We start from the raw sequence: 72,089 nt of genomic DNA on the forward strand, positions 1-72,089 counted from the left end.
CTTATCTCCTCCATAGATCTTTTGTAGAGAATCCCACATTATTTTAGAAGTGGTACATGTTTTTATGTCTTCAAACTCTAAATATCTTAAGGCGTATGCAATCTCCAACATTGCCTGATTGTGCTCTTTAATCTATTTGAGTTGTTTAATAGTTAGGACTCCAACTACTTAAACATGTCAAATGGTGATAGTTGTCTATGCATAATCACCAAGTCCTCCAAGATACAACTTCATCAAACTTTTCCATGCAGAAAAATTTCCTTGTTTAACTTGGGCACTTTTTTTCTGTACATCTTCATCTTTAGCTTCAAGTGCCTTCAAAAATTTTCCTTCGCAAGCACCAAATGCTCTGATGCTAATTGTTGGAATACTTTAGAATAACTTGGGGGGGGGGGGGGGTTGGGTGAATCAATTATCCAAGGTTTGAATGTATAGATAAAACTTTTTAGTACTGAAGAAATACATGTGCATGCATTGATCATTGAATATCTCAAACCGTAGTATATTACTGTCCTAGGTCAAATGAACTCTACAAAAATGTAAACATGAAATAGCACAAAATCATTCACACAATTTGACAAAAGGATTTTATGTGGAAACCCAATTTGGGAAAAACCACTAGTAACATGCTACCAATTTTTACTCTTCTAAAGTGAGCTTTGCGAGGAGCCAATCTTGTTAAAGGTTATAGTGCACACTATTAAATGTGACCATGATTAAAGGATTTTAATCATCCTATTAGGAGATATCCTTGTTAGAGGACTTTAGAATATTCCATTAGAATATCACCCTATTAAAGGATTAACTCATGACTATTACATCAACCTTAATCCCAAGGATTTATCTAGATTGATATAGTTGTTAGAAAGTAACAGTAGGACTTGATCTGATAACAAAACAACTCACAAGATTTTGTAAAGAATATAGAGGAGAGAAAGGAACTAGTTAAGAGTGAAACTTACTACAAAATGAACTCTATCAAGAAGTTATGGAGGTATATTTTGAGGGTATTATTGAGTATATATCTTTGGACACTAGATTTGATAGACTAAGAACACACCATTTTGTTTTAATCAATCATTTTTGCTATGGTGTCACGGTTTCTTTCCCTTTTTCTTTATATACTTACATGTGTAAGGGTATTTCTAGGCCCAAAAAAAGGTCCTCTACTAATCTAGTCCTGCATGAGGGGTTACTGCTTCTAATAAATGAGCATTTTGAGGCTTAGACTACAAGCAAAACCCTCACCCACGTTGTAGATACATCTATAGAAATGGGAAGCTCTATCTTCTCATTTGACACAAATGATATTTAAAGTATTAGTTTAGAGGATGAAGAAGATAACATTTCATCTGGAAACAAGGCCAAGGTTTTTGAGAAGAAATCACCATTGTCAACAAAAACCCTATGCAGGAAAAACCCTAGAAGGCTTGGGCCTAAAGCTCTAGGTCAGGGAGATGAAGAGTACAATGAGGAAGGGGAGGATATGAATATTGATGATGAGAATGAAGAGGAGGATACTAAGAAGGAGGAGCTAGTGGCTAAAAAAAAGAGGATGTCTAAAGAGAAGGATTTGTGTTCTAAGAGAAATCAACTTTGTCCACTCAGATTCATCAAATCTTTTATCAAACTCATTTTAAATGCACTTGTTAATAATGTGTTGTTTCCTCAGAAGACATTAAGTTTAACTGGTGCTCAACACACGCTAAACTTCCTTCACTCAACACATACTATATTTCTTTTTTCTTGGCACATACTAAATTTTCTTGGTTGCAACTAACTTTCTGCTTGTCTTGCACTGACTTGTGTGGCTTCCACTATTTGCTTGGTCAGGTTTGATAGAAACATTTCTTTGCTTAGTCTTCTTCTTGTCTTTTCTCAAGTATCCTTTCATTATAGCCTTAAGTAGATAAAAAATACACAATATCATCAAGGTCTTGCTTGGTCTTTGTGCTCCTTTTATACATCATATAACTCAACCTTTCTCTAGGTACTCTTGTTATCCTTTCTTTTTAAACTCTCTTCACCAATCAATCAAATGATAGCCTTCAGACCAAACTGGCAATTGTCTCGCAAGTAAGTAGTAGGTTTTATATTAGAGACAAAATAATGATTGTGCCATGATAGGTTTCATCAATCTTCCTTATTTCTATACTTCAACAATCTTCTTCATTTCAACAATGATGACATTCCCTAGAATGTATCCCGAGTCTCCTCTTTAGATTTTGTTTGTACCTTTGGTGATGTATTAATTGTTGCAATTACTTATTACTAAATTTACTTATTGATGGATGTATCTATTATTTTGGATGTATTTAATGTCAGTGTTTACCTTCATTTAATGGTGATTGGTGATTCATGGATAATGTACTTTTGACATGTGGTTCTTGACTTGAGGTGGATATATTAAATTGACTTTATCTTATGATTTCGGTGATTTGATCTATTCTTGGTATATGTATGATGTTTTTTTATGTGGTGTTGGTGTTGGATTGAATGTTCTTCCTTTTTGGAATATCGTATCTTATTGAGTAGTATGTGTTACATTTGAGGTAGTTTGGCTATTAGGTATTCCTTTCTTAGGAATATTTCATGATTGATTAGCCATATGTGGATTGTTCATTATATTCCCTACACAGTGGGAGTGGAAGCTTGACTAGGTAACCATGTGGTCAAGAGATAGTATCTTCTTACCATTTTGGTCCCCCTCACACTGACAACTATTGGATGTTCATTATAGGAGATGTACCTTTATCATTCTTATTTCTTATCTCAGACTTCCTTTGAGTTGATGTATATATGTTATCATGTATTTTGATGTATTGTAATTATATTCTCATATACCTTGCAACATGTGTAGTGAATGTTATTTATTGGATGTACTTTCATTGTATCAATTATAATTATGAATTTTCTTATTCAATTTTTTATTTGTTACTTCTTTTTGATCATGAGAAATTGTACTTAAGACTTAAAATAATTAATATTAACCTCTTAATGTAAATCAATGTGAACAATCAGTAAAATTGAAATTTAATTAAATGACAAACCTATATTGACATCAAACCTAAAACCAAACAGTTGAACAATAGACTTTGAAATGATATAATTTATGAACATGGAACTAGAAAACTTGTAGCACTTCTAGATTCCCTCTTTATGTCAATGAGTTATGACCATATGTTTTATGATGGATTATGAGATTTCGTTCTTGTGTTTGGATGTTGTAGGAGAGATGACTTCTAGTTCTAGATCATTTTCTAGGGGTCGTGGCTTAGGACGTGGTAGAAGTCACGAGATTCACCATAGCCATTAGTACATTTATACTTGTTTTTCTAACAATTTTTTTTTACCAAAGCTATGATTCCTTCTTTTTTTTGTTTTCATTCCTGCTTTGGTCAAAATTTTGACCAACTCCAAAATCACATTATGTTATAACAAAAAAAGAAAAACTTTTGTAATGCTATTTCACATTATATTACTAAAGTATTGTATGAGCACAGGGGCTTCATTCACATATCAGGTATGGTCTGAGGGCCCTTATGTATTGAGATCAAGTAGCTTATTTAGTTTAAGCACTAATAGCACACATTTCTGATCATTACATTAGTATACCAATTTAACCACATAGGGGAACTCTTGATAGTTTCATTTTGGGTTTGAGACTAGGCTAGGGCTATCAAAGTGAGGAAGATGTTGTTCTAGATTGAAGTCCCTGTAAGCAATAGATATTTATTATATAATGTGAAAAGTCTGCATGGTCTTGGTATTTCCTTCAATGGTATATAATGTGTGAAGTCTACATACATTTGTGCTTTTAGATCTTTAACTTTGGATTTTTTTAATTGATTTGTGTTTGATTGTATGGTATCTTTGATTATGATTATGAAATATAAAGAACTATCTCATTATTCTTGAGTGACAAATTATTTTTGCATGACTTTTACTTATACCAGTATGTGTTAATCAATTTAAGTGCATGCTTATAATGTGCTACTATTAACCAAAATACAACACAAAAAATATATAAGAGTTGAGACTTCCTCAAATGTCTTCTTCTTAGCACAATAATAAAGCTTCACATAAACTATAGAAAACCATGCTTCCAAAGCTCTAGGTTCACAACTTGTCAAATATTTCTGTAATTTCTAAATGAGTAGATAATATCCTTCATTTCAAAATTTTAAGCTCTCATAAATACTTACTCCTTGATTACTAAAACTCAAATAGAATAAATATATATCTAATAGTACTCAGGCCAATGGTTTCCCATAAGTATGGATGGAAAGATATGCATTCACTCTCAAGGAGCCAAGAAAAAAAAATCCTGAACAAGTTATCTCAATAGTATAAATTTTGTTAAGGGATAACCCTTGCCCTGAGTGAGGGAAGAGGGCATTTTAAACAAATAACTTGGCAATACGCCTTTTCCAAAATGCCTGGAGACATTGATCTAGTGGTAAGGTGGAATAGATGTTAGAATGATAACCAATACCCGAGTGCCATAAATGATACTTCCCATACAAAGATAAGATTGAAAGTGACTTCTATGCCAAAAATATTATAAGCTTAACATACCATTCCTAGTTTAACCTGATTTTTTAAGTAGCTAATGTCAATCACTAATGAAAGCCTCATGTGTTTGCAGAAGATCCCTTGAAAAAAAATCCCAAGCTTTGAGGGATGGTGACTGGACAAGCTTGAACCAGCCCTCTTACCATTGCATGCCATCTATCACCATCATTTTGATCTCATTGAAATTTAGTTACGAAGCCCTCATTTGAATGTTTTGTGAAATTAATTTGTAGCTAGCTTAGATGTGCTATCACAATTGCATGTAGATAGACACCAAACTTTTGAGGTTTCTAAGGTGTTCACCATTCACTTCATTTTCAAATTTTTCTTCTTGGGTTCAATTTTCCTATTTGTACATACCCATATAGGTTGACTTACTAAAAATGGTGGTGATTTTACATTGTTTCAAACTTTCAACTATCCTACACCTTGTAAGTGTTATCATGGGCTCCAAAAAACCTAAACAAACCTACAAAACAAAAGGAAATACAATTTTTTGGGGTGAGAAAAATTTCCCTTACATCATAGGATGCTCAAGCATCACTTACAACAACAAAATTTCAAAATAATATAGCTGAAAAGAAGATAAATTATTCGATGCATGAAGTGCAGCATTTTAGACACAAAAAAGTCTCTAGTATGGAGTGCCTTGAAAGAGGATAGATAGTTTCATTGCTAATTCATTTGGAATAAGAGTTATGAACTACATGGTAACACATTATTAAGACCACAAGACAAAAAAATTTACCATAAATGATTCCACGAGACAAAAGGTATACATCCTAGCCCATTGAATCCTGCCACATTGTACAATCTGCTTCAAATGAAAAAAGATACTACATAGTACACTTCCTAGCTAAATCTTCAAAACACCTTCTTGTTAATATTTATTAATAAAAAGAGAAACTCCACGGTTCAAACTCACTATAACACAAGCTCAACAATGTTACATAGAACTCAGTGACTAGAACTTTTTCTAATTGTGTTATTTACACATGTGTACATTTTTACTTTAAAATTATTACTCAATTAAAGTTTTAGAAGTTGAACTGATTTGAAGTTCTTTACATAATATATGGTTTAGAAATGCAAAGGATTCAACATTCCTTCCAAATATCTTCTAGAATTGGTCAAACATAATTATCCCTCTTTGTTACTGCTCCAATAGTAAAATCACGTTGTTGATATATTCAGAGCAATGCCATTCCATATTTGTTTATCATTTAGAAATGCAAAGGGTTCAACATTCCTTCCGAATATCTCTAGAATTGGTCAAACATCATTATCCCTATTTGTTACTACTCCAGCAATAAAATCACATTGTTGATATATTAAAAGAAATGCCATTCCATATGTGTTTATCTTGATTACTTCCTCATAGCATTCCAAAACCATTCTTTTTATTTCTCTTTCTCTACTTGAGTGTGCCTTATTCCTCTTATTCATCTTATTCAATCTTGAGGAAACCATCCAATCTTTAATTAAAATGAAACATCTTCTCAAATCTGATTCACTTTCCTTCATTAATGCTTTTAGAGATTCTCTTTGTCCCTTAGCATTCTCTCTACTCGTCATGTTGCTCACTTCATTTATTCATCTTTTTCCAACTCCATTTCTTTTCAATAATTCTTTTTACATGCTGCCCAACTCTTTTTATGCATTTGATAAATAGTTGGTTGTAATGGACTAATGATGTCCAAATTTCAATAATGTTTTCAATAAGGTCTATAGGAGTCTAAGATAGATTGGGGATGAGTCTAGGAAACAATTAGGAAAGAGTTATACATTCTAATAAAACCTTGTTGTTATTTAAATATTCAAATATTTAAACAAGGAACGGCTAGTTTAGGAAATTGAGGGAAACTTTTAGTTTGTTATTGTTTAAGTCTTAACCTTCCAACTCAATAATGCCAGTTAGTTGGAATGGTTATTTTGAAGAAGTTATATATTCTGATGAAGTCTTTGTTATGGGGGAGAACAAAGAACTGGTGTATAAGTTGGAAAACATTTGAATAATAAAGTTTTCCATATTTTCTACAACTATATGCATATCAAGAATCTAAATTTGAATTGGTTAATTTATATATGTAGTGACAGAGCTTTTTTATCCAATCATTTTTTTATTTGATGAGTTTCTATTGGGATTGATCTTACTCTTGTGCTAAGTGCAAACTAGTGGCTTTCTATTAACTGTTTTGTTGCCACAGTAGGGTTTTTAGGATAACGGGGAACATTCCATGAATATCAAGGCCTCATATTCATGGAATGAATTAATTTAACATGTATTATAGATTTTTGACTATGCATATGCAAATCTAAGAGGGATTTAGGTGATCACACTTCAAGAACAGTAAGGAAAGCATTGGAATTGGATGCTCAAGTATAGCAGTGAGAATTCTACCTGAACAAGCTATTTTGTGATTGGGAACGTTGTAAAATGTTCATTTGATGGTGAATACATCATCAATTTGGATCAAAAGTGTGGATAACTAGAAGATCGAGGAAGCCCTAGATTACAAGGGTTTGAGGGCACAATTTGGGGTTTTTTAGGTTACAGAGCATTGGAGGTTAATTCCTTTTGGAATTAAGCAATTGAAGACATAAGAAGATATCTTCAAGTTGGGGTTTATAGGAGGTCATTGGTTGATACTTCCTTTGAAAATTTGGTCATTTTTATGTAGTGAAAACAGAGGGTTAGTCATGCTTAGGTGTATTGATCCAAAACAAGCATATGAAAGTTTTTGATATGCCACAGAACTCTAAAAAGGGTGTCTAGAAATGCTATCATCTTCTCAAGTTTTTTTTGGGAAGATGAAGTTATTCCCATCCTAAGTATACTATAGGGTTATTGGACAACCTATTAGGCCTTTCGAATAGTTTGAAAGAACTTTGTGCATTGGAAGAATGAGACTCAAAATAGAATCTTAGAATCCCTTGAGTCTATGTGGTTTGAGCCTTAGGAAACCAAATTCATTATTGTGTGCTAGGTTCTTAAAATATTAAGATCTCAGCCTTGAATAATAACCATTGGACATATAAGAGACAATAGTAATAATCTTCACATTGATTGCATTGCAGTAGGTGCAGATATATAGATTGAAATCATCTGCATATATCTAAGTATTAGTTTGACATAACAATGATATTGATATTAATCATATAATATAAAAAATATCAATTGTGTATTAAATCTTTCATTCTTATATTGAGAAGTATTAATTATTATTAGTTTAAGTATATACTATATCTAGAGACTTCATTGAAAGAAGTTTCTTGCAATTAAAGTTAATAATTTAACTGTCCCCTTTTCCTTAGTTGTAACAAAAAGGGACATTACAAGTGGTATTAGATATTAGATTCTATCCATCCTATGAAGTTGAAGGAACTTAAAACTTGTGCATGTATACACTAATCTAATGTGCTAGAAATACTAATCTAATGAAAGCATTTACACATTAAACTAACATAACATATAAGAGAGACAAAGAGAAGACAAACTCCAATGAGAATGTGAGCCATGGATAGGCTCTCTCAATGATATTTGTTCTCTTGTTTTTGATATTTGTCTATGTGTAGATTGAGGATGTATGCTCAAATGCTCAAAGTTGCTTCAATGGTGGAGATGGATAATAGAAAATTGGTAGCTTTGTGAGCTCTCAATTTGGAATTATAAGGGTATGGGTATGGCTTTTGGCTCTCAAAAGGGCATGGTAACTTTAGCTCCAAGATTGTTGATTAAATGACTTGGGATGGGATTCAATTTATAGGCTAAGGGGTAGAGGGATGGAGGGCTTAGGTGCAATTATGGATGAAGGCTTAAGGAGGGCTAGGATGCACTCAAAGGAGAGCACATGGATTGTGCTTGTTTAGCACCAATGGGAAGGTGACACTTGTCACAAGGAGGATGAGTGTGAGAGGGTAGGGTAAAGGGTTGGTTAAAGGTATGATGAGTGGGGTTGAGTATGTAAGAGGGATGTAAGAGGAATGAGTGTGGAAGATGGATGTAAGAGTCATAAGTGGGCTTGTAAGAGTCTTTTATGGTTTGTAAGAGCACTCATGACTTGGTGGTTGGGATTTTTGAGGGGAGACTTTGGTTTGGATTAGGAAAGTCTTAAACTTGTTTAAGGAATGTGACAACATTAGGGGGTGGATTAGGCTTTGGTTTAGGATTATATTAGAGATGTTAGAGATGTGCAAGTGGATGGCATTAATGAGGGTGGGTGAGTTAGTGGCTAAGCTTGGTTAGTATGGGTGGATGGGGTGGATTAGGCTAAATGGAGGATTAGAGATAGGTTAGGGGTTTTTGGATTTTGAGGATTTCATTTATCAAATAGATTTATTTAATAAATGGGGATTTTTGGAATTAGATAGGAGAAAAAGATTTAATTGATAAATAATAGATTATTTGATTTATCAATTAGGACTATAGATGATTAATTAAATTAATCAACTAGGGATGGAAAAGGATTAATTAAATAATAATTTAATTAATGATGCCTTTAGAGATGGCTAAATTAGATTACCAAAGCAGTGTAATCAAAGTTAGGTGTCTACATTTTTCCCCTCTTTGACATAGTGTTGAGACAACACTATTTTAAAGAAGTTCGAATGAAGACGACACAAAGAAGATGTTTTAGCAACAAGGTTGCCCCAGTCTCGGATAAGAAGAGGAGAGACTAGACTTAGATGATGCCCCCTCAAGAAGGCGGCGGGGAGAGAAATGAGGCTTGATGACTTCTTGAAAAGTACAAGAAATTGAAATGAGCTAAGACACAAGTTGGCAAAGAGAAGGGGTTGAATTAGCTCAAACTCGTACTATGGGAGAATGATAAAGGAGAATCAGATGCACAAGAGTAAAGCAAGCTTAAGACTTTCCAGGATTGGGGGGGGGGGGGGGGGATGGAGGAGCGGAGCGCTATAAAAGGAATCTGTGGTAGGGAGATAGAATGATAAAGCTGATGCAATAGGATTTCAAAGAGTCAGATTGGCAGAAGATGGGTTTCGGAGATCCCTAGGACTAGGATTATGGATCTCGAAAGATGAGGCTTGGTGGATTGATTTGATTGGTGGATCCCTAAGACTAGGATTGTGGATCCCTAAAGCTAAGCATGAGGAGTGATTCAAAGAGATACTGATGCATAAGCTGGGGTAGGAGCGAGAGATGCAGGATATGGATGGGGGATAATGGAGATGAAGGGAATCCATTGAAGCTTTTTGAGCGGGGGGGATACTTCAAAGAGAAGTACCACCATGTAGTTGAGCACTAGATTTGCTATAGGATTGTTGGTTAATTACCAAGGTTACCAAGAACATCAAGGCCTTTTCACTAACCGTCTAGAGGACTGACGAACTGACTCGAAACAAACACATAAGGATTGCTCCAGTATCACACATGAATCCCAAAGGAAGCAGTGTGGAAACGACACTAGGTAACCCACAAGAAGAAAAAAGAAAAAAGCAATAGACCTGATCAAGACCTTACACTCTAATTGCCCCATTTTCAGCATACCATGATATGGAAGATCATGGTAACCTTGAGGAGGGAACAAGGAGATTTCTTGGAAAAGATATTTCAAGACCCAGAAGGGAAGATCCCAAATCAAAAGAAAGCGAGAATCCAAAAGAGAATCATTTGCCAACGAGATGGGTAGGACGAGGTACTAACGAACCAAGATCAGACATGAGGAAAGCTATATCCTGCAAGGACCTATTGGAGAGCACTCAAGCTAGTGGATTTGGATGAGTGATGCGTCTGGCAAGCTGAACTAAGAAGGATAACACTTTGGTGATAGGAGATCTAGCTAAAGGATGCATTGGAATAGCTAACCAAGATGTGCAATGTGTACAAGATGTTGACCAAGGACAAACTAACATGAACGCTAGATAGATACAATGGTACTAAGCTAAAGAGGATGCACAAGCTGACGGACCAAGATATTTACAAGCTGAAGCTAACCAAGATAGTTACAAGTAGGCAAAAGCTCAAGATGATAGGATAGCGGGATGGTTCGATGCTATGCAAGATGCAAAAGCTAAGGATGGGGTGATAGAAGAAGATATGGATTTGGGGAGGATGCATCCCAATGTAGATGATAGATGTGTGACCAAGGATAGATAGAGGAGCAGGATGAGATGGCTAGATAGGATGGTAGATAGCTAGGATTATGATGGATATAAAGAGATGACATTGGGTTTGCATGAGGATAGCCTAGAGCTAGATACCAATGACAAGGGAGGATGGACAAGACAAGATCTCCAAGGAATACAATGCCCCTAGTCATAATATGACATGTGGAAGGAGGTCTTACAATGGATGTGATAGGATTGAAGCTAGGATGGAAAACCTGAAGATGCTAGGGAGATGGATGATAGCTATGATGGTTGGCTGAAGTTGCAGGAGATAAGTGGATGGTGTGAGATGGAAGTTGGAGGGTGGAGGGTAGGTGGATAGATTGGGAGATGGAGTTGGATGTCAAGAGATGACCAAAAGCATGAGGGTGATAGGCTAAGCTGGGGAAGGCTAGATTACGCATGACACTTGTTTGCCAAGTTTTCATCATGGTACTTGTCTAAGGCGCTTGAATTGCCAATTTTTCACCAGTGGATGCTTTATTTTTCTTTATTATTTTTTTTTGACTTTTTGACTTTGGACTTAGCTAGAAGGATTTTGGCTTTCTTCAACTATTTTTGGGATTTTTCACTAGCTGTTGGAATGTTCAATTTTGTTGCTAGTTGTTGGTACACCGGATGTGTGATTTATGCAATAGATTGGATCAGATGGGATTGGTGGTAGAAGATGGAGGGATGAAAAGGCTGGAAAGGAGCATGAGATGGGGATGCTTGCAGGATCAACATTGGCACATGTTGGGATAGGTGTGAAAAGAGCATATGGGGGATAGATGGTAGATGTGGGCTTGATGGTGGATTTTTGGGAGCGCGCTTGGGGATATAGGCACCCAAGATGGAGTTAGGAGATGGGGGACATGAGTCACTGGATGGAGGATTAGCAATGGTGGATGCCATTATGCATTGGGTTTCAACTTTTTTCTTTGGGATCCACATGGTTTTGGATTTTTGTTTCATAGGCTTTTGCATTGTTTTGCATTCTTTGATTGGATTTTGCCTTTTTGGAGTATGTCTTTTAAAATAGACATATGATTGCCTAGGATGTGGATTTTTAGCTTTATGCATTTTGAAGTTGGCATTTACATTGCTATGGTAAGCTTTGGGAAGATGGTTAGGAGAAGCTTTGTGAGATGAAGAGGATATGGAAGAGCATGTAGGGGGATGATGATGGATGGTGTGCCCTAATATGTGCCTTTGTTGATCTTGCATAGGAAAGGATGGAATAGGATTTGAATGATGGTTGATAGGAGGATGGAGGATGGTAGATTTTGGGACATAGGGACCCAAAATGGATTTAGCGGATGAAGGGGGGATATGGTAAGTTGTTTTGGGTTGCAAGGATGGTGGAGGGGGGATGACATAAGATTTCTTGAAGGAGTGATGGGAGGCTGGCATGGTGGGTTTGGAGATAGGTTTGGTTTGGGGGTGGGGTGTACCAACACTTTTAGATGGTGAGCCTTTGGATACATATCCGAGACCATGAAATCTTGGATTCTTTTGCGCAATAATAGGCTTTCTAATTCCTTGATCTTGTGGTCCTAAACCTTAACCTTGATAATGCCATCGATTGAGCATTAGAACTAGCTGAGGATACTTTTTGCTTGCAAAAAATGGTGGAAGTGCTTTATCAGATGTACTGTAATAGGGAGATACTGTTCTTAATTCTTCTGCTGATAGAAGGCCACCATGGATGAATGTAAGTAAACCAAGAGGGTAGATTATAGATGGTGGAATAGCTTGGATAGGTGGTAAGATGGAAGCATGGAGCGGAGGAGATGGTAGGATAGGATCTTGGTTTAGTGGATGGGATGAAAAGATATCCTTCAGTAGAGGAGGTATGGCTTGAGATTTTGGAGATGGAGGGGATGGTGACTGCACTATGGATGGAAGACATGGTACGATGATATCTTCGTTTATGCTTTGGGGGATGTCAACATGCTTTTAGACAGGATCTTGATAGGATTGGATTGGGATGGATGGTGTGATAGGAGGTGAAGGGATGGATTTTTCAAAGGCAATGGATGGATAGATGGGAGATTCGGTAGTGGAGATGGGTGAGTAGAAGATGGATGCATAGGGGTCATTATGGGAGATTTGGAAAATGCTTGGAGGGGATGTGGATAGGATTTGAAAGGATTTGACAGGTGGTGGGATTTTGATGCTTGTGGGAATTGGAAGGATTTTAAGCAGTTTGATGGATTGTATGGGGATGATAGCAATAGGAGATGGAGGTGATATTATAGATGGGGAAGCTTCATCACTGACTACTTCACATGGTTGGATTAGATGACATGGCTTATCGACTGCTAGAGGCTATTTTTCTTGTATTTTCTGTGGGAGATTCCTTGGAGACTTGTGTGTCGGAGGTGGAGGTGAATTGATAGAAATAGCTAGTGTGATGGGGGTGGAAGATTGGAAGTTTGGTTGATTGGGTGATGGAGGAGAAGCTGGGATATCAGATGGCATGACTAGATAGTTTGGAATAACTCTTGGATTTTGGGGAATGCTTGGTGGAGTGTTTCTAAGGCTCTCAAGATACCCTTCATAGTCAACAAGATCTTCATCATCATTGGAATAGGAGGTGGCAGGAGCTAGGACAATACGACCGAATATATCATGATAGGATTGGTACTTCATGCTTTGACGATGAGTTTGATGGGGATGGGGTCTTGCATATGGATGAACACGGAAGCTCATGGTTGGATTTGGATTAAGCTCAAATTTTGGATTGGCTGATGAAAGATTTTCTAGGGAGAGTCAAAGCTGTATGACAGACCTAAGGAGGATTGGCTGGGGATTTTTGGCTTCCCTATGGATGGAAGACTTTCAAGGGTATGCTGTCAAAAGGTGAGAGTTTTTCTTTCCTATGCGCAAGATTGGTGGAGATTGTGTCAACTTAAGGATAGACTAATGATCCTATGGGCATGACATGAGATTGACCGCTTGTGGATCCCAACCTTTAGCTCAAGGTGATGAGGGATACAAGTGACAAAGTTGGGTTACCCTAGACAATGCTCTATCAGAGGGATAACTTTGGTGAGATTGGTTGATTGGTAGGATTGATTGGATAGAAAATTCTGGCAGAGTGACAACAACTCTTTAAAGGCTTGGGTGTGATTTTGGATTGGGTTGCTAGTTGGCTGGGGGGGATGATTTGGATGGACTTTGGATTTTGGATTGTTCTAAAGCAAAGAACTAAGGGAGCTTGGATCAGGCAATGACTATGCTAAGTATGCCTTGAGCTGGGAGATTTCTGCTTTTTTGGGATTTTGACCAAAGTTGGCAAACATTCATTCAAAGGCTATGAACAAACAAGCAGACAAAATTTTGGAGCAAGCACGTCAAACACACCAACATCCTAGGAAGATTTTTACAAGGATGAAATTTGGTTTAGCTAGGGAGTCCTCGATATACGCAAGGTACGTGAGACCCATATCTATAGATGAAATCAAAAAGATGTCAAACAGCCGAGAGGAGCGGTAACCCACTTCTCCTCTTTCACTTCTCAAGGGTATAAAGTTCCTTGAGGCTTAGCCCGAGTGAAAAAATCTTGATTCCAAGAGAGGTGTCTTTCGATTCACCTCCCAATCTTTATACTCCGCCGGGACGTTGGAGTTGAGGTCGTCCCAAGGGGTGATAATATCCCCAAGCAGGCCTCTTAAAAAGAAACAAGGTTTTGGATCCTAATGTTATGCACCCAAGATGGCCTCGAAAGACGACAAGGGGAGAGAAGACTTGGATGACCTTGGCCTAAAAAGCAGAGTTCTTTTCCAATTGATGATTTAGATTTTGTAAGCTATGATTGAAGACACTCATGATTATGACATACAATGTTCATTCCAACTTGACAGCGTCGTCAACATAATGGAAATTGAGAATTCGTCAATGTAAGAAAAGCGAGCGTCATTGAGATGCGTCAAAAAATTGTGCAATGTTCGTTGATTGTTAGGCATTCAAGATTGTGTTAGAGTGTTTTAAGCACAAATTGGAAGTGTGAGATATTGCATTGATTCATTGATTCTTTGCATTCAAGATTGAATTTTTTTGTTTTAAGCATGCATTCCAATAAAAGGCTGATTTTTATCCATGGCATTCAAGAGTGTGTTTTTGAACAACATTCATTCAAAGAAAAAGGCTTAAACATTCAAGTTCATTTCAAGGAAAACCTAAGAAACATGATTAGTTCGTTGCTCCAACCTGCAATAAGACAAAAAAGCCAAAAATTAGGCGACAAATCCTAAAAAATAATACAACAGGCATAGACGCCAATATGCACAGACGACAGTTTGATGAAGAAAGTAGCTGGCGGTGTCAGAGACAATAGTTGGCAGATTGCGGCAGCAGAGACGATAGTTTGACAGGCGAAGACGCCAGAATTCGCAAACGACGGTTGTGCAGGCAAAGACGACGGTTGTGCAGGTGTAAACGATAGTTTATCTTTCGTAGACGATGATTGAGCTTGCAGAGACAACGATTGAGTTTGTGTAGACGACAATTTTCTAGAGACGACAGGCGAAGACGCCAAACTGCGAAGACGACACTGCACGAAGTGAACCGACGGACGCAGGTTTTTTTCAAAATTTTTTGTTTTCTTGGCTATTTTTGGATTTTTGAGGGTATCTCTTCTTCCTAAGTGCGTTCTTTAACCTGCAAAAATAAGCAAAACACCCTACAACACACTCAAACAACAACAATCATTAGATGGTTAGAAAAAACAACATATAGATGAAAATGGATGATTAAATGACCCATAGTGGGGTCCCACCGAGCATGCCAAAATGTATACACTAATCTAATGTGCTAGAAATACTAATCTGATGAAAGCATTTACACATTAAACTAACATAACATATAAGAGAGACAAAGAGAAGACAAACTCCAATGAGAATGTGAGCCATGGATAGACTCTCTCAATGAGATTTGTTCTCTTGTTTTTGAGATGTGCCTATATGTAAATTGAGGATGTATGCTCAAATGCTCAAAGTTGCTTCAATGGTGGAGATGGATAATAGCAAATTGGTAGCTTTGTGAGCTCTCAATTTGGCATTATAAGGGTATGGGTATGGCTTTTGGCTCTCAAAAGGGAATGGTAATTTTAGCTCCAAGATTGTTGATTAAATGGCTTGGGATGAGATTCAATTTATAGGCTAAGGGGTAGAGGGATGGAGGGCTTAGATGCAAGGATGGATGAAGGCTTAAGGAGGGCTAGGATGCAATCAAAGGAGAGCACATGGATTGTGCTTGTTTAGCACCAATGGGAAGGTGACACTTGTCACAAGGAGGATGAGTGTGAGAGGGTAGGGTAAAGGGTTGGTTAAAGGCATGATGAGTGGGGTTGAGTATGTAAGAGGGATGTAAGAGGAATGAGTGTGGAAGAGGGAAGAGTGTGGAAGATGGATGTAAGAGTCATGAGTGGGCTTGTAAGAGTCTTTTATGGTTTGTAAGAGCACTCATGACTTGGTGGTTGGGATTTTTGAGGGGAGACTTTGGTTTGGATTAGGAAAGTCTTAAACTTGTTTAAGGAATGTGACAACATTAGGGGGTGGATTAGGCTTGGGTTTAGGATTATATTAGAGATGTTAGAGATGTGCAAGTGGATGGCATTAATGAGGGTGGGTGAATTAGTGGCTAAGCTTGGTTAGTATGGGTGGATGGGGTGGATTAGGCTAAATGGAGGATTAGAGATAGGTTAGGGGTTTTTGGATTTTGAGGATTTCATTTATCAAATAGATTTATTTAATAAATGGGGATTTTTGAAATTAGATAGGAGAAAAGGATTTAATTGATAAATAATAGATTATTTGATTTATCAATTAGGACTATAGATGATTAATTAAATTAATCAACTAGGGATGGCAAAGGATTAATTAAATAAGAATTTAATTAATGATGCCTTTAGAGATGGCTAAATTAGATTACCAAAGCAGTGTAATCAAATTTAGGTGTCTACAGTGCAAAATATCAGAAAAAAGCTCCAAGGAGAAGAAAAACGTGTGTAGAGTAGGAGAACTTAAGACAAGGTGGATCAATTATTTGTAGAGCTAGTTCTATTAAACCTACTAATACAATTGTGGCAGTCCTAAGATGTTTGGAGAAAGCTCCTTGGCTACTACAAGGATCAGATTTCTACCAACTAGTTATCCCTTGTTCCTCACAAGTAATCATTGTAAACATCAAAAGTGGAAGAAGAATGTGCTCATTTTTCATTTGTGCATACAGATCACATTTCTCCTTTGTTGAACTTCCTTAATGAACTTTGTGAGACTACTTAGGGACAATCCATCCTTCCATAAGGATCTCGCTTCTATAGTCTGTTCTATATGATAGTAAGCATCCTATTTATACAACTAAAGAGATCTCATCCAAATTCATGCACCAGACATTAGACAATATTGAATCAATTGTATTACCTAGAAGAAGCAAAGATTTTGGTTTTCGTAATCCTGAATACACAAGTTGAAACTCCCTCCTTACCTAAACATATGAAAAACTAAAGTATGACTATACTATTTGTATTCAAATGCTAAAATTGATTGAGACATTTAATATTAAACAAAGGAGATGAATACTCCTCACATAAGAAATTACACAAGATCTTTACATAACAGAACATAACATAAGTGATTGAAGACTTTATTGATTATACTATTAGAACCAAAAATTGTTTCTTCTTGGCTATCACTATTGTAGGATTCTATTATGCATGTGTCTTATGATTGAAGAATATCTAAGAACTCTACTCTCATGATTTTGGTCAATATTTGTAGATGAGACCGTTGGAATTGATTGAAAAGATCATGAGGGAGATTGTTTGAAATGATTAAAGAGATCATACATAAAAAGTAATGGGAATGGTAAAGAATGTTCTCAATCATTGTTTTGTCATTGATTTCAAACTTGCTACTTTCAGGAATGACAATTGCTTTAGTGATCCAAATACTATCAATTGGTTGATTGACAAGGAGGAGGAAATCAATAAGATATAACTAGTACACCTAGAGAAATGTTGAAGTTATGATGTTGTAATGAAGTAAAAGGATTAGCTAAGCCATTGATGAAAAAGTGTATTGACGAGATACTCTAAGACATAGAGAATGGGAAAATTGAAACATATCAAAGATGTAAGGTTTTAGCTAAGTCATTTGTAAAGCCTAAGTAAGTCTATTAGAGAGGGAGCCGAGAAAGCTAGTAAGTGCCAAAGAGATTCCTAGTTGAAGCTGAGAAAGTGATCTTCAGATTTCGAATGAACTTCAGTAAGTGCCAAGTGAACTTCAGTAAGTGGTGAGTGAACTTCAGTAAGTATCGAGTGAACTTTAGATGCCAAGTGAACTTCAGATGTCGAGTGATCTTCAGGTGTCGAGTAGGATACAAGTGTCAAGTAACACTGAGGTGTCGAGCATTAATAAACCAATAATGCCAAGTTGCTGCATTATTTCTAAGATCGAAGATTCATCAGATCTAAGCCGACAAGGTTGTTATCTAGAATTCTATGAATTAAATAGAAGACAAGAGTGATGAGCTGGTGGCATAAAACACCATGTAGAACATTTTTGGAGAATACAACTAGACTCTAGACAAATTTTTTAGATAAGAACAAGATATGGGATAGATACACTGTATCCTACCTAATCCATTTGAAACCCTAAAGTTGGAGAGGGAGAATCGAGCAAAAAAAGCAATCCAAATTTCTATTTAAGGAGTAACAAGGTCATGAAGTAGAAGAGAGGAGGCCAAGCATGAAAGCATAAAGTGTTGAAGGAGGTGCTAAGGAGTAAGACAACACAGATACTTTGCTTCAACAAATGACTACAAATATGGTTGCATTGGTATGATGAGTAAGAAGACTTAAGGAGACAAAGCTTGAGATGATAAGCTATCAAAGCTTAAGTGATTAAAGCCAAACAAAAGGACTGAACTGAAATGTGATATGAAATCTGCAAAATATGTTGTAAGTTGTATTAGATCAAAAAGCTATTACTGTTACTCTCTAACAGTTGTAATAGATAGTTTAAATCCTATGAACTTAGGTTGGTTTAATAGCCATGTTATAAATCCTTTAATAGGATGACATTCTAAGTGAATGTTCAAAAGTCCTTTGACTAAGCCCATTCCTAACAGTATGGTGAAATCCTCTAACAAGGTTACATTTAACAGTTTTTTGTAAGCCTTTAACAGGGCAGGCTTTTAACAGGGCATCACTTTAGAAGAGTGAAAATTAAGTAGCATGTTATTGGTGGTTTTTCCCAAATTGGGTTTCCATGTAAATCACTGTGTCATGTGTTGATCTTGCATATTTTATCCCTGCATATTGATTTGATGTAATTTGCTAAAATGATTGATTTAAGTTTGGATGGATGAAAAGTTTATAGGCTCACTATAATTAGAGAAAAAGTATTATTAGGGCATTTAGACCTTGAATAACTGATTCACCCCCCCTCTAAGTTATTCTAAATAATTCTAACAATTAGTATCAGAGCCAAACTATTGATTCAATTTAAAGGGACTATAAGCAGAAAAGATCAAAATACCTAAGAGAGAAGTTCCCAAGCTCAAAAAAGACAACTTTGTTGCATGAAAAAGTTTGATTAAGCTACATCTTGGATCCATAGGAGATTATGCCCAAAATTCAATTGTTACTAAACATGTTGATCTAACTGGTACTCTTACTATAGAAGATTTGAAAAACAAATAGGAACACAATCAGACAATGCTGGAGATTGCTTCTGCACTCAACTATACTAAATTTGATGATGTCAAAGGATGTGACACTACATTCAAGATGTCAAAGGCCCTATCAAACATTTATGGAGGAGATCAGAATGTCCAAAGAGCAAAAAGAGAAAGCCTCAGAGGAAAGTTTGATGATATGAAAATGGAGGAAAGCGAGAATGCTACTCAGTATGGCACTAGAATAAAGGAAGTGGTAAGTGCAATAAGATGTTTGAGTGGTCAATTGGATGAAGATACTATTAATAGTAATTTCTTAAGAACCTTGCTCCCTATCTATGCTATTAGAGTATCAGCAATACAAGAACTAAGATGTGTACCAGGAAACAATCTAAGTTTTGAAGGTATAGTGGGTAGACTAACTACATTTGAGTTATCCAACTTTGATAACTACAGAACTAAGAATGTTGAATCTACTTTCAAGGCCAAGCTGTCACTAAAAGATGCTAAATAGGTGAAATCAAAGAAACGAAGAAAAATGAAATATGTATCCAGTGACAATAGCACTGATGAGGAAGATGTGGAACAATTGGAAGCATTGCTAGCTAGAAGATTTCACAGAGGAAAAGAAAAATTCAAAGGTAAGATGCCTATCATTTGTTTCAATTGCAATGAAGTAGGACATATTACTGCAAGGTGTACACAGAAAAAGGATTATAAAGAAGGCAACAAGTACAAATATAGAAGAGAAGATGATAAGAGAGATTACAAAGACAAATGCAAGAAGTGTTATATTGTTGAAGAGAATTCTGATGGTCATGATGATGAAGTTGTTTATGTAGCCATGAAGGACCAATCTGATGAAGAAGAACCTATAGCACTGGTAAAATGTATGAACAAGAATGACAGATGGATCATAGACAGTGGATTCTCACATCACATGACAGGAGACAAAAGTAAGTTTTTTTAACTTTACTCAGTATGATGGAAATAGTGTTAGATTTGGTAATGATGCTCTATGTGAAATAAAATAAAAAGGCTCCATTAAGCTCACAGAACAAATTTCATGTGATAATGCATACTATGTTGAAGGATTAAACTACAATTTGCTGAGTGTCTCACAGTTAGGCAATGTAGGATGCAAAGTAGAATTTGGAAACAAAACTGCAAAAATCTATGGTACTGATGGTAAATTGAGAGGAAAAGGAGATCAAATAAGAAGTAATCTGTTTTAGCTTGATATGGATGATGTTTCTTGTTTTGCTACAAAATTTGATGATGAATGGTTATGGCATAGAAGGCTATGTCATGTCAACTTTGACAATCTGGTCAATATCAATAAAATGAAGAAAGTCACAGGTTTACCTAAATTGAAAAAACCTGACAATATCATGTGCAAACAATGTTAGCTAGGAAAGATGAAAAAATCAAGTTTCAAAAGAGAAAACTATACATCTAAAGAAGTACTTGAGTTAGTTCATACTGACTTATGTGGTCCAACGGAAGTACAAAGCTATAAAGGAGATAAATACATAATGTTTTTTGTTGATGACTATTCCAGGATGATGACTATTATGTTCTTAAAGCAAAAATTTCATGCTTTTCAAATGTTTAAGTGGTATGTGGCTAGAGTTGAAAAGGAAATACAAAAGAGTTTGAAATGCCTAAGATCAAACAGAGGTGGTGAATTCACATCAAAAGAATTTGAAATATTTTGTAATGACAAAGGAATCAAAAGGCAAATGTCAGCTCCTAGAACTCCCCCACAAAATGGAATTGCTGAGAGAAGAAATAGATCTATGATTAACTGTGCCAGAACATTAATGATGGAAAAGACTGTTGCTCTAAAATACTAGAAAGAAGTTGTAAGTGTAGCTGTTCATACACTGAGCTGAGTACAAGTCAAGAAAGGTACAAGTGCAACACCTTTTGAATTATGGTATGGTCACTCGCCCAATGTAAAACATTTCAAAGTATTTGGTTGCAAATGCTTTATCCTTAAAGATGCTAGAAATGGAAAATTTGATGCAAAAAGTGATGAAGGCATATTCCTTGGTTACTCCACTAGAAGTAAAGCATATAAGTGTTTGAATACTAACACTAACAAAATTGTGGAAAGTGAAAATGTAAACTTTGATGAGCATATAGAAGTCCAACCTGAAGAACCAAAGAGAATAGACAAATACAAAACTTTTGTGTATTCTTATGAAAGAATTCCTACTGACGAGGAAGTTGTCAATTAAATTGGGATTCAACAACAAATTTCAGTTTTAGCCGAGTCACAAGAAGTGAATGTTGAGTTACATTCAAAAGCTGAGTTGCAAAATGAAGATCCTAAAGTCAGTACACATGAAAGAGATGAAGAACAACCTGATAGCTTAGTGCATAGTGACCCTGAATCTGAAATATCAAACATGGAAACAAGGACAAAACCAAGATTATCCAAATATGTAAAAAGACATCAACTTGCTGAATAGATAATTGGTGAAAAAGATGTAAGACCAATGACAAGGAATAGAATAAAACATAAATCATATCTGATCAGCAAATCTGAACCTAAGATAGTATATGGTCCATTACAAGATGATGACTGGTATAAAGCTATGGAAGAAGAGATTGATCAAATAAAGAAGAACAAAACCTGGAGTTTAAGATCCCAAACTAGTTGACAAGAATGTGATTGGCACCAAGTGGGTATTCAGAAACAAGTTAGATGAGAATGGAAAGATTACTAGAAACAAAGCTAGACTAGTATGCAAGGGTTATGCTTAAGAAGAAGGATTAGACTATGGGGAAACATTCACCCCTGTTGCTAGAATGGAAGGAGTAAGAACTTTACTTGCATATGCTGCATATAAAGGTTTTAAAGTCTATCAGATGGATGTAAAGTCTACTTTTTAAAATGGTATACTAGAAGAAGAAGTCTATATTGAACAACTAGAGGGATTTGTTGATGAGAACAATAGGGATATGGTTTGTAAATTACATAAAGCACTCTATGGTCTGAAACAAGCACCCAGAGCATGGTATGAGAGACTTCACAATTATCTAGTGCAAATAGGATTTGAAAGAACTGATGATAATAACAACATGTACATCAAATCAGAAGAAGGTAAGGATATTATTGTATCTGAAATCTTTGTGGATGACAATTTTTGGAGGAAAGGAAGTGCTTTGCAGAGGCTTTGCTGATAAAATGAAACATGAGTTTGAGATGTCTATGTTTGGTGAGATCAAATTTTTTGTTGGATTGCAAGTACATCAACTAAAATATGGTATATTTTTGACACAATCAAAGTACATCAAAGAGATACTTAAAACGTTTGGATTGGAGGAGTCCAAACTAGTCAGCACACCAATGGAAATAGGAAATAAGCTATCCAAAAATGATGTATCAACTGAAGTCAATCAAATAATGTACAAATCCATGATTGGAAAACTACAATATGTTGTACATAGTAGACCAGACATAGCATTAGCAATTGGAATAGTGGCTAGATTCTCTGCTAATCCCAAAGAAAATTATCTCATACCAATAAAAAGAATAATGAGGTATCTCAAAGGAACTGATAACTTTGGTCTATATTACAAAAAGAATGAGAAGTTTGAGCTCAATGCATATACAGATGTAGATTGGGGAGTCAACATTGATGACAGAAAAAGCACAAGTGGAGGTGCATTATTTTTAGGTAAAAGGCTAGTTACTTGGACTAGCAAGAAACAAACATGCACATCCAAGTCCACTGCAGAATCAGAATATGTGGCAGCAATAGTCAATTGCATAAACATTGTATGGCTCACACATCTATTGAAAGGAATGAAAGAAGAGGTAACTAAACCTATGATATTGTATTGTGATAATACAAGTGCTATAAACATATCCAAAAATCTAGTAATGCATGCAAAAACCAAGCATATTGCAATCAAGTATCACTATGTCAGAGAATTGGTAGAAGAAAAACAAGTGAAGTTGGAATACATTCATAAAAAGGAAAAAACTACAAATATCTTCACCAAACCATTTCCTAAGGATGCTTATGAATATCTTAGAGGCAAGTTGGGGGTAATGCCCCTAACTTAAGTAGTGTAAAACAACAAGGAAGCTGCCCTGCATCAATAGGAATAAATCATTGAAATATCTAAAAAATGATGCAGAGGATGACAGCAGGAGCAAAAACTCCAAATTAGTCACAAGCATGGTGATAGAGGGAGAAGAAATCATAGGCAAAGCTTATATTGTGCATATTAAAGATGCTACATCTTTGGCATTTATGTCAAAGAAGGAGAAATATGCAGAAAACTAATCAATACAAAACAAGAGGCAGATATATATGAAAGAGGGAGATATATGAGATCAGTAGTAAGGATGCAGCAGTCAAGAAAGTAGTAGACAACATATACAATCTTGGTGGTAACTAAGTTGATCAATTGATCAGTTTGGTTTGCCATCAATGCTAAAGAGGGAGATTGTTGGAAATGATTGAAAAGATCATGAGGGAGATTGTTGGAAATGATTGAAGAGATCATACATAAAAAGTAATGGAACTTTTAAAGAATGTTCTCAATCATTTTTTTGTTATTGATGTCAAACTTACTACTTGCAAGGATGACAATTGCTTTAGTGATCCAAATACTATCAATTGGTTGATTGACAAGGAGGAGGCAATCAATAAGATGTAACTAGTACACCTAGAGAAAGGTTAAAGTTATTATGTTGTAATGAAGTACAAGGATCAACTAAGCCATTGATGAAAAAGTGTGTTGACGACATACTCTAAGACACAGAGAATGGACACATTGAAACATATCAAAGATGTAAGGTTTTAGCTAAGTCATTTGTAAAGCCTAACTAAGTCTATTAGAGAGGGAGCTGAGCAAGCTAGTAAGTGCTGAATAGATTCCTAGTTGAAGCCAAGCAAGTGATCTTCCAATGCCGAGTGAACTTTAGTAAGTGCTAAGTGAACTTTAGTAAGTGCCGAGTGAACTTTAGATGCCGAGTGATCTTCAGATGCTGAGTGATCTTCAGGTGCCGAGCAAGATACAAGTGTCGAGTAACATAGAGGTGTCGAGCATCAGTAAACTAATAATGCCAAGTTGCTGCATTATTTCTAAGATTGAAGATCCATCAGATCTAAACCGACAAGGTTGTTATCTAGAATTTTATGAATTAAATAGAAGATAAGAGTGATAAGCTGGTGGCACAGAAAACTATGTAGAACATTTTTGGAGAATACAACTAGACTCTAGACGAAGTTTCTAGATAAGAGAAAGATATGGGGTAGATACACTGTATCCTACCTAATCCATTTGAAACCCTAAAGTTGGAAAGGGAGAATCAAGTGGCAAAAGCAATCAAGATTTCTATTTAAGGAGTAACAAGGTCATGAAGCAGAAGAGAGGAGGCCAAGCATGAAAGCATAAAGTGCTGAAGGAGGTGCTAAGGAGTAAGAGAGCACAAATAGTCTGCTTCAACAGATGACCACATATATGGTTGCATTGGTATGATGAGTAAGAAGACTTAAGGAGACGAATCTTGAGATGACAAGCTATCAAAGTTGAAGTTATTAAAGACAAGCAAAAGGACTGAATTGAAATGTGATCTAAAATATGCAAAATATGTTGTAAGTTGTATCAAATCAAAAAGCTATTATTGTTACTCTCTAACAGTTGTAACAGATAGTTTAAATCCTATGAACTAAGGTTGGTTTAATAGCCATGTTATAAATGCTTTAACAGGGTGACATTCCAAGTGAATGTTCAAAAGTCCTTTGACCAGGCCCATTCCTAACAGTATGGTGAAATCCTCTAACAAGGTCACATTTAATAGTGTGTTGTAAGCCTTTAATAGGGCAGGCTTTTAATAGGGCATCACTTTAGAAGAATGAAAATTAAGTAGCATGTTATTGGTGATTTTTCCCAAATTAGGTTTCCACGTAAATCATTGTGTCATGTGTTGATCTTGCATGTTTTATCCCTGCATATTGATTTTTTGTAATTTGCTAAAATGATTGATTTAAGTTTGGATTGATGAAAAGTTTATGGGCTCACTATAATTAAAGAAAAAGTATTATTAGGGCATTTTGACCTTGAATAACTGATTCACCCACCCTCTCAGTTATTCTAAATAATTCTAACAGAGACTAATGATTGTTCACAGATATTGATATGTGCAATAAATAAGTGGTTGTTGATGTGAGAAACATACAAGGCTTGGTGGAAGAGTAATGTAAGATGGATTTTGATAGACAAATGATTACTAAGTGTATTTGTATTAAAGGATAAGGATAGGGTATGGATAATGAAAATATATTTTTGCTGTGTAGGGGATAATGTGAAAATACTAAGGATGTTGATAAAAGGTTGATTGTTGCTAATAATATGTGTGTATACAGGTAGATCATATTTATTGAATGGATGTTGGTTGAAGATCTAATGAATGGACACTAAATGGTAAGGTTGGAGGAAGATTGTTAGAGGTATTAAATTGCCTTTATAGATGTCGATTAATTGTTTTTTGATTATTGTATACCAAGAAAAGATGATTAGGAAGTGGATTTATTATTGATAGAAGATCCTCTAATATATTCTCAATATTATGAAATGAAACTTGGATTAGATAGATCCTAAAAGATTGAACAATTTTGGTAGACACTCTACATCACATGCACTATATGGTATTGATGGCATTACATATTCTAGTGAGAAAAAATATATAGTATCAGAAATAGAAAGCTTAGTTCTTGAATGGTAAGGCATATATAAGATTTCCTTAAGTCTTTAGCTGAAAATGATACCCAAAAGTATCTTTAAAATTTCATCTTCAAAACATTCTATAAAAATTTAACAAAATGGTCTCTAATATATTGTGCATATACACTCACCTATCAATCTCTCTCAAGGGTTTTTGATTTAAATAGCAAGTACTATGATCCAAACAGTAGGTATGTAACTCTTAAATGATACCCAAAAGTATCTTTAAAATGTCATCTTCAACACATTCTATCAAAATTTAACAAAATGATCTTTAATATTTTGTGCATATCCACTCACCTACTAATCTCTATCAAGGGTTGTTGATCCAAATAGCAGGTACTATGATCTAAACAGTAGGTGCATAACAAAAGGTATGCAACTCTTTTAGGTACATAACCCTAGGCTAGCCTTCAAAATAAACCTCCCTAAACTTCACTCTTGAAGTTGTAATAAAGATTATTCTCACTCTTATAGATCATTAATGCGAGAAGAACAAGTTATTTCATTTTTAAAAACTTTTATGAAATCTCTAGAATGTATGTTTATCATCCTTTTTTGTGTACTTTTATGAAAGGATCCCATGTTATTTAAACTTTAAATAGCCATGCTTGAAATGTTCATAGCTTTTTCATCAAGATTATTTTATTTTTTGCACCAAGATATCTATCTTACATGCTTTAATTAAATTGAAAGTATGATGTTAGATCTTTATTGCTTCCCTAATAGTCAACTCAAGTGGATGAATGATTTTAATGTGAAATAAAAATAAAAATTTAGTACACACTAGAACTATTCAACCTTTTAGGTTGAAAAGATATCTATTTTTGTCATTTGTTTTCTTTTTACATTTATGCAATTGAGGTATTATGGCTCTTAAAGCATCAACAATTGTGCTTGAATTAACTATAAATTTTGTTTGTATGCAATTGAGGTATTATGGCTCTTAAAGCATCAACAATTGCACTTGAATTGACTATAAATTATGTTTGTAAGCAATAACTTTGAATGTTGCATGTTGGGATTAGCAAGATCTATAAAAAATTAGGTGTTGATTCTTTTTCTAACCAGTTCTGCACATTAGCATGAATTTTCCTTAGTCCATGTAGTATTTAGATTATTTCCTCTGGAATTAGCTTGTGTATGTTTTTAATGAAGGGCTTATCTTCTTAGAAAATGTATCATTTAGCATTTAAGATTATTTCCTTTTTTTTTTAATTCTTGCACACATTGGCATGAATTCTCTAGCCTATCCAGTATTTAGGAGATTGATTTTGGAATTAGTTTTTCATGTTTTTGTATCAAAATACCCAACTAATTTCAAACACATTTTTGAACATTATAAACACTTTGGTGACTATTGCATCCCAATATGGTCTACTATTAGAAAATTTTAAGTGATGGCTACTTTGTATGGCATCCTGATCTGGTTTGCTATCATTATTTTTCTATGTTGTCATATTACTATGCATGATTCTCTAAGAGTTTGGTTTGCACTTTGCAGTAGCACATTTAAGGACTTAGATCACATCTTTGATGCTTTCTATATTTGAAAGATTTTAGAGAAGGATCTTGTCTTGCTTACGATAACTACTTTTTTCTACACCAATGAAAGCTTAAGTAGGGATCAAATGTTCACCTAAGCTTGATATAAATTGTTGGTTCTTAACAAGATTTGTAGCAAGTTAGGGTCACCTAGAGCACTTATTAGATGAGTACATTTGAGAATTTGTACGAGTACCTTTTGGAAATGTTGTCCCAAAATGTGAATGTGAATGATCTACTACAACTTAGTAGACTATCATTACCCGATACAAATGCTAGATTTAACTTGATCCATGGGAGGCGATTAAGCCATGTCACAAATCTTCAAGAAGGTGTTGACCAATGATTCAACACTAATCTCCCTCTCAACACTAACTCTACCTTCAAGACCCACTAAAAGGAGACTCAAACTCATGACCCAAGGCATTAATACGAATCATTGGAATAATTTTTCATTGCACCAAAAACTCAAACTATCAATGCCCAATGCAAATGCAAGATTTAACCCAAACCATGAGAGGCTGTTAAGCCATGTTAGGAATCTCCAAGGAGTTGTTGACCATTAAGTCAACAAAAGGAAAATATAGCATAGAGAGGAGAATAATTCATTTTCCCATTTGTTGGACTATTAACTCCAACAATATTCCCCTTATGAGTTCCTAAAGTCAATCATCTGGCTTTGGCATGCTTACATGTTTGCACAAATTGGTTCACAATCTAGTAGACCTGCATGTTGCAAAAATTGACCTCTTTTCTTTGTTTAATTTTGATCATTTACACAAAAAAGTTATATTGTAATGAAAAATTCATTTCATTTTACTTACTATCTCAACATTTACCCAAATGAATAAGATGCACCACTCAATATTTGTTAGTCATGATATTTATCTTGTTTGGCCTTACAATGTGCCCCAATTTAGAAACCCCTAAATAGACAAAAGGGAGAGGAACACCCTTGCCAATTAAGTGGATTTTTTGTAGTTTAAGAAATTTGGCTTATAAGCTATTAGAATAGCTATTCCCTTACATGTTGTGAAATTCAGGGAACAATTTGAGCATCCTTGGGGTTGTATCCCTACATCCTTTTGTTCTATAAACTTGGTTGAATATTGTAGTTTTTGTAGGATGGAGAGTGGGGTAGAGAAGAGAGTAATTAACACTTCCATTCTTAGGACAAGTAACTTTAACAATCTTCCCCTTGCCTAAAGTCAACCATCTCAATTTGGCAGATTTACATATTTGCACAAATTGGTTCACAAACCAATAGACCTACATGTTGGACAAACTAATTGTCTCTTATCTTTTGTTTTTAATTTTAATCACTTTCACAAAATGTATATTGTAATGGAAAGTCAGTTTCATTTTCTATTTCAACATTTATCCAAATGAATAAAGTGCACCACTTGATATTTATTGGTGATCATATGTACCTTTTAAAGTTTTACAGTGCGCCCCAATTTCATGCATCACCCATTAATAACTAACTTGTGATAACTATCTTGTAACAAGAAAATGATGGTTTTTTTTGGAGTCTCTCCTTTGGTCTTTTTTTTTTAAAGGCTATAAAGAGTCATTCTACACTTTTTTTTTTGAAGTACATTTGAGTCACAAGTTGAGCAACTAAATTTGAGGAGAGTTGCTACCTATTTACCATGTTCTCTACAGTTCAAGCAGGTTTCTATTCATTGGTGTACAACTTATGTAGTGTGTTAAAAGAAACCATTTCTAGGGGCTGCTGAAATGCCAACATTTCAAAGGAAATGTGTAGAATTGTTGGTAGTAGTATTGAAAGGAGACTTGGTACTTACTTTTGAGTGCAAGGTTAAAATGAAAAATCTTGTTCAGAATATTGTAATAACCAAGTATAGTGTATTTAGCCTTTTTAGTACTTGAAATTGGAATCACTGTCAACATTCAAAAATTAAGGTCCTTTCAAAGAGGCAACTTAAACTCATTCAAGGAAAGAACTATTATTTTATTCCTTGTACAAGGAATAGGAGAAGCTAAGGTCAGGTTTCACACCTCAGCACAACTAGGACATTGGTTGGAAGACCTTTCAAAACAACATTTTTTCATTCATAGGGTAAGTCTATTTCGCTTGTGCCTTAGCATAGCAATGACCTCAAGATCCATTAGCAGGGTATGTCTTGTTACTGAGATTCTAATTATATGTAGAATTTCTTCGACACCTTATTGGTTACATTATAATTACATGCAAAATAAAAAAATAAAAAATGGGGAGAATGTAGATCATTCTAGTATGTAGGCCATCTCATTAGGCTCAATTCATTTTAGGCCATCTCTATTTGTAGACTATCTTTTATTAAATATAAAATATATTTATTTGACCTACTTGAAACTTGAGTTACTTTTGATTTGGATTTTGTACATAGCTTTACTTTCATCAAATATTCAATATACTTTTTAGTTAGCTTTTTCATCATTGGTAGTATTGTATAGCTTGTTGAAAATGCTTAATGTACATTTTGTTGCTAACAACATGTTTATAATGTAGTTAGTTCAGAGTTATGGAATGATTGAATATCAATGTGTGAAAAGTGAACTTTTGATCCACATCTTCATGGCAAATAGACAAGTGATGTGGTATGCTCTAGATACTTTGCTAATAATCTTGGTAGCATTATCACTATTAGATTGAATGCATTATGCATTAGGATAGTGATGTTTTCTCTTGTTCAAATTTGTTCATGTGTGTTTCATCATCTAAGTTACAATATGGCTTCAAGGGTTTGGGTTTTCCATTACAACAAATTTTTTTTTGTGGTTAAGTTCAGTTGTATAAAAAATATACAAAAATCAATATTTATACATTTGCATCCTAAAACTAGAATTTACAATCAAAATAGCACGTAGCATCATATAAAATACAAAACCACCATAGACATAAAAAATACTTCAATGTCAATTTTTTCAAACTCAAATGTCATTATAGATAATAATTGTTTGATATTAAATGATAAAATAATAAATTAGTGTCACATGAATTTTCACAGAGATCATCATTATCATTGGCATTAGATGATACAAGTAGCTTAGTGGAACCACAGGGAGTGCCCTGACAGTTGCACTACAAGTATGCTACTAGCTATTTGACTTCTCTAAAACTGAAGATTGTTGGGAAGTGGAAACATTTAAATTAGTATGCTCTAGCTTTACATCTAGAACTTTGTTGTGCATTCCTTGTAGTTATTTTGGTTGTGCAAAAGAGGGCATGAGTTGCAATGCATGTATAATAAATCCTTTATATTTTTCTTCGATACCAATCAAGTATGCTTATTGAGTGGATGAGTATGTACTCCAATTCCTCTAAAATGAAGATGATTGGAACCCTATTGACAAAAATTTACTATGTTAGAGTTATAAAATTATAAATGAAACTTCAAATTTGAAGAAAAATGTTTGAAAAATAGAAAACAAATATAAATAAAGATTTGTATATGAAAAATTAAAAAATCACTAGTTGTAAAATTTTGATTGCAAGAGGTTGTAGGTGTTGGAATGTTTGGCCATGGACTTAATGCCATTATTATACTTCTTGTAAAGAGTGGAAATGCCTTGACCATTGAAGTGGACACAATCCACAAACTCATTTGTGACTTCTCTATGGTGTAATTCTTGTTAGCAAAGAAAATATCAACATTGTATTATCTTGGAATCAATGCAAAGCCAAGATCTCACAGAGTGATCATTTTGTTTTATTGTTCAACAATAATTATTTTTATTTGTTTGAAGAAAGTAGATTCTTTTTTTTCTCATTTAAAATAGGATTAATCATTTCAATTGTTGAGCTGATGTTGTCATATGCCTCTCCCATGTTAAATTTTAGAACCAGAATGTAAGTTGCAATAATCAGAGCTACAATAATTTAGATGACACAATATTATCCTAGGAAAAGCTTCCTACTTGAGGGAAAAACCTAGCCACACCAAAAGATAGATCCTTCATTAAATACAAGGTTTGTGCTTATGATTGATGTCTTCATAGAGTTAATCAACAAGCTTTCAATTACACAATCTTGAAATCCCTGATGAAACAATAGATTGTAAATAATACAAATCTCCTCACATAAGCACTAGATGATTATCTATTGATTGTGAAAATATAAATCTCTCAATACATAGGAGAAAATAATATGTTACTTCCACACTACAGAGCATATACACTTCACAGAACTTAAACACTTATGATATTGTAGAATAGTCACACATGCAAGTGCTTTACACACTTGACAAAACAAATCCTACACTTTTGTTTCTTATGCATGATGTTTAAATTTTCATGGCCTTTTTTTCTTGTACCTGAATGCCTTTTATCCAAAGTTGTATTTAAGGACTAATGACTAGGTGTTTTGTAGGACATTTTTATTGTGTGGGGAGAACATGACTAGATCTTTCTAGTGGCTAAGGCCTTTGAATTGCAAAGGGAGTACTTAATACTTTTAGGTATGATTGGAAATTATATTTTGTAAGTTTTATAGTGTGAATGGCATGGGAAGCTTCCATAGTCCATTTTACTAAAATGAAACTCTCAGAAAAAAGTAAGGTCATAGACATTGTGACACTCTATATATACTTTTTGATACTCTATATAGAAATTTTGACACTCTATAAATATATTTGAGATGCTAGATAATGTGGTTATTGTTGAATGTGAAGTCCAATAGTCATCTGAATATTCCTCCCTAGTAATGATTACCTCCTTGTGATTTGTCCCCTTTTTTGTTTATCGAAGTGTCTCCCAGTAAAGTTTCATGATTTTTCCTCTTCATGTCCTTAGCAAGAAGAATTTCAACATCATCAAATCTTAATACAATTTATTTCTTTCCAACTTATTGTGTTAAGTTTTAGGAGACTTGAACCCAAGACTCCCATATGAGAGGCTAACTATTTATTGTTGGTGGATGTTATCTAGATCAAACAAATATCAACTATATAAACCTTATATTTGGACTACTCTAGATAATGAAGATAAATTTATATAAACAATTATATCTATTATGTCAATTTCAATAATATCAATAATGCTCTTAGAATAACAAAATCAAATTTAGGATGGCAAGAAGTTTGATATGGTTCTAATTCGTCTATTTATAGATTGAATGAGTTGAAAATTCAATATTTGATTTTGTAAGATAGATATTTGGATATGTTTGTGAATCAATTCTGTATGGATTGGATGAGTACAATTTTTGATCCAAACAGTAATCCTAATATGATGGCTGATCTGAAGAGAAGTTTGTTATAACTCAAGAATGTATGAATGGGTAAATGAATTATTGACACAATCGCTATTTATAGAAATCTCTTCATGAATCTACAAATATGATTATCACAATCTCTAATTATTGTCCATCTTGTTTATGTCATGATCTTGTCATGATGCTATCTTTGTTTGAGTCTAGATGCACGTGCATTTCTTTATCTTGAGAATTGTGGATCAATATGACCCTTCTTCGCTATGACAAGGCTCCTTAAGGGCTTGATTATGGTGTGTAAATATGAATAGATGTGATTGATGTCCTTTGAAAGGTAATTTAGTCTTCTTTAATATGTTTTGAGGAGGCATGATGGTAGAAGTCACATCAAACCATTTTGTCTCATGCAACAAATCACACTTCATGTAACTTAATCAAACTTGCTAATTTGGTCAACTAATTATATTTCCTTCAGCAGCAATCATGGATGCTTTCCTTAATATATAAATTTCTATTGTTTGTTATAAACAAATTATAGCTATGGATTGTCTTTTCTCCTTACACAATAGTTTCTGAGTTTACCTTTTATATTATTTGATGTGCATACTTGCTAAGTTTGCTTACACTATTTAATATCTATTTCTCATCCCATAGCTTTTGTATTTCTAGTTCATGTGCTATTGAATTACTCTAAGGGTGAAGCTTTTTTAAGGTAAAACATGTTGGAATTATAGATGAAGTAACTGAGAAGGTGGGTGAATCAGTTACCACAAAAACAAATCTTGATCCCTTAGATGTCTTAAATAACTACTTACTACTAATACACGATAAATACTTCACAAAAATCCTATAACTTAGTAGATTAACTTGTTACTAATCTTTAGCATTCATAATTATTAGCATGTATGCAAAAGTAAATAACATGAACACAAGAGACACCAGATTTAACTTGGAAACTCAATATGTGAAAAACTACCAAGTAACTAGCTAACACTTTTCACTCTTCTAAAGTGAGCCCTGTTAGGAGCCAACCTTGTTAAAGGTTACAATACACACTATTAGGTGTGACCCTATTAGGAGTGGCCTTGCTAGAAGTCAGAAGAACAATTCAACTAAACTGCCCACCTTGTTAGAGGATTTACAAAATGGCTATTAAACCAACTCTATTAAGAGATTTTGAAATCACTGCTATAATGGTTAGAAAGTAAATGATGCAACTAAATTTGTTGATTACAGATCTCTATTCTATACCATTAGATTCTCCTTGATCAAATATAGATTTTCTGCTCAATGATCTCTGATCATCCTTCAAAATTTTCTCCAACAATAATCAGTGCTCCTTCATATTCATATCACATCAAATCAATCACACACTTAGAATTCACAACTTGACCTCTTATATATACCATTTAGATTATTAAGTCATCTCATTCACAAGTTACATTTACCAATAAACCATACATCAGTCAACTACAAATATTACATTAAACAAATAAATTTTATTTCACAAAACAATGAAATCCTTTATTGGTTGACCCTGCTCGGTAAATACTACTCAAAAAAATAATTTCTTGAGTTAACCATCTCAACTCGATTAAAACTACAAAATCCATAAAATCCTTTGGCTACTGAGTGAACTCGATAAGAACTAAATTTCCTTCACTATCCATGAGAGCTCAGTAAGAATTATTTCTGCCATATTTCCCTTTGATGACCGAGTAAGCTCGGTAACAACTGAATTTCCTTGCTTAACCTTGAAAGCTCAATAACAACTGTTTGCACAAGGTAAAGCTTGAGAACACTTGGTAGACACTGTAAACCTTCTTTGTTAACCTTTTGAGCTTAATGGACTCTATCTTTTGCCTTGCTAACCAATAGAGGTCAGTAGACTCTATCTGATAACTGATATGATATTTGTGTAACATCAAAGACAACACACAATTGAACAATTGTATCCAAGAATCTCCCTCTTTGGCATTGATGGCAACACAACATGTCATAGCTGAATGAAATTTGAGAATAGGTCTTCTCTGACAAAATGCTTCTTCCTCTTATATTTCATTCCACAAAACTCCTCAAATATAGTAATCTCCCTCTTTCATAGTAATCTCTCCCTCTTGCATAAACTCTCTTTTTCTTGCAAATTTTAGAAAGATATGATAGTAAACTCTCCCTCTTTGATAACACATGCCAAAGACAACATAACTCAAAATGAATTTCACTGTACCTTAAGTATTGATTCATATGCATTGTCTTCATTACTTTGCTGCATCAACTGATAGATCTCTAATTCTGTTAATGTTGATGCATCACTAAAACTGTATTTTAGTGAGCTTCAGATAGGGGAATGACCCCTAACTTACCTCTTAGATACAAGAATGCATCCTTAGGTAAAGGCTTTGTGAATATGTCAGCAATTTTGTTCCTTTGTATGGACATATTCTAGTCTGATCTCCTTATCCTGCACCAATTCTCTAACAAAATGATACTTTATAGAAATATGCTTTTTTTTTAATGCATCATTGGATTCTTAGATATGTTAATTGCACTTGTATTTTTACAAAACATAACAATAGGTTCTTTGATTTCCTACTTCATACCTTCCAAAAACTGTTTAAACCAAACAATGTTTGAACAGTTTACTGCTGCTACAACATATTCAACCTCTACTATGGACTGGGATGTACAATTTTTTTTTTTACTTGTCCAAGAAACCAACCTCTTTCTGAGAAAGAAAGCTCCTCCACTTGTACTCTTTCTGTCATCAACATTCCCTATCCAATCTACATCAGTAAACACTTTTAAATCCAGATTTCCTCCAAGTTTAAAACATAATCCATAATCTTCAGTACCTTAAAAATATCTCATGATCCTTTTGATTTCCATCATGTGATTTTCTTTTGGTTTTGTTGAGAATCTTGCTACAATTCCTATTGCAAGGGCAATGTCTAGTTTTGTGTACATTACATACTACAACTTTCCAATCATAGATCTATACAATGTCTAATCCACTTCTTTTGATTCATCATCCTTGGTAAATTTCAATCCAGTACACAGGAGTCCCAACTAGTTTGCAGTCTTCCATACCAAAATTTTTCAATATCTCCTTGATGTATTTTGATTGTGATGCAGGAGCATCCAGAGGTATAAGGGCAATCTTGTGTCACCCAAAAAAATGTACTTAGACTTAGTTTTTGTTTCATGTGTTTTCATTTTTGGACACCCATTTGGGTCAAATAAAGGTTCCAACTCTCATAGTTCCACTATCAGTGTGCTAGTAAATCCTGAAAAAAATAGGAGTATGTAATTGGGCCATCATTTTGGTAAACTAGAAGGTGTGAATTGGCCAAATGAATGTAATTGTGATTTAGAGCATTCCAGAAAAAGAATCAAGTCAAAAGGCCCCACGATTTGAAAGTTATAGTAGTTTTTCGAGTTTTGGAGACCTCCTAAGAATGCTTCAAAGTTAGGTTAGGGGCATTAAATGACCTTGAAAAGGGCCAAATAATGGGGGGGCAAGTGAAGATTAGCCATAGGGCTATAGAGCAGTTCAAGAGCTTTCCAAAAATGTAAATGGTTCGTCAATCGGAGCTACGGTTCAAAAGTTATGCCTCTCAGAAGTTCAGTTATCATTTCTGGATTCTTCTAGATTTGTGCCGACTTCTAATGCAACTTTTGGAGCCTTCTATTTGGTCGGTGGATGCCTACTAGCACTTTCTAGAATGTATTCCTAGTCGTTAACCCTCTAGGGTCTATTTAAGGAGATTCCTAGCATTGTAAAAGGCAGTTCGGAGTGGATTTTGAGAGGAGGCACTGAAAGAAGAAATTATCTCCACATTTATGCTATTGTAAGCCCTTAGGGCATGTTTTGAAGTTTATTTTCTCTATAATGAATGTACTAGCTTTTTTTCAGTTAATACAATTTCCTTTTTTCTGTTGTGTCCATTTTGTTCTTGGGTTGTGTCCCCATCAAGTGGTATCAGAGCTGGTTTTCTTGAGTGTGTAGACAGAGCGCCGACTGTGAGGCAATTTACACCAGGACTGTGTGGTTGTGGGTTTGAGTTAGAAGATGCCTCCATGAAGAGAGCATGGTGAAAGGGCCAAAGCTATTAATCCTAAGGAGGTTAGAGCCCTCCAAAGGCAGGTACAGGCATTGCAAGAGGAGCTCCGTAGAGGAGCAAATGTTGCCGCAGGTGACAACAATGAGGATGACAATGAAGAAGAAGAAATGGGACCAAAAGGGGAATTTGATAGGGAAGTTTTGAACCATTCAGAGGAAAGGCTTTTTAGGGCCATTACTAAGTTTGGGAAAAGACCTACAATTGAAGTGGGTGTATTTTCAAAAAATCTAAAACCAGATGAGTTGATCGATTGGATCAATGAACTGGAAGAATACTTTGAGTATGAGGATATCAGGGACCTAGATAGGGTTAAGTTTGCAAAGGCCAAACTAAAAGGCCATGCCAAAATCTGGTGGCAAGAGGTTCAATTGGAAAGAAATAGAAGAGGAAAGGAGAAGATCACAAGATGGGATCACATGGTGGACAAATTGAAGAAGCAGTTCATTCCTGTGGACTACGAGCTTGATTTGTTTAAGAAGATGCATGGGTTAAAGAAAGCAAGAAGATCAGTCCAAGAATATACAGAGGAATTTTACCGACTCTTGATTAGAGTAGGGCATGCAGAAGCAAATAAGGAGAAGGTTTCTCATTATATTAGTGGGTTGCAACCTAGCATCTAGGAGGAATTAAGTCTGGTAAGAATGACCAGCATTGAAGAGGCATACCAGTTTGCCCTATGAGTTGAAGAGAAGTTGAATAAAAGGTTTGAAGGAAGATGAAGAGGGCATGGTCAAGGAGGAAGGGGAAGTGGTAGATCATCTGGAGGCTGCAATGAAACCCAAAAGAAAAATGAAGATGTGGGTACTAGCAGGAACCATAGGAATGAGGGTTTCAACTGCTCCCATGATCAAGACTTTGGAAATCAGAGAGGAAGAGGTAGAGGACATGGAAAAGGAAGAGGAGGCTTCTGTGCTACTTGTTTCCATTGCAATGAAGAAGGCCATCATGCCTTTGAATGCCCTCAATGACAAGGAAGGACAGATAGGAGAGCTGAGGGCCAAGCTAGGGTTGCTCATGTGGATGAGGATGCACAATCATCACATTCAGAGGATGCAAAAAGAGGAGAGACCTTGGTAAGTGAAAGAGTCCTACTAAGTGGTGAGATTGAACCAGGACAATGGAGGAGTTTGTTCTGTACCAGATGCAAGTGTGAGGATAAATATTGTGACGTGATCATTGATGGTGGTAGCACTGATAACTTGGTATCAGAAGAGATGGTCTCTAAGCTGAAGCTCAAGAGGGAGAAACATCCCCAGCCCTATCGGATTGCTTGGGTAAAAGATGATCATAAGGTCCTGGTAAGTGAACAATGTTTAGTAAAATTCAAAATTGGGAGTTACCATGATGAAGTTCTCTGTGATGTTATTTCGATGGATGTTTTCCATCTATTGTTGGGTAGACCATGGCAGTTTGATAGACATGTAGTACTTGATGGACATGCAAACACATACTCTCTGATAAAGGATGGAGTTCGCCAAAAATTGAAGCCCATGAAAAAGGAAGGTGAAAAGGTATGTAGCAGTGCTAGGATTTGTCTTGTTGATGGAAGGAAGTTTTTAGATGGCATGAAACATCAGCATATGTGCTATGCTTTGATTCCTAGGAAAGATAAAGAAGGTAGTAGTGAAATACCACTTGAAGTTTCAGATTTACTAAGGGAGTTTGGAGATATTATCTCTGATAATGTTCTAGATGGATTGCCACTAGTAAGGCAAATTAGTCATCAGATAGATCTGATTCCAGGAGTTAGTTTGCCTAACAAGGCTGCTCACAGGATGACTCCTACTAAAATAGAGGAGCTAAATAGACAGGTTCAGGAGCTGTTGAGAAAGGGCTTGATTCGAGAGAGCCTGAGTCCATGTGCAGTACCTGTAGTACTCACACCAAAGAAGGATGGAGAGTGGAGGATGTGTACAGATTCTCAAGCTATAAATAGGATAACTATCAAGTACCAATTTCCTTTGCCAAGGATGGTTGATCTTATGGACTGCTTGAGTGGAGCTCAGTACTTCACAAAGATAGATCTCAAGAGTGGCTATCATCAGATATGAATTTGAGAAGGAGATGAGTGGGAAATAGCCTTCAAGACCAAGGAGGGTCTTTATGAGTGGTTAGTCATGCCCTTTGGATTGCCGAATGCCCCAAGCACCTTCATGCGGCTCATGAATGAGGTACTTAAGAAGTTCTTGGGAAAATTTGTTATTGTCTATTTGGATGATATTTTAATTTTCAGCAAGACTTTGGAAGAAAATTTACTGCATATTCATAGTGTCCTTGAAAGGTTAAGCGAAGAGAAACTGTTAATTAATCTAAAGAAGTGTATCTTTGCAGAAAGGGAGTTAGTCTATTTGGGGTTTATTATACCACTTGAATGTCTCAAAATGGATCCAAAGAAGGTAAAAGCCATCTTGGAATGGCCTACTCCAAGGTCTGCTACTGAGGTAAGATCATTTCTTGGTTTGGTTAGTTTTTATAGGAAGTTTATTAAGAATTTCAGTGGCATATGTGCACCCCTAACTGATACAATAAGAGGGGATAGAAAAGAGTTCAAATGGACTGCAGCAACTGCGAGAAGTTTTGAATTGTTGAAGAAGAAGGTAATAGAACAACCTATGTTGGCACTTTCAAATTTTAGAAGGTTTTCTAGGTGGATTGTGATGCCAGTGGTAGTGCTATTGGGGCTGTATTAAGCCAAGAAGGTAAGCCTATTGCATATTTTAGTTAAAATTGAATGATGCAAAGAAGAAGTATTCTGTTTATGATCAAGAGTTCTATGCAATAGTTCAGGCCTTAAAGAAATAGAGGCATTATTTATTGCCAAAGGAATTTTTTTTGTATATTGATCATCAGGCATTATAGTACCTAAATAGCCAAGGTAAATTGAATCAGAGGCATATGAAGTGGGTAGAGTTCTTGCAGAGTTATACATTTGTGTTGAAGCATAGAAGTGGAAAATCTAATAGGGTTGCAGATGCACTAAGTAGGAGATAGTTGTTGCTTACAGTGATGCAGGTTGAAGTAGTTGGGTTTGATGAAATCAAGAATTTGTACCCTGAGGATCCTGATTTTGCTGAAGCATGGAAAGCTTGTAAAGAATGTATTGCTATAGATAGAACCAAGTGGTTAGACTATTTGATTCAGGATGGCATGTTGTTCAAGGGTAGTCAATTGTGCATTCCAAGGAGTTCCATGAGGGAAAATCTGATTAAGGAGAAACACAGTGGAGGGATGGTAGGACATTTTGGTCAAGATAAGACCATTTCCATTCTTAGAGAACATTATTTTTGGCCTCAAATTTCACAAGATGTGAAGAAGTTTGTACAAAGTTTCCAGGTTTTTCAAGTTGCCAAGGGGTTTAGTCACAATACTGGCCTATATCAGCCATTGCCTATTCCATCAAGGCCATGGGAAGACATAAGTATGGATTTTGTTCTTGGATTGCCAAGGACACAAAGGGGTAATGACTCAGTATTCGTGGTGGTTGATAGGTTCTCCAAAATGGCACATTTCATTCCATGCCACAAAACTCATGATGTTGTCCATATTGTAGACTTGTTTTTCAAAGAGTTGGTAAGACTACATGGTCTTCCAAGGAGTATAGTTTCTGACAGAGATACTAAATTTGTGGGGTATTTCTAGAGGACATTGTGGAAAAATTTGAGAATAGACTTGAAATTCAGTTCCATGCATCACCCACAAATTGACGACCAAACAAAAGTGGTAAACAGAAGTCTGGGCAATTTGCTGAGATGTTTAGTTGGGGATAAGCCCAAGGGATGGGATTTGATTCTACCACAAGAAAAGTTTTCTTACAATAAATCTATAAATAGGAGTACTAGAAAATCACCATTCCAAATTGTATATGGGAATAGCCCAAGGATTGCACTAGAATTGAGGAAGATAGAGCAAGGGGAGAGGAAAAGTGCTGAAGTAGAAGAATTTGCTGAACATATCGAGCGTCTACATGAGGAGGTTTAGGGACAAATTACCAAGATGAATCAAGAGTATAAAGCTAGGGCTGATCAAAGGAGACGACATAAGGAATTCCAAGTAGGGGATCTAGTCATGGTGCACTTATGAAAAGAAAGATTTCCATCTGGTACTTACAACAAGCTGAAAATGAAGAAATTTGGCCCCTGCAAAATTTTGAAGAAACATGACTCAGGAAATGCATATGAGGTGGAGCTGCCAGATGGTATTCACATTTCTCCCATTTTCAACATTGCAGATTTAACAGAGTATCATGATGATGGTGAAGATGAGGAGCTAGTGTTAGAGCCATGTCTGATTCTTGCTTTTAAGAAGGAGGAGATATAAGACATTCTAGATCATCATGCGGGTAGGAGTACCAGAAACAAGCAGTATGAAGAGTATTTGGTCAAATAGAAAGGATGACCGATCGAGGACTCAACTTGGATTTCAGAAGTTGAGGTTTCCCATTTGGGATTTCCTCTACCATTCATAAAGTGACAGGGTCACTTTTCAATCTACCCTAGGTGTCTGATGCAGGAGCATCCAGAGGTATAAGGGAAATTCTGTGTCACCCAAAAAAATGTACCTAGACTTAGTTTCTGTTTCATGTGTTTTCATTTTTGGACACCCATTTGGGTCAAATAAAGGTTCCAACTCTCACAATTTCACTATCAGTGTGCTAGTAAATCTTGAAAAAATAGGAGTATGTAATTGGGCCATCATTTTGGTAAACTAGTAGGTGTGAATTAGCCAGATGAATGTAATTGTGATTTAGAGCATTCCAAAAAAAGAATCGGGTCAAAAGGCGCCACAGTTTGAAAGTTATTGCAGTTTTTTGAGTTTTGGAGACCTCCTAAGAATGCTTCAAAGTCAGGTTAGGGGTATTAAATGACCTCAAAAAGGGCCAAAAAAGGGGGACAAGCAAAGTTGGTCCATATGGCTATAGAGCGCTTCGAGAGCTTTTCAAAAATGTAAACGGTTTGTCAATCGGAGCTATGGTTCAAAAGTTATGCCTCCCGAAAGTTCGGTTACTATTTTTGGATTCTTCTAGATTTGCGCCGACTTCTAACGCAGCTTCTGGAGTCTTTTATTTGGTCAATGGATGCCTACTAGCACTTTCTAGAATGTATTCCTAGTCCTTAACCCTTCGGGGTCTATTTAAGGAGATTCTTGGCATTGTAAAAGGCAGTTCGGAGTGGAGTTTGAGAGGAGGTACTGAAAGGAGAAATTATCTCCACATATATGCTATTGTAAGCCCTTAGGGCATGTTTTGAAGTTTATTTTCTCTATACTGAATGTACTAGCTTATTTTTTAGTTAATACAACTTCCCTTTTTATGTTGTGTCCATTTTATTCTTGGGTTGTGTCCCCATTAGATTGAGTGATCTAGATGTCATTCTTATTCTATTGAATTTGAAGACCAACAAAGAATTTGATCTCACCAAACATTGACATTTCAAATTTCTTGTTCATTTGCTCTGAAAATTCTTTTCAAAGATCATCATTTCCTATGAACAAAGTATCATCTCCAAATATCTTTTCCAAAACAATCTTATTATCTAGTCCTTCCTTGATGTACAAGCTACTATTATCATTAGTTCTTTGAAAACCAATCTAAATAAGATAGTTATGCAGTCTTTCATACCATGCTCTAGGGGCTTGTTTTAGACTATCCAATGCTTTATGTAATTTGCAGACCATGTCCTTCTTGTCTGGATGAACAAAACCTTCAGGTTGTTTAATGCAAACCTCTTAATCCAGTATACCATTGAGAAATGTTGACTTGACATCCATTTGATAAACTTTGAATCCTTTTTATGTAGCATATGCAAGTAAGGTTCTGACACCTTCCAATCTTGCAACAAGAGCAAAAGTCTCTCCATAGTCTACACCTTCTTCTTGAGAGTATCACTTGCATACTAGTCTAGCTTTATTCCTTGACACCTTACCATCTTTATTTAACTTTTTTCTGAATACCCACTTAGTTCCAATAACATTTTTATCTTTAGGCCTAGGTACAAGAGTCCATGTTTTATTTTTCTCTATCTGCTCTATCTCTTCATTCATAGCTTCACTCCAACTTTCATTTTCTAATGCATCTTTGACATTTCCAGGTTCAAAATCAGCAAGTAAACAAGTTCCTTTCAACTTACTTCTTGTCATTGTTCCTTCAATTTATCTCCAGTGATCTGATCTGGTGCATGATACTTCCTGAAATACTTGGATAATATAGGTTCCTTGCCTTTTGAACGCTTTGCATTTTCATCCTCTTGCACTTTAGCTTTAGGTTCTGGTTGCTTGGGCTCAGTATCTATTGATTCATTAGCTTTTGTTTGCAACTCGGGTCCTTGTAGCTCAATAGGTATTGACTTAGTTTGAACTTCCTGCAACTCGGTTATAGAAGACTCCATAGTAGAAGATTTCTAATTGATAGGTGTACCTGGCACTGTATCAGGTTCAATAAAAAAAAATCTCATGTAGTCTTTAGGTTCCCTTTTGCTTTCTTCTTTAGTTCTTTTTGCAAACTCATCAACTTTTACATGTGCACTTTATATGACTTTGTGAGTAGACAAATTCAAACATCTATATGCATTACTCTTGAAAGAATATCTCAAAAATATTCTTTCATCAGCCTTCACATCAAATTTACCATTTCTAGATTCTTTCAAAATGTAACATTTGCTTCCAAATACTTTTAGGTAACTTACATTGGGTTTGTAGCCATACCATAACTCATAGAGGGTTTTGAATGAGTCCTTCTTCAGCTATACTCAGTTTAAGGTATGAACTATAACACTGATAGCTTCCTTCCAATATTTGATATCAATGCTCTTTTCAATCATTAAGGTTCATGCATAGTCCATGATAGATCTATTCCTTCTTTCAGCTATTTCATTTTGTTTAGGAGTTTCAGGTATTGAAACCTGCCTTTTGATTCCCCTTTCAATGCAACAGTTATTGAACTCATGTGAAATGAATTCACCACCTTTGTTTGACCTCAAACATTTTAGTTTTTTGCCTATTTCCTTCTCTACTCTGGCCAAATACCATTTGAACTTCTCAAATGCTTCTGATTTCTCTCTTAGATGCATGACACTCATCATTCTTGAGTAATCATCAGAAAAAAGAATGAAGAGCTTTTCACCAGAATAACTTTCAATGCCAATAGATCCACACAAATCAGCATGCACAATTTCTAAAATTTCTTCAAACTAATAGTTCTTTCTTTTAAAGCTAGTCTTTCCCATCTTGCCAATTTGACAATTCTTGCATAGACGAACCTCAGGTTTCTTTATGTTAAGAATGCCTCTTACTTTCCCAAATTTACTTATTTTTACCAAGCTATCAAAGTTCACAAGACACAACCCCCTATGCCATAACCAACTTTCTTCAACTTGAGCAGTAAAACATGAACATTCACCAAGTTCAAGATAAAACAAGTTACCTTTTGTTTAAGTGCCTGATCCAATCAGCTTTCCTTTGCCATCTAGTAGTCTTGATTTTCCATGCATGAATTCCACTTTGAATCCATTATTGAGTAGCTATGCCACACTTAACAGATTGTGTTTTAGTCCTTCTACCCAATATTCATTATCACATACAAGTTCTTTGGTTAGTGAGAATCTTCCTTTTCCTTTTATGCAACAAGGTTCATTATTACCAAATCTCACATTGCCACCATCATAGTCTTCAAAATGTTCAAACTTAGTTTTATCACCAATCGTGTGATGAGAACAACCACTATCTATAATCCATGTATCATTTTTTCTCACATGAGAAATACAGGCCATTTCCTCATCATTATCAGAATCAGCCTTTATAGCAATGTAAAAAATTTTATCTTCTTCTTCATCATCAGAATCATTAGAATCTTTAGCCATGAAACATGTTTTCTTACCTTTATCCTTGAATGATTTGAATTCTTCTTGTCATTGCACTTGTGACCTTTCTTCTCATCCTTGTTCTACTTATTTGGGCACCTAGCAACAATATGTCCAATTTCTTCACAAGAAAAATAGATAAGAGGAACCTTACATTTGTATTTCCCTTTGCCTCTTGAATATTTTCTTGCTAGCAGAGCTTCAACCACCTCAAGATCATTTTTTGAACTCTTTTTTGATTCTTCATCACTATTTGACTGTGGATCCTTTATCTTCTTTCCTTTCTCCTTGAGTGAAAGCTTGGCCTCAAATGCTGATTCAATGTTTTTGGTAGCTAGAACATAATTATCATAGTTGTCTAGCTCGAATGCAATCAATCTTCCAACTATGGCCTCTAAATTTATCTTATGATTTGCTTCACATCTTCTTTCTTAAATGGAAGAAACTCTGATTGCATAAATAGGAAGTAGAGTTCTAAGAACTTTACTTATAACTGTTTCCTCCTTGATATCTCCTCTAGATGCTTTGATTGCACTAACACATGCTTTAAATCTTTCAACATATTTTGAAATGTTTTCATCTTCTCTCATCCTCATTTGATCAAATTGACCACTCAAACTTTCTACTTTGGCTCTTCTCACATTATCATCACCTTCATAGATCTCTTTTAGCTTGTTCCACATTTCAAAGATAGTTTTGCAATCCTTGATGTCATCAAATTCTTCATAACTTAGGGCAGATGCAATATCTATCATCATGTTGTTGTGAGTCTTCTTTTCAACAATATCATTGGCAGATAATGTACCAGTAGGTTCTGCATATTTTTCATTAAGGTACTTCAGCCCTAAATCACCAATAAAAGCCAGATAAGTCTGATCAATCCCTACCATTCTAAGAAGTTGTCCCTGTTTAGTCTTGGAATTTCCCTCTTGTAAGACATCCTGATCTTTAGCTTAGATCCTTGAAATCGTTTCTTGTAAGTACCAAAAGCTTTGATACCAATTGTTGAAATTATAGATGAAGTAACTGAAGGGGGGGGCAGGGGGGTGGGGGGGTGAATCAGTTACCACAAAAAAAAACCCTGATCTCTTAGATGTCTTAAATAACTAGCTACTGCTAATACATAGTAAATACTTCACAAAAATGTTGTAAGTCAGTAGATTAACTTGTCACTGATCTTTAAGCATTCATAATTATTAGCATGCATGCAAAAGTAAATAACATGAACACAAGAGACACTAGATTTAACGTGGAAACCCAATATGAGAAAAACCACCAAGTAACTAGCTACCAATTTTCACTCTTCTAAAGTGAGCCCTATTAGGAGCCAACCTTGTTAAAGGTTACAATACACACTATTAGGTGTGATCCCATTAGAGGATTTAATTACCCTGTTAGGAGTGACCTTGCTAGAGGTCTTTAGAACAATTCAACTAAACTACCCACCTTTTTAGAGGATTTACAAAATGGCTATTAAACCAAATTTGTTAAGAGATTTTGAAATTACTACTATAATGGTTAGAAAGTAACAATGAATTGACCTAAATATGATGCAACTGAATTTGCTGATTATAGATATCTATTCTGCACCATTAGATCCTCCTTGATAAAATATAGCTTTGCTGCTTCTCAATGATCTCTGATCATCCTTCAAAATTCACTCTCACAATAATCAGTCCTCCTTCATATTCATATCACATCAAATCTATCACACACTTAAAATTTTCAACTTGACCTCTTATATATACCATTCAAATTATCATGTCAGCTCATTCACAAGTTACATTTACATTTACCAATAAACCATACATCAATCGGCTACAAATATTACATTAAACAAATAAACTTTATTTCACAAAACAATGAAATTCTTTATTGACCAACCCTACTCAGTAAATATTGCTCAAAAAAATGATTTCCCAAGTTAACCATCTCAATTTGGTTAACACTACAAAATTTGCAAAATCCTTTGGCTACCGAGTGAACTTGATAAGAACTGAATTTCCTTTGCTATCCATGAGAGCTATGTAAGAACTATTTCTGCCATATTTCCCTTTGATGACCGAGTAAGCTTAGTAACAACTAAATTTCCTTGCTTAACCTTGAAAGCTTGGTAATAATTGTTTGTACAAGGTAAAGCTTGAGCACACTCGATAGAGGCTATAAACCTTCTTTGCTAACCTTGTGAGCTTGGTAGACATTATCTTTTTCCTTTTTGACCAATAAAGCTCAGTAGACTCTATCTGATAACTGATATGACATTTGTGTAACATCAAAGAGAACACACAATTGAAAAATTGTATCCAACAAGTCAACCATATGCTTGTACTCATTTTCATATTCAATTTTACCTTGAGATGTTTTATGTGTTGTTGCCATGACAAAAACCTTCTCTCTAAATGAAAGAGTTGAGCAAGACCTATCAAAAACTAAAACAAGAAATGAGTATTTTTTTGTAAAAAATAGATGCAATGCCAAATCACTTGAAACTATTGATGGATGTAGAGTTATGTTTAAGAAAAAATCGAAAAGAAGAAAGTGCAAGACTAGAAGAAGTAGCCAACAACCTATTTCCTCTTGGGGCTGTATGTGTAATAGTTAAAGAGGATGCAATGCTACCCCTAATTGGACATTGAAGAATTGCCTAGTCCATAGCCCTTAAATCAACAATGTTGACCAAGTCAAGATCAGAAACCTTTTTTCAACATGATTTCACTTTTTTTTTTTTGCTTTGGCTTCTACATCAACACTCGCATAGGGATAAGAGCCCACACGAAAGATGAAGATCATCGATTTGTGGTGCAAGTTAATCCTAATGAAGTAGACAATGAAGAAATTCCCTCTCTACAACCCTTACAACCACTATGTCGACCTTATGGAGATTAGAAACCTTATATTAATTGGTGGCTTTGACCCCAAAAATTTTGGTTGCATCTACATCACTCACATAATTGATGGCACCCTATGCATAAATGTCCATTTGTTCCATGCTATATCAAGAAATTGTTTCGTATCCAAGCCATTTATTTTGTAGCCTTTTAAATCTCTGCAAAGATAAAGTTGGAGTAGGAGAATTTTTCTTCTCAAAGGTGTCCTCTGATTGTAAAGCGTTCATTCCATTATCTATTGAACTAGATATGTCTTGTTTGTTGAATAGATAATGGAATAGACACTTTACAATTAGAGGACCCCTTTGAGAAGAAACTTATTCCTGTTCCAACTTTATCTTTGTAGAGATTTAAAAGGTTGCAAATTGAATGGCTTGGGTAAGAAACAATTGCTTGATATAGCATAAAAAAAAATTTGACCAAATATTGGTGGAAATTTTGACCAATACTTGATAGTTTTCTACCAAAAATTGGTCAAAATTTTGTACCAATTATAAAAAAAATTTGACCAAACATTGGTGGAAATTTTGACTAGTTCTTGATAGTTTTCTACCAAGACTTGGTCAAAAATTTCACCAATTCTAAAAAAATTTGACCAAACTTTGGTGAAAATTTTGCCCAACAATGACAAATTAGAGCTAGCAAAAATTAAAATTTTTCAATGACTGTATCGGTTAAAATTTTGATGAGAAAATTTTCCATGAATTTCTTGGTCAAAATTTGACCAAAATTCGTCAAAATTGTGTCCAAATTTACTAGTGAGCCCTTCCTTGGTTCATTCAGGGGACCTTATTGAGCAAAAGGCTAGAGGGGATAATAGTGTTAAGCAACATGTTGTGTCAGAAGGAATTGTCACTAGAGACTTGGTCAAGGAGATCCTAGAGCACTTACCTTTGTAGGATAGATCTTGTCATTAAGAGCATTAGGAGAGAGATAGATCAAGGAATCGTAAAAGATGGAACATACCGAGAAGAAGGCAATATTTTATTTAGGATACAGGTATCGAGCATCGACTTCCCTGAATTTCTAGGATAAGTGCGCCCTATTATAGAACTCAAATGGTGATAATGAGAAGATATTGATCAGGTCCAATCCTAGAGATTGCCTAAATACTTGTCGTGCAAGGAGGACTCATAACATTCTATCTACCCTTTTAAAACCCGTGAGTATTTTGTGTGTATGTGGTTTGACTCTTTCTTTGGTTGATTTTCCTTATGCATTTGTTGAGGTTTGACTTGGTGATTTGCCTGATAGGCTAGTTATTTTATATTCCTAGATCAATAGATGATATTGATTTATCAAATTTTAGTTAAATTAAAAGTGGAAAAATGTTAAAATATGATGATCTTGCATTTTTGAAATTATTATGATTTAATGCATTTTTAGTTAAATTAATATATTTAATTTAAAAGTCTCAATTTTAGAAAACTATGAAAAATAATAAATACTAAATATTAAACTTCACTTATGGTGTAGCATTATTATTTAATTAATAAAGATTTAAAAATAGTGACATTTCAATAATGCACTTATCTTTATTAATTAAATAATAAATAAATATCTTTTTATGATAGTACTTTACATAATAAAGCTGAGATATAAATAAATAATAATAAAATAATATTTTGATTAAAAGTGGATTAATTATGTATGAAAGGAATAATAAAATAAAATAATTGTAATTTAGATGTAGTGGAGACAAAATCCATAAAAGGTAATGAGAGTTCTATATTAGAGGATTTTTCAAGGACTCGTTATTGCACATATAGGTTTTGGGGAGCACATTTTAGATTAGGGAGAAGAAGGAATTTTTGGTAGCTTGAAGGGTTTCGTTTCAATAAGGTTTCTTTTTAATAGGTTGCCAGATTATTAGCATTAGCGTGAGGTAGGGTTTGAAAAACCAAGGTTGAATATTTTATTTGTGAGGATCTATTTGCTTCATGTTTTTTGGGTGCTTGAATCCTACTTATTATTTTGGATTATTTTCCTAGATCTGTATGAATAGAATTAGAAATTTTAATTGTATCTATAGAAGAAAATGTTAGAGAGAAAATTAATTTTGAGGCTAGGGTTTGATTGGAATTTTAATTAGATTGAATTGTCAAATTGATGTAAATATCTCCATATTTATTTTATTAAAAAAAAAGAACTACTAGAAAAATTTGTTTATGAAGCATGTACCTATAAACAATTATATATATATATATATAATTAAAAAATATTTTAATACAATAATTTTTTAAAAACAAAAATTAATATTTTAAAAATTTAAAATATACTTATAGAGGAGGGATATAACCCCCTACATGACTATCCAAAAGAACAATGTGTGGCTGCCATAGTGCAATGCACGACTGCCCTTGGGTAGCTTGCAACTGCCTATGGTAGTGCACCACTACCCTTTGGTAGTGTGCCTTTTTGGTATGACTCCATTTGGGGATTTTAAAATTATTTTTAAAAAAATGTTTTATATTATAGTTTGTTAATTATAATTTTTTTAAAATAAAAAAATCAGGGTAATTTAGAATTTAGAATTAAAATATGTTTATTATTATTTTTGTATAAAAAAAAATTAGTTTGGTAGTAATGAATAGTGGTAATTTATTTATGTTGACTTCACCATTTAATATTGTTAGAGTTTTAGGTGACTCTACAACACCTTGAGGATCAAATGAAAGACAAAGATAAGTTCCATAAGAGATTGGCAAGACAATTGCATGAATATGCAAGAATGCTATTATTGATAGTGGACTTGATTGACATCCAATGGATTGGTTTAAAATGTACATAATAGGCCTTCTTATATAGGAGAGGTGATAAGAGACAATGATAAGGAGAAGATAAGATATCACCCACACAAGGTGGAATCATATGTCCACCAAAGGTGGATCATCCTCCATTATGCAATGAAGTATGTGCGATGATGAGGATGATAATGTGATAAGTGCACTAAAGGTGGAATGAGATAACAACTATGACCACCTAGAGTGGAATTCTCCTACACCATGTGTTTAATGGAGGTGCAAACTCCTTAGTCTCTCAATCACAAACTACTATGCAATGCATTATCCTAAGTAAGCTTAAGTAAGTATAATTAGTGAATATTTAATTACACATACAACCCCCACTAAATGCAACTTAAGGGAATGCACTTAAACTCACAATGCAAGATGGGTCTCGGCTACTAGGCCATTTTAGGTACCTATGTACAATATGAAATGTAATACATGAAATATAATCTCTCATAGAATGGAGAAAGAGAGAAAACCTCATGGGAAAAACCATCCTCCAAAAAGAGAGATGAAAATAAGATGCATAGATGGATGGAGTACTCAAGACCCCCCAAAAATTGCATACATCATGTATATATAAAGAATCATCCCCCATAGGAAGGAAATAAGGAGACATGATATCCCCCCCATAATGAAGAAGCTCCAATTTAGATGAAGAGTACCTACAAGAAAAATATAATCCAATGCCTATAATAAACATGTCTCTCCTTAGGAAGGGAAATACATCAAATGATGAAGAAGCCACTCTATGTAAAAAGTGAGGAAGGAGGAAGAAGGTCTCCATGTAGGAATCTCTAAAGACTAAATAGGTGTCTCCAAGCTCAAAGATTTTGTCACATAATTATTGGTAAATAGATTGGTTCTTTTCAATTTAACTCTTAACTGCCCAAATCTCAAAGAATGATCTGATAGCAAATGTTGGATAATCCATCATCAAGTTGATAGATTTCCTCTAAATTGAAAGGTACAACTCCCTTATTGAATGATATTCAATGAATTTGTTTGTTCCTAAACTAATTGGGTATGTTCTTAACCTAAGAACAAAAGAGGAAAACTGAGCCAACCCTAGACAAAACTAACTCAAGCAGATTTTAGATCCTAAACCTAGCCAATGCCAAGAACCCACAAATTCTATGACTTCTTGATACTGATAATGCAATATGAATGCAATGACATGAAATAAAAATGAAGATTAAACATGCTAATTTTTACAGTAGGAATGAATGATAGTGCTCTAATCTATCACCCATTCAATATTTGAATAAGAATGAAAGAAAGTGTTCAAAATTGACTATAACAATACTCCAGTTGAAAGTAAATAAAAAAAGTGATGCTCAAATACTCCGATTCACAAAAAAAACTTCATTGTTTTAAACAGAACAAAAAAAACCCTCTAATTATATTTTCTTGCAATCTATAGACAAATCTATTGCAAAAATTAAATGTCAATCTCCCCTCCATAAACAAAAATACAGAAACTAAAAGCCTTCCCCTCTACTCAAAAAATACCTACTCTTGCAGAAAAAGAAGACCCTTGGTATCTCTTTCTCTATCCCATATATTATTTTCTTCCCATGGTAAGTCTTCCTCTTCAGTTATTAAAACTTACTCTTCATTTTCTTTTCTTTGTTATGATTATATTCTTGATGAGCTTAAATACCACTTCCACATTAAAAATTGAAATCCATTAACAAAATTTTCTCCGACCCTTCATATTATTCTTATTATATATATATATATATATATATTGGAGAAATCGACACCTTCAATGGAAGCCAGATTTGGCATTTGTCTCATAGCAATCAGTATAGCTCCTCATGATGTGTCAAGTCTAGGCACGTGCCCCTCATATGTTGTTACCAAGATTATATGGAATTTCTTTAGAATTGACTGATACATGCAAGTCAAATAAACATTTGGTCTCAAAAAATTTATATTCGACCATATAAAATTCCAAAGGCAAGCTAGAAGTGGTAATATCGGTGGAAGACATTGGAATTCTATCAAATATTTCATATGCATTGTTTGTGTTCTCACCCTGGCAATATCTTATAACCTACATTGTCTACTAGACCCAAGCTGTCACAAACATTGATCTTCATTGTAACAATTTCACTACTACCCACCATTAAAAAGAGCCTTTGGAATGCTATTAGTTGTTTCAAAGGAGCTCCTCCCAATCTAGATCGAGGCATGAAATAGAGCAATACTAATTCACTACCATCTTTGGTTCCATTGTTCTTCACTTCAACTTGTACCTCAATTTCCAAATCCTTGCATAATTTCTTAGAAGGCTCATCCTCTAGGCGAATTGAAGGGCAGCTTGAAATGGGTTCACCTAAAGATTGGAATAATGTGTACCATTTCTGATTTTTAGGCAGTTGCAATCTAAGAAGTTGGGAAGAATGGGATTTTACGGTATATTGAAAACTGGTGTTACTGAGCCCATAGCCAAATGGGTACAATGTGCTTCCCATGTAAAATATAAAAGTTTTGCCTAGATACTCTATTACTGGATTGGCTCTCATGTGCATGTCCATCATGTTCACTTTTTCCACATACTCGTTGGGATACCATGTCACTAGAAGATGACCCCCTAGATTGTGTGTTATGAAAATGAGTTGAGCAATGACTTCACCTCCTCCTTGACCAGGATATGCCACCCATAGGATTTCTACAATTTGATCAGAGCTATCTACAAAAGAAACATCTACAATACTACCCATCATGAAAAGAAGTATAACATGGCCCTTAGAAGCTGTTGCAACTTGAGACACAAGTTCCTCTTGATGTCTAGGTAAGAGGAGGTCTTGTCTATCATGTGTTATAGCTTCATAAATTAGATTGTATCCCACCACCAATATAGTAGCATCTACTTTCCTTGAAGCCTTCACTGCTGAAGCTATTAAGATAAAATTTTCACAAGAAATATCATAACTATAGTATCCTATCATAGCTATAGTAGCATTTGTATTGGTTCCACTAACTGCCAACCTTGGAGGTGGAGCAGGGCAATGATCCATCATTCTTAAGAAGCACAATACCTCCCCTAGTTGCTTCCACTACAAGCTCTTGATGCTCAGGTATACACATGTCTTTAGCCCCAAAGTCTCCATACTCTTTACTCCCATCAAAGTAAACTAGTCTCATTAAATTAGTATAGGTGTATACAAGAGCTCGGTCTATATTTTATTCTTTCACCTTTCCCTTCACAACTGCAAGCACTAAATATTTTGTATAGTAACAACTGCAATCTAAATCCAACCCTAATCTTAGCACATATCCTACTACATCCTCAGGTGTTTGGACATATATTTGCTTCTCGAGTAATAATTGTATAGAATCATAGTCCCTAGCAATATATCTATTGAGTTTCCATTCACCCTTGATGGTGTTTTTCAAGAGGTGGGGATTTGCACAAGAAGGGATACCACTGATCTTATTGAAGGAACACATGGCACTACTAGCAATACCCTACTTTACATATACCTCAAATGGTGGTTGAAATGTATCCATCATGTCCTCTTGGGTCACCTTTGACACAATTGACACCATATCGGCTAACTACAAGGGGATCCTCTCCTAGAGTTTCTTGGGCTCTACCCCATCTAGGATCTCTTAGAAGATTTATATTAGGACTCCAATAGGTTAGCCCTAATTTCCCAAATTGTGCATGCCCTTTTCCTTAGTTGATACAGTCTCTACTATGGCTCTCCAAAGAGTTTCATTGAAGGAAGCTACAGTGAGAATGACAAGAGGAAAACTAGTGGAATTAGGGATGATCTTGTCAAATACAATGATAGGTCCCAAGTTTGAGACCCTGTGCAATGCCTCTGACCACCATTCATACTTGGGTAATCTAAACTTGGGCACTCCAGTTGAACTGTTGCCCATCTATCCAACTTTCTTTGACAATGTCATGTGACATACCAAGTCTTTTGCTCACTCTTTGAATCCCAAAGCTAAATTATAGAATGCATATTTTGTGATACCCTTCCCCATCTTGACAAATTTCATCGGATCACACACATAGCTTTCAACAACTTTACATCTAAGAGTTGTGGTAGCAATTACAAAAACCATTGCACATACCCAACACTTCCAATCCATGATGCCAATGCCTGCCATGATACTCTTGTGAGGCCTGTGTGTCTATGTGATAAATGACATTCGTTAACTCATCACTGGTTTCATGTGATGCACTTAAAATGAAGCCTTTGGAAGAGTTTTGACTATGTCCTTCTCTTTCACGAAGAATTAGAAAATAGCTTCTCCTCAGTAGAAAATTAACATAGGAGGGCATTTTCTACCAAAGCAACTTCTTTGTGCTCAGGTCGTTCCATTTAGTATTTTAGGTGCCAAATTTAAGTGCAGATTTTGCATATTATGGGTGGATGCAAACATTATCTTTAGATCTCCCAAGCTTATGGATAATTCATAATTCCTCAATAAGTGTCTTCAATAGTTTTCATTAGAACGTAGATTGTACTTATGATGTTGACTTTGAGGACTTTCTTTCAATTCTTTATTAAAACCTATTGCATCTCCTATATGCATGGAATCTTAAAAATATTCCTACCTTGCAATGCTTAGCCTCATGCATTATTTTTGTTCACCATTGGATTCATATTGAAAACTTCAAATGTTCATCCCTTATTTGATATGCTTCTTTGATATTATTTGAACTTCGAAGAAGCTTGCAATTCTGGACTATGCATCTAACCTTCAAAACTGATGATCTCATTATCTGAGCTAACAACTTGTGCTCATGAAGTTGTACCTGGAGGATGATCTTTGAAATTGTAAGTTAGGTTCTACACTTTAAATTTGATTCCAAGCCAAGTGTTATGTATATCTAAACCATATATTAAGCTTTGAACATTTAAACTTGAGGATTAGGATTCAAGTTCAATGCTTTCACCAAATGCCAACTTCTTATAGGTCAAATCTTGTAACATCATAATCAGAAAAACAAACCAACAGAAGATTTACTTGATGGGTCTAACTTGGAAGTTCAAAATTTGAGGGACTTGAAGTGTGCCTACAATGATCAAGCTGACCTATGAGATCTGAAAAAATAAGAGAACATGAAGAGTTGGGAAATCCATCTCCAAAGAAGGTGAGGAAGTATATCAAAGAGAAAAACCCCTCATATGTATTAACCAAATTTGCATTATGAGACTTTTTTGAAAGAGCATCCAAGAATTCATCCCACACTGCAAGATATAAAGCATAAAGATCATCCTGTTGAATAATAGAGCTCATGTCTAAAGAAGTAGGAGGTGGAGGAGTAGGAAGTTCAATGCTTGTCTCAAGAAAAAAATGATTCAAGTTTCCAATATTCTCCTCGCATGAATTATTCATCCTTGATAAAAGGTTAGGTACATCATGAATATCATTATCATTATCAACAAAATGTGCAAAGGAATACAAGTGTGATGTATGATCAACAACTCCCATAACTATGACATCTCTAGTCTCCATGTCCCTAATATAGACATAATCAGGAGTGAACTCAATAATTTTACCTTGTTCCCCATGAGTAATTTGGTAAATGGAAAGGAGATTAGTGGTCAATGATGGTACACAAAGGACATCATTAAATGTACCCTCTCCCATAGGAATATAACATTTCCCACAAATATTCATGTATGTATTAGTATCCATCAATATAGGTGGAGAAGTACAAGGATCAATAGAAGAAAAAATATCCATAGAAGATGCCATATGATGTGATGCACCTAAATCAAGAAGCCATATACCTTGCTCAAGATGTGTGGAAGCAATGAGTGCTTGTCGTTTGCCTCTAGGTGATGATGTAGATGTAGTGGTTGCTTGATATTGAAAAGAAGAAGAAGACACTGATGAGGGAAACTGGATATTGTTCTTTTGAAGAATGTGAGTGAGCTCATCAATCTTCTTATAGAAACATTTATCTCATTATGTCCTAACCTTTTGCAATAAGCATATTTATCTCTCTTTCTTCTAGATGTTTCCTCTCTTGAAGAGGACTTGGATTCAATATTATGTTGTGAAGGAGAGTCATAACCTTTCTCATTTTGCTTAGGATCCTTGTGTTGTTTGTTTCTCTTTCCTTTGGGAGTCTTTAGAGAGGATTCATTTGCAAGCAATGCTTGATACTTTGAAGGCTTTAATTGACCCTTGTGTGCTAACTTTTTTTGTTTCGTTGTGAGCTGAGCTGCAAATTCATCAAGAGAAGGTATTCTATATGCATTATCAAGAGTATCCATAGTAGCATAGTATGTTGAAAAAAAGATTAAATATTCAAGACCTAGCTTGGAAAGAATAGATAATATCAATTTCTCATCATCTTTAGTAATATCAAAATTAGAAAGCTCTAATCTAATGGAATTGAACTTAGAGAAAAAGTTTTGAATATTGTCAAAATCACATGGAGCTAGACCTATAAGATCATTCTCCAATTTGAATTTTCTTATTCTACCAGGCTTACCAAAGATTCCTTCCAATGTTGTCTAGGCATCATGAGGATGTGTGCAAGATGCAATATGATATAGAAAATCATGAGAGATTGTAGATCTAAGAGAGTCAAGTACTTTATCCCTTGTATCAAACTATTTCTTTCTTTTTGCAACACTTATAGTTGGTTCTAGGTCTTGTCCAAGAATCATTCTAAGCAATCCAATACCCATCAATTGATTAGAAACTACTTGTTTCCATTCATGATATTTATATGGAGTGAGGAATGGAACTTTTGAAAAATCCATAATGAAATCAAATGATGACTGAAATCATTTGATAATCATTCAAATTACTGATTGTATTAAGAAAATTAAAATCCAAGTATTCACCAAGTACAAATATAACCAAAAGAGACCTATTTTTGAAAGTGATATGCCCACTCCAAATCACTAAAATTTGATTATAGATCTGGAAATTAGAGGAAAAATCATGCACTTTCAAAAAAAAATGTATGTGAAAATGTTACTGGATGTGCCCAAATAAAGCCTTGAAAGTTGAAAAAATGGGATTGTGATTTTTAGAAAAACACAGAGATGGAGATCCAAAATCAGTTGCACCATTTTATAGATTGTGAAATTCTGCCCCAAAAAAAAAAAAATTCTTGGAAAAAGGAGTCTGTATGAGGGAGATACCGTTTTTTGAAAATTGCCTTTGAAATTATTTTTTCTAAATTGTCGCCGTCTTACCTTCAAAAATCAAATGGCTCTAGATTTGGCCTCAAATGTTGAATTTGGATAAAAAAAATTGATTGAGGCTTTTCTAGACCTCCTCTATATGATGTCAACCTTTTATTTGCACCAAAAAGCTTCAATTTTCACCTGCAATAGAAGGTCACAAAATATGCATCCCAAAATCTCTTCCAAATTGTGATGTCCAAATATTCAAATGCTGCACCAACAATGAGTCAAGACAAGATTGCACTTCTTGAGAAGAGATCTTCACACCATGAGAGCTCTAATACCATGTTAGATTTTTAGGTGACTCTACAACACCCCAAGAATAAAATGAAAGACCAAGATAACTTCCACAAGAGATTGGAAAGACAATTGCATGAAGATGCAAGAATGCTATTGTTGATAATTTACTTGATTGACATCTAGTGGATTGATTTAAAATGCACATAGTAGGCCTCCTTATATAGGAGAGGTGATAAGAGACAATGATAATGAGAAGATAAGCTATCACCCGCACAAGGTGGAATCATATATCCACCAAAGGTGGATCATCCTCCATTATGCAATGAAGTATGTGCGATAATGAGGATGATAATGTGACAAGTACACTAAAGGTGGAATGAGATAACAACTATGACCACCTAGAGTGAAATTCTCCTACACCATGTGTTTAATTGAGATGCAAACTCCTTAGTCTCTCAATCACAAACTACTATGCAATGCATTATCCTAAGTAAGCTTAAGTGTAATTAGTGAATATTTAATTACACCAACAAATATTAAAGATAGTTATATTAAGTTTAGTGTGGGCTATATTTATATTCAACCTTATCTTGTGAGATATTATTCTTGAGATAATCATATTTGATTATTAATAAAATTTAGATAGGGATTTTGAATATTTTAAACATTCCAATGTAAGATCCTTGTGAGATTTAAAACTAGATATCTTGTTTGATAGTAGACACTGGATAATTATCCCTAGAGACATTAAGTGATCTTGAGAACATGTATTACATGATGCATAAGGCATACCTTTATGGTCAAATAGCCTCTCAAAAATAAATGTTTTCTTTCCCTTTTGTCTATGTGACTTGATTATCTATGTTTTTTTTTTCTATTATTTACTTGTAGTCTTTTGTCGACCTTCTATGATGGTTCTTTTTCCATGAGTTGTTTAACTTGGCTAATTAGGGCATGCACCAAAGGTTGTCATTGTGTTTTCTTTATGATATTTCTATGTTTTTAATATCATGATGAACTTGTATTTCAAGTTGAAAGTGGCATTTATGTCAGTTTCTATGTTTTCTTTTTTGCTTACTTGGGTTGGGGGAACCAACTTGTTTTTAGGTTTCCTAAAAAGGAATCAAGTTTGATTTTATGGATAAGAATACAAGGGTGTATCTCATAAAGAGATGTATTAGACAACATGTGCTTAATTGGAATGCAAACTACTGTGTTGTCAACATGACAACTCTTATGAATATGTAAACTCCTAGGTGTCTACCTAACAACTAATATGAAAATGTATTAACTGAAGTAAACTTAAGTAAAGTGTGAATAGTAAATACTTATTTACACCAACAACCCCTCCTTAATTGAAACTTAGAGAAATGTACTTAATCTCACGAAAGATAGGTAATAATATAAGATGGGTCCCAGCTACTAGGCCATGTTAGGTACCCATGTACAAGATGCAAGTTAAAAATATAGATGCAATGAAATCTCTCATAAAATGGAGAAAGAGGGAAAACCACATGAGAAAAACTCCCCTTCAAAAAGAGAGATAAGTACAATAGAATAAAATGAGAGAGAAGACCTCATGTGAGGAAAAGATCCCCACCCATAAAATAGAAGAAGAGGAAGATAGACCAATTAACACCCCCCTCAATGTAGAATGTACACCAATGGAAGATGTTCCAAGCTTGATGTAGAAATTGTTCCACGAGTGTAGAACAACATTCCTCCACTTAGGAAGAAATAGAACCAAAGGTGTATCAATGAAGCCTCTCCCACCTATAGGAAGAAACATCAAAATATATGAAATCTCTAAAACCTTCTCAAGTGTCCCCATGTCAATACTAAAAGGTGCTTGCTCCAAATCATATGTACTATGCCACTCTACTTAAAAAACAAATCAGGCTCGATTGAGGATGAATCTAGAACATGTATCAAAAACTCAAATATCTCCTCTAAAGAGAAAATGACCTCCTCCAACTGTTGTATCAAAGGGTCTACCATCATGTCAACCATGAAAGACTGATCAAATAGAGAATGAAGATGAGGATCATCATGCTTCCTCACAATAACTAAAGAAGGATTATCTTCACCAAAGAGAAGATGAATGTCATCAATACTATCTCCTAAATCTATAATGTAGGACTCTATAAACAAACAAGAAATTGTTGTCAAGTAGTCATCCCATGGAACTAAGTCTGGAAGACAATGAATATCCTACTACACTAAATCACTTGAATCCATGGATTTGTGAATACAACTATCATCAGAACAATAGTAGATGGAATATTAGTAGGAGTAGAAGAAATGGATGGCTCAAAAACTTGATCACATGTGAGAACACCCAAGTTTAAGCATCCATAGTTCTCCTCAAAATCTAAATCATCAGTAGAAGTGTGATCAAAATCTATTCAAGAACCTACTAATTAATCACTGTCATCATCATGACCATAGTCCATAATGTAGTATAGCCAAGATACATGATCAATCACCCCTGTAGAAATTATCTATATAGTCTCCAAGTCTCTGATAAAAACTAAATTAGGTATGAATTCCATAGTCCTTCCTCTATATCCATGAGTGATCTGATATATGGAAAGAAGATTATGACTTAGGTGAGGTACACACAACACATATTTGAAGTATCCCTCCCCCTTATCAATAGTTCCTCCCAATCACATTCATGTAAGTATTATTTCCCATCAAAATAGGTGGAGTATGACAAGGATCAAATTTTGAAAACATAGACTATGAAGATGTCATATGATGAGAAGCCCCTAAATCTAGAAGCCATCTTCCTGAATCTTTTCTTGAAGTAGCTACTAAGGCTTAACCTTTTCCTGTGTGATCCTTTCCTTTATCAAAATTTGAATGTGAAGAAGAGGGTGAAGTAGTCATTCTTGAAGATAGACTAATTTGATTCTTCTTGAGAATATTCTTGAGTTCATCAATTTCCTTCTTGTAACAATGATGTTCTTCATGTCCATTCTTCTTGAAATATGCACAAGTAAGAAACTCCTTCCTGGATGATTTTCCCTTGTTGTTTGAGTTGTCTTGTGGTGAGGAGGTTGAGTGTTCTTTCTCTTGTTGTGAATTTTGTTGCCATGATTTCTAGCCACCAATACTTTGGACTTTGAAGACTTGAGAATTGCCATGCTCATCAAATTTTATTATTCTACTATCAACATCTCTGTGAAGGAATCAAATGAAGGCATGGTGAAGGAAGAACCTAAGGTCAATTTATCAGTGTTGAAACTCAAAACAAGTGATGCATACTCTGGAGGAAGTTTTCTCATCAAATTATAGATAAAATTTTCATCCTCTATGGTAATCCCACAATCCTTAACCATTAACCTTAGCTCATGTGCCTTGGTGATATAGTCTTGAATTATGTCAAATTCCTTTGGATCTAATAACATGATATTTTCATCAAGTTCAAAACCCTTAGCTTTGTCTACTTTTGCTACAAGCTAGAAAACTTATCACATGCTTCCTTTACTATTTTACAATTATCAATATGGAAGATAAGATCTTCATGGAAATACTTCCTCAAAGTACCAATAGCAACTTTATTATTATAATTCCATTCATTTAGTTTATTAGGATCAGATGGTGCAACCATGGTTCCATCAGTATAATCAATTAAACCTTTTTCCATCATTTTACTCCATGCTCTAATTTTCCATGTAGTATAATTATGTGGAGTTAAAAGTGGAAACATAGGAGAACCCATGATGTATAAAAAAATAACACAAGAGAAGGAGAAGTGTAAACACTCAAGACACACCCCCCAAATCACTCAATCAAACAACCCCCCAACACCCCCCTCCCCCAAATGGATGATTTTGGCACTTTATACTTAGTACATGTACAATTGACACTTGTCAAAATGAACCAAAGTGGACTTCTAATTTTAATGGTTACCACAACAAATATGAAGCTATATCAGGCTCAAGAAGACAAGACACAAGATCTCTAAAGGATCTAATTAATTACAAGTTCCAAATTAGGCCAAAAATGACCAAATTCTAAAAGTACCTTGTCTACTCAAAATTTCTCCAAGCTAATACCAAATCTGGAAAGTAGACAAAACATTATGCACTTTCAAAAAAATGGCACTTGAATATGTGTCCATATGAGCCTAAATGGAGCCTTTAAAGTTGCAAAAATTAGGATTTATGATTTTTAGAAATATTCAAGAATAAGGATTGCAAACAACCTACAACAATGTGTAGATCACTAAATTCTACCCCAAAACAAAAAAAAATTCTCGATAAAAGGAGTCCGTATGAGGGAGATATCGATATTTGAAAATCACCTCTATAATTATGTTTCTTGAATTGCCACCGTCGCACCTCTAAAAATCAAATGACTCCAAATTTCACCTTAAATGTCCAATTTTGATGAAAGAAAAGTTGATTTAGGGGTTTTTTGACCATTTGAATGTGATGCCAACATCTAATTTGCAATTGTAAGCTCCAATCTTGACCTACAAAAAAACTCTCCAATGGCTATGCAATGAAACTCTTATGACTCTAATACCATGTAAGAATTTTCCTAAGTTGAAGCTCAGTAGATAGCACAAGAGAGAAAAATGATGATAAAATGAGAATGGATATTAGATGATTGGATGAATACATCATAGAAGAGCCTTGTATATAAAGGAAATCAAGATGACTAGGAATTGTGCAAAGATATAAGCATACCAACTAAGCACATGTCCACCAAGAGTGGATTATCCTCTATCATGCATAAATGTATGTGAACTAATGCAATGATAAGAATACAATGGTTTTCTCATAAAGAGATTTATTAGACAACATGTGCTCAGTTGGAGTGCAAACTATTGTGTTGTCAACATGACAACTGTTATGAATATGCAGACTCCCAGGTGTCTACATGACAACTTATATGAAAATGCAGTAACGTAAGTAAACTAAGTAAAGTGTAAATAGTAAATACTTATTGACACCAATAGATACAAAAATGATTCTATTCTTAGGAGAGGTTTTCTAGGTGCATGTCCTTGGAAGTGACTTACAGTAGGGGTTTGGGACCTAAAGTGGTTAGTGCCAGGGTGACCTATTGTAAGTTATGTAATAAAGTGATAATTAGTAATTAATATTTTGGGAAAACACACTAAAAAGATAAGTTAGAGATATTTCCTTGACCATATCTTGAGTGCATGTATAGAATAAGGATGGGAATGGGATCATAGTATGATTGGTTTGCTTCATCTTCTTGAGAGGGTTTTCTAGTTTTGTATGTGTCACATTGAGGTTCTAGGGAGTGGAAGCTTGACTAGGTAATTTTTGAGTTGTTGTTTTGCACGATGCTTAATGATTGGAATCTTTTCAATGTCCTCCCTTGAAAAGCTAATCTAGCATCAAATCCAAGGTTTTGGGCAATCTTGCAACCTACTAGAATCCACTCAGTTGAAGATAAATGTGTTTGTTCAAAAGGAGGCTTTTGTTGGTTCAAACCAATTTTTGATAAGATAATCAACTTGCTTGCTAATATTGAATTTCCTTAATCAATTCTATAATTTTTTCAACTTTAGGCTTATGATGAATGATTATTGAAGTCCAACCTTTGCCTTTTATGAAACGTCTTCTTCTTTGGATCCTAATCATTCCCAGTTGAGGAGAAGACAAACCTCCACCATCTAAAGAGGTATTGCTGCATGATGCACTAAGATCTTCTACCTCTTCTCCATCCTTCTCCAAGTCTTTAGATACATATGTGGAATTTTGATTTTTTTTAGGTACTTCTTTTGGAATGTGGCTGCTCTTTATTTCCATTATCTAAGTTAATACTCGAGTATCTGCTTCTTTGAAATGTGAACATTCTAGCTCTGAATGACTAACTTTATGCAATCTACAAAATTCAGGAAGGAGCAACACACTTGGGTCTACTTCTTCACCTAAACATTGTAAGTTACTTGCCATGCTATCTATGAACTACATTATGATTTCTTCTTTTGTGATCAAAATCATGGATCTTCCATTTTGATCATTTGATGTTTTAGTTGAAGATGTATCAAAAGCCATCACTTTTTAAGAGCTTAAATTAGATTGTAGAAATGCCACTTTATTTGGTGCATTGTGTTATATAATAATCATTTTCAATTTTGGCTCTATATTAATCTTGATCTTATTATTCAACCCTTTCCAAGGTAACCACAGTTGAGTAAAATCCATTGAAAACCATCCTCTTAAGAATTTTGTCCACTTTCTATTTAGTAGCAATCCACATGTTTCAGGAATTTCAACCACATGTGTATCTATGATTTTTTGAATTTGGGGGTCAACTATCAATTGATATAAACATTTTTCAACACATCAATAACCTTTACTTCCATTTTGTCAAGTTGTATCACTATTCGATTAGATGGCTGAGGAGTGACTACCAACCTTTGTGCTATCAAAAGTGGCCTAACATTACAAGAAGGTCCTAAATTAATTAGGTAATTGTGAATATTCTTCCCTTATATTTTTATGCCAAGAAAGAAGGAAGGCACCTTAACCTTTTCTTTAAACATAGTTGGCATGGCCTCCAAAGCATTGACCTATTTAGATATTGTCTTTTGAGGAACATTATCCATATTATGGGGTGCCTTTATATGATAGAGATTTTTCATTAGTGCTTCCTACTAATTAGGATAGTTTTGTCACATGTCAAACATAGACATGTTGGCTTTTGTTTGTTTCAAATTTTCCACTACACTATACTTTTGAATAGACCATGCGAGATCTTTAAAGATTGGAGGCACATCTACCTAATTTTGATTTTGCTATCCTCCATATGGGGGTCTGATAGGTACTGGATTGTTACTTTCTCTCAAATATGGAGGAATTGGTTGTAATTTGGGAGGAATAACATCGATCATGGGTTCCTTTTGATCTTGCAAATTATAGGTATTTTGATTATCATTCTAGAAGGAAAACATTTCTTCAAGTTGAGTATTTGGTTGTTCCATTCCTGTGTTCTATGAAGAATCATAGGATTATAGTATCATGGAGTTGAAGTGCATAGAGGACTCATTAATATTTCCCATTGGATTTTTATTACTAGCTAATTTCCATTGGAATGTGAGCCATCATCATTCGATACATTCTAATTACTGTCATATTGATTAATGTCCATGTACTGGGCATTGTTGTTTTTATTATCTATAGGAATGCTTCCATTTTTTGAATGGGTGTTCCATTATCAGTTTTGTCTCTGGAAACCATTGTTGCAATTAGTAGAATTGGAGTTTTTTCCTCTGTTGTTGTTTCCCACATTGTTGTTTCCATTGAAATTCCTATTGTAGTTCTTACCATAATTGTTATTGTTTTAAGTACCAAGATTTGTTCTCTAAAAGTTGTTATTCTTTCCTTGTGACAACCTCAAATTTCTCAGCTCATTGGTAATTTGAGACATGGTCTTCTTCATTTGACTAAACTTAGATGCAATGTTATTCTCTATATCAGCAGATGCTGCTACCTTTTGCTCAAAAAAAGCAACTTTTGGAGGTTCATATCTTGGGTATGTTATAGCAGGAACTTGTGGAGTGGGTGCCTATTGTAATAGAGTTGGATTAATTGGTATGAATTGACTAGGCATCAATGGTGCTCCAATAGGATATTTTGGTATTGTAGTAGTAGCTTAAGCTAGGGGCATCAATTCTCCTCCATTAGGATTGACTTCTTTTGTGAAAGTAATTTCTTCCGAGAAGACCTTGTCCAATGTGTCAATATTTGCAATAGGAAGTCTTCTTAATATAATATCGATAAGATGGTACATAGAATTCAGGTAAATTTGAATCACGACTTCATCTAGTATAGTGTATGGTGTTTCTAGCTTGTGGCATGCCATATGAAAGTGATGATTGAAGTGTGAAACCATTTCCAATGGGTTCCTTTTGATCGATATGAATTGATGATGTATCATAATTGAGTTGATGAATTTTTGAATTGTTCCAATAACAATTTTTTGAAAGTATCCCAGTCTCTAATGCATCTTGGAGGTAAATTGATGTACCAAGTAAAGGAAACTTCTCCCAATGAGTATAGGAATACGAAAAGAACCACATTCTCATTAGCAAATTGCTTTCGATTGCAATTTTCTTTGAATGCCTTGATGTAATATTTAGTTTTTCTTGTCTCTCCATAAATGAACCTTGTGAAAAATTTCTTAGGAGTCTTAGGAAGGTCATTTAGTACTCCTATCAAGTTGATTGGTGAGCCTACAACATTTTCCAAAAATGTCATTGGTGAAGGATTTGGTGGAACGACAGGTTGGTTAAGAGGCAAAACTGAGGAAAATGAAGAAATGTTGAATGACAATGAGAGAATTCTAGGAAATCCATTCTCACTATGAGGCTTACAAAAATGACTTGTTCTAAGAACTTTGGTTCACTATCTAAAGATCTTAAAGCTCGCCGAAATGGGGATGTTGTATCAAGATCTTCCAGTTTGCATCAATTCTAGAAAAAATGCACCTTTGTAGAAGCACACTTTCTAAAAAATATAGCACACCTTGTAGACCTTAAGATAGTGATGGACACATTTTTTTATGAACTTACAAAAAATGTAGAATTTTAAATTTTCAGGTTGTTTCTCTATTCTGAATGGTAAGAGGCCCTCCTTCTAGAACTACTTCTATTGAGCTGTCATTTTGTATTATTCTTAATGATAGGAATCCTTTCGAACTTCTCTCTTAAAAATTTGATCTAGGATCAACTCCAAGGTTCCAGACAATCATACAACCTACTAAAATCTTCTCATTTGAAGATAAATGTGTTTTTTTACAAGGACTTTGTTGGTTTGAAATAATTTTGGATAAGATGATCAATCTACTTGTTTCAAAATTAACCACAAAAAGAGATATGTTTTTTGGTATTTTCTATTTTTTAATGAATTCAATCTACAAATGCAACTATATGAATTCCTAATTTTACCAAGGGTTAGGAAAGAAAATAACGAAGACAAGGTAATGAGAGATAAAAGGAAATAATATTAAAGGGAAATTCCTAATGGATATAAACCATGATAACAACATGTGTGTGAGTTAAATTGTTGGAAAGATTGGGTAGGAAATCAATTTAAATAAAAACAACACTTCCTCAAATCTATTGATGCAATCGTCGATTGGAACTTAGTGAAAATTTAAAGATGTTTCACTTCTCATCAAATCATAAGGGGACAAAAAGTGCACTCATGCAAGACAAGAAGCTATGTAGGAACAATAGGGCGATCTCTTTTCCAACACGGTATGTTAGCAAAAATTTTCAACATGCGACAAACACAAGAACTAAAAGATCACACAATAAAATCAACACAAAAAAACAATTGGATCCATTATTATCATGAACACGAATCTAGAAAAAATAACACACATCAACAAGAATAACTACACTAAGGATGAGAGCACCAATAGTATTTATTATTGCATCAAAAAATGGCCTAGAATACATGTTACATTCTTGAATTTATAAGAAATCATCTCCTCAATTTGTGTTGAGAGTGAGAGATATCTTCATGATGATATCTTCCTAAAACAAATAAAATAAATTTAATTATGTACAAACTAACTCTCTAAATGGTGCTAAGTAGGACTCCACCCTTATTGATATCAATTAATGGATGCATGAGCCTTTACATGTCTTAAAACAAAGAAAATAAGTATATATAAGAAGAAGGAAGCTGTAAAAGGATCTATGAGTCACTGGAAGCTCTAAAAATTGAATCTTAATCTTCTCTAATTGTTTCTAGGAGTTAAATTGCCATCATAATGTGTTTTTAGTGCATGGAAAGCTCTAAATTTGGAACCAACAGTTAAATATCGGTGCACCTCTGACTTCTTCAAAATTTCTAGCATACCTTTGGATTAGCATGCCTTTGGATCAGTGCACCTTTGGAGTAGTGCACTTTTGGAGAAGTTCATCTTCAGAGTAGTGCACCTTAGTGGTAGGTTCAAAAAATCCAAAATTTTCCAAAGTGTCAAAATTGAATTTCTTTTTTTTGGGTTTTCTTCCCCTTTATACTAGAGTGATGTCTGGATGTTTGCTCTTGAATTTCTCTATAATCTCCATCACTTGGGAATCTTCCAAAAAATATGAAGCCCCATATTTATGCCTGATTATTTGTTGATAATTACTAATATCCATTCGAGTTTTCACAAAATTGTCAAGTCTACTATCAAGTTTCAACAATACATTTGTAGTCTTGAATGCTTGCCTAATACCCTCATCAGGCGAAGCATCCTTGAAAGTTCTTTGGAATTTCTCAACCATTTCTTGAGCTTTTTCTTTGAATCATCTTCAAAAATCTCAAGGGAAATAGCATCATAATACCTATTTGCACCCAAAATTTTCTCTTGAAACTGGTATTTTAACTTTTGAATATCTTCATGAAGTTCTTCCATGACCTTATTTCTAATAACTATCTTTTCAATACAATCCTCAAGTTTATCAATCTCATCTATTGTATATACTTCTGTGAGTGTATGATACCTTTGACCTTTTATTGTTTGGAGTGCTTGAAGGTCTTTCCCCCAAGTATGTACTTCATCCATAAGCCCCAAATCCTAGTCTACTATAGATACCAGTTTCTCCACATTAGAATGAACATTATGCAACATATTCAAATTATCCTCTATTATCTCTACACCTTTCTATTCTAAATTATCACACCATTTTTAACATACTTCCAAAAATGAATCAACTTGGATACTCCCTTTATCTCTCCTTTCTAGTGTTGTAGTGAGAGTAATCTCTAGGTGATCTTTATCCAATGGACCTACAATTCCATGTAGATAGCATCTTAATAGCTCATTCTCTTTATGCAACTTTATCAATTCATTCTCATTTTCATAAAAATGCTTGAACATCTCCCTGACACCCATAGTGATCTTTAATTTAGCTGTATCTATTGTGGGATTTCCTAATAGGACTTTTGTAATCTAATAGTCCTTAGGAGTCAAATATTTGGTCTTAGCATGTGGAGGAGGAATGGCTATATGAGCAAGTAAGTCATGATCTTTATTCTTCATTATGAAGGTCAATTGTTACATATCACCCATAGGTAGCCTAAGCCTCTTGATGGCTTCTATTAGCCCATCGGTACTATCCTCTTCATTCAAGTTTAGCTACCTCTTATGTCGAACCATGACCTCCCTCCTATGCTAGGCTGATGTAGTGCTCATAAGAGACATATATTTGGCCAAAGAGGACTTCCCTATAGGTCCTTTATCCTTATCCCTCCTTTCCAAAGTCTTCTCCTTTAAAGAGAGATCTAGATTTTGTGTCACTATATCTATAGTATCCAAAGCCCTTACCTTTATATCTTGAGAAGTTTTTTGAGTTCTTCAAGTATCTATCATTCCTCTACTACTTCATATGGTCTTTGTTTTGTCTCTTCTTCACACCTCACTCATTCTTCTTTGGTAACAAGAGGGAGAGGAGTGACTGATCCTTTGTGAAAAAATTAAAAATGTTGAAATGATGGTGGTGAGGTACCTAAAGATCCTTGTGGTAGATGTGGCATTTGATTCCAATCCTCTCCCAAAGGTTGGTTTGTAGGCATATCTCATATTTTATCACCCACCATTTTAGTTCCTACTAGCATAAAGTTGAAATCAGATATATTGAAAACATCTATTTCCTACCCCTCTTTCTCATCCATCTACTATTGTTGCCCATCCTCTAAAGTTGTAACTTCAATAGGTTGCCTAGGAATAGATGGTAGTGTAATGGTGGAGCTTCTCCTTCTATCTTCCTAGGTAGCCCTTTCCAAGTGTGTCCTTTGATTCAATAAGAGATTTTCTTCTTCATCTTATTCACTTGCCTCAGTGATGGTTTCTAGGACTAAAGGAATAGGTATAACCTTTCTTTATATCTTTTCCTTTCTAGTCCTTCTGATAGTAGGTCCAACCCTAGATTTCTTAGCCACTAAAGGAAAGGCTTCTTCCTCTTGAGAAGGTAGAGACACCTCTTTTTCTTCCTACTCTAGTTCCCATTCCTGATCAAGTGGTGGCACTTGTGTAGTATCTTGAACTAGAGATGCTTCATCATTTTTAGGCTCTTACTTCTTAGGTGCTTCAACTATATTTTTGGCTTGATTCACCTCTTCTTGTTAAGGTTTTTCAACTTTGGGCTCAAATTGCTTTAGGGAAGTTCTTTTCCTCTTATTCTTCCCTTTGTCAACTCCAAAGTACCCAACATCCTTGTCATGTTTATATATCATTACTGGCCTAATCAAAGATTGGATAGTGAATGTTGGCACTATAACTTTTGCACCTTTACCTTTTATTGGGCATGTTGTGGCTTAAAAGGTGATAGTCTGAGGAACTGGGTCCAACTTAAAGGGCTTATTGGGCTTATTGATCTAGTCTCTTATCAATTGGATTGTATGTATCACATTGTGATTGATATTTGCATTCTCTTTCCTATCAATCTTTGCATTCATAATTGGTCTATCAAATTTCTTGTCATGATTGTTAAAGGGATCTAAGACCTCTTGAGTGTCTTGTTGGACAACCTTTAGTGGGATCTTTTTCTTTAAGGTGCTTCTTGCTAGATATATAGTCATCCTAAAATAATCTTTAATTCAGATATCATAGTCATCGATCACCTTCATCCAATGATCTTCTACTACATCTTCATGAACAAATTACTTTCCTGCCAAAAGTTAAACTCAGCCAATATTGTCAAAATACTGATCGGGGTAGTTGTAATCTTCAAAGGATATTGATCGCATTCTACATCAAATATCATGATATCCTACTTCTATTTTACTTCAAATGGACCTATAATTATAGACCATACCCATGTCTTCTTATGCTATTTCCTTACTTTTTTATATGCAGATGCAAGTTGTTTTGCAGTCTTGAGTAAGATGAGCCTATCTGATGGATACCTTAGGAGTTTCTTCAGATTCACAGTTGTACATATACCCTTAGGTAAGTGAATGTCTTGAACTAGATGTAGTAGGTGCAAATTTCTACAATCCTTATTATTGCCTCTACTGATATCCTCTTAGAATAATCACCCTCTATGAAATGAATGATTGCAAATATAAAAGGCATTGTTCACTATCCCAAATTCTTTTCCTTGATCTAAGAGATTCTTCTTCACCAATTAAGGGTATACCACATAGGGCCAAGTATTGGCATCTTACATACTCCCCTTCTTGAACAATCCTAGATAGTCAGTAGTCCTTGCCGCTAGTAAATACACAAAGTATGATGTTATGTAAAAATTGGGTTGGGCTTTGAATCTTACTAGCTTATCATCTAAGTTTTCACTTAGTATTATGGCCGAATCAATTGGAATTTTGGATGTTCTAATGGTCTTTGTGAAATGTACCATCCAAATGTTGAGATGTCCAGTCACTGATAGACACATGACTCTTCTTAGAAGTACAATGGAGTATTCAATGTCATCCTTCATATATCCTATATCTACCTTTCTTGCTCTTCATTGCAAGGGTATCCTATTAATCAAAAATGATGATTGTATGATCTGTGTAGCCTCCTTTTCATTCTCATTTTATCATATTTTTGCTTGATGATAGGTCATCTTTACATATTGATCGGCTCTCGAGTGATGGAAATTTTTTTCAATGTTCCTTGGTCTTAGATCTAAGATGATCTCCCCTATGATACTCTTGACAATTCTTTCTTCTGACACATAGTTTTTTGCCAATGCCATTACAAGCTCTAAAAATTGTAAGTGTCGAGACCATCGGTTACCTCTCTTTAGGTTTATTATAGAGTACTAGGAACATATTCTAGTCTATGTGGCCCAACTCAATATCTCTTATCTCTAACTCAATATCTCTTATCTCTAAATGTGCATCTTGAAAGCATGATTTCTTTGGTGCACCTTAAAACTTGAAGACAACTAGTTTTGGATCCATCTTCTCTACAAGTGAGGACAATGAGGAAGTAATTTAATCTACAAAAAACATGAAAACATTATTCTGAAAGGTTGAACATAAAACCCTAAACAAACCCTAATTACAAAAAAATTAACAACTAGAACACCAAAACCTAGCAAAACAACTCAAAATCCCCTTTATAGCTTTGAAAAAAAATTGGCACACCTTGCACACCTTGAAGGTGTGCTAGGTGTGCTACATTTGTTTACTTATCCAACTG

General features: G+C 34.7%; 1 pseudogene; it reads right to left on the bottom strand.

The window, feature by feature from the left end:
* Positions 1-14,867: 14,867 nt before the first annotated feature.
* On the bottom strand, positions 14,868-54,642 carry LOC149533065 (beta-xylosidase/alpha-L-arabinofuranosidase 1 pseudogene; annotated as a pseudogene).
* Between the last annotated feature and the right edge of the window lie 17,447 nt (positions 54,643-72,089).

This window comes from Cupressus sempervirens, chromosome 10 (genome assembly GCF_028749045.1).
Source record: "Cupressus sempervirens isolate cs-2001-9-10 chromosome 10, ASM2874904v1, whole genome shotgun sequence".
NCBI lineage: Eukaryota > Viridiplantae > Streptophyta > Pinopsida > Cupressales > Cupressaceae > Cupressus > Cupressus sempervirens.